This window comes from Pinus tabuliformis, chromosome 1_1 (assembly GCF_031772625.1).
Source record: "Pinus tabuliformis cultivar Carrire ecotype Pingquan chromosome 1_1, CPIR1, whole genome shotgun sequence".
Lineage (NCBI taxonomy): Eukaryota > Viridiplantae > Streptophyta > Pinopsida > Pinales > Pinaceae > Pinus > Pinus tabuliformis.
The window spans coordinates 889,071,589-889,143,677 of NC_142297.1; positions in this window are offsets into that span (position 1 = coordinate 889,071,589).

Genomic DNA, 72,089 nt, shown 5'->3' on the forward strand with positions numbered 1-72,089 from the left:
AGTAGACTCAATGGGAACTCAAACCAGACTCCATAAATACAAGGGTGACTCATCTCGGATTCTCTAAACAAGGGTGACTCGATGGTGATGCCACAGGTGGGAGGCCTGGAGGGGACCATAAGAAAATGAGTAAATGATGGTTAGTAATGATGAAAATTGACAGGTGAGTCTACTAGTGAAAAGGTAAAATGGTACCAGAGTATGGGTGCCTCAAATGAATAAATTTGATTTTAATAAGCGGCAAAGTGAAACTTCATGGAAAAAAATGACCTCTTGGTGAAGTGTCAAATTACCAAAAACAAAGGGAGACACATCAGAAAAATTGGTGAGATATTTTCAATGGTGCTGATAGTTCATTAAACGGAGCTACAGTTTTGGTCACAATGGGTGACAAAAAATAGTTTTTTTCAATAAAAGGGTGTTTCCCCCCAAACCCAATTCATTTTCATAGTGAGATGTGGAGAATTTGGAGAGGAGGAGAAGGCCCTAAATCTTGTGGAAATTTTAGTGGAAAAACCGACCATCAGAATTTGGATTTGCAACTTTCAGTTAGGTGGCCTTACTTGTCTAAAAATGTCCTTAATGCTTACTGGAATGAGGGTTCCTGGTGAAGAATCAGGGAAAGAAAAAGGGCATAGGAATGAACTACTAGAGAAGGTCTAGGATCATCCCCACCCACCAAGTCAAACATGGGGACCGATTGGTAAGTGTGGCATCACATAGCACCATGGGGACCAGGTGGTAAGTGTGTCAGTAAAAGGTCTTGTATAATATATATTTTTATTTGGAATCACTCATGAAAATTTCTCAAATCACACGTGATTGTGAATTTCTCCATGTGGTCCATGGCAGGGATGGCATTGTTTCCTTGAAAAGCTGGAAACTTGTTAACACAATTTTTTTGATGTTATTAGGGTAGCCCTAAAAGATGAAGTTGAAATCCATCTAAAGCTCAAAACCCTAATCTATGATTTCTACTTATTCAACCTATGGCTTAGAACTATCAATAAGGTATAAAATGTCATAAAAGTAAGAGAGTTAAGATAGTTTATCAAAGTAGTATCCTTGATCTACTTGATTCATTGATGGATGAAAATCTTAGGTTCTTATATGAAGGGAAGAGTATCATTAGAGGATTTCCTAATTGAGTACCTCTCATGCATGATTTTAGAGAGTGTACTTGTGTGATGAACTTGCAAGAAGTGACAATTCCAAAATGTGGTATCTCAAATTATCAGTGAAGGTAAAGCAGGTCTTATAGGGAACTATTAGAAAATCCATCCACTATTAACTCGATGGCCTTACCTCTCACTATTAGGTCTATAGGAAAAAAATCTAGAACCAAGGGGGAAATACATAAATGGATGAACTTGGTCAAGGACACTTTAGATATGCAAAGGAAAATAAGACCCATATCTACTAGAGATATAGATAAAATCACCCAACCCTGGAGAAAAAGGCACATAAAAATACTATATTAGATAACATATATGGATGAGACTACCTTCCAATTTAGCTTACACACTGAAAAATATATTTTGAACAAATCAAGAGTAATTAACATAGTTATATCATAAGAACAAGAATTTGATAATAAAAAATATGGGGATGATGGACAGTTAGGTGATAGTATCAATGACCACATTTATAAAAGCCTAAAGTTATATATATATATATATATATATATATATATATATATATATATATATATATATATATATATAGATATTGAAATGAAAACCAAACCTTACACTTCATGATAATGTCATAACCCTCTACATTATATTATTATTGATTGAATACCTTTGTTTTGTTGGGAAATCAAGGATCTTGTATATTATTTTTGACTTTTCTTACTTGATAATTACTTTCACTTTTTGTTGGCCTTCAATTACTTCTTTATTTATTGTTCATCAAGCAATTACCAAAACAATGAATATCACAAAGAGGAAAAGTACACAAGATATAGGCTCCAATCCAAGGAAAAATCCCTGCAAGGGAAAATCTCGAGAGTAATGCTTCTCTTCTTATATAATCTATTCAATGTGAGGCTTCCAAGACCGAAATACCGAAACCCAAAATCCTCCCAAGCTCCAAGTCATCCACCCAATAATGTCTCTTCAAGGCAACTTCAAAACTTTGAACTTTTGCAACTTCGCTCTAGAATTTAGGCCCTATAATTTCACTTTAGAATTTCATCCCTAGCATCATTGCATGTGTGGACATAAATATAAACAACCAAAGAGACTTCAATTTCTTGTTGTCTTCGTCGTCATTCTAACTCTTTCTTCTTCTTTGCTATTAGAGATTCAACTTTTGAAGATGTGTATTCAAAATAAGTCGAGATTCTCTTATTTATAGCCTTCTTGAGGGCTCTAATAGGCCTCGTTTAGGCCAAATTCACCTTTACTAGGCCTACTTGGTCTTGGAGGAATAAATGGATTTTCTTGATTCACAATAAATATAAATTTTTTTATAATTAGTCCAAATGGGACTATAATACTTGACCTAAATTCTTCTTTGACCAAGAATGACCTAGAAAGAGCTAGAAGCACGAACAACATGCTTTTGACCTATATAGAGCATGAAACCCATGCTATAAATAAGAGATATATTTTTTCTTTCTTTCTTTTCTTTCTTGATATACAAAATATACAATTTTCATGATTACAAAGGTCATTATGAAGACTGAACCTAGTTTAGTCACGAGGCTCATTCTACAATCCAGTATGAGGTGATGTGTAAGTTAGTCCATTTGTCTATCCATAGAGTTGACACATGCCCCTTAAAAATTAAAATAAATAAATTATTCTTTAAATAGAAAATTAATGTCAACGATAATAACAAAAATGAATATGTTGTAAAGTAATTAGAAGTTAAGAAAAAAAAAATTGTGAGTAACATGTTTAAACCTTATACTTTTCAAAACTATTTCAAAAGGAGATTTAAATAAACTATTTGAAGATCTATCATAACTAATTTATGTTGATATCAACTTCATATACATCTATAAATCGAAATAATTTGTTTAAACAAATTATTTTAATGTTGTATATAAAAAAATATTCAATTTGGGTTATCAATTAAATATTTTAATACTAATTAATATTGACATATGCTTAGAAATGTATTAATAATAAAAATGCCAATTTAATTTGTGCTATAAAATGTCTCAATGCACATGCTATGTAAAATATTTCAATGTCAATTATGTATATATAGTATACATGATTTAAAAACATTATTTATATATCCCGAAAAAAAAAAAAAATTTTATGGTTAAAATGTTTATTTGGTCCTATATATACTCCATATAACATTTAAAAATACAATTTAAACAATGAAAAATAATTTTCACTCTAAAAAAATTTGCATTTGAAGATATTTGATCCCTTTCAGCTCATATTAGATTCATAGTTAAAATGGGTCTATGATGGTTACAATTTCCAACACTCCCTCTTAAGTAGTGAGGTATTCATAATCCCATCATAAAGTGTAAGGAATCTCAAAATTGAATTTTTTTCATAAGAAGAGTCGGATTGATAAGCCATATGTTCAAGCATCTATATCACAACCAACATTGTCAATAAGGATTTAGCTTGACAAGATCTACTTATGCCTCTAAAGGCACATACCGCAATTAAGTGTTCATTCGGTATGTCCTTTTAGGACTATTATTATCTTGGATTTCCAGTCCTCAAAGAATATCAGTCCTCTTTGACTACACTTATCTTTGATGCATTACCTATTCCTCAAAGAGTATCGATCTATAGGTTCACTTCTATCTTGGATTTTATGATCCTTAAGAAAAACCAATCTTGGATTCTTATCCAATCCTACAAACCACATTCTTTCTTTATGGCTTTCACTAAGACTTATGACTATTAGTCCTCATCTAGTGCATGACACATAAAGAGAATAATATTTTGTCCACCATCCCTCCTTCTCAATAAGAGAGGAGATGTCTGACAAACCAATCTTACCTCTCAGGCACTCAAGGTTCTTGTTTGGTAATGCTTCTATTAGAATATTAGCTACATGTTCATATGTAGGAACATAGTGTAGCTTCATGACCACATCTCATACTAGAATTATGATTTAGTGGTGTAGTTATTATTTATATGCTTTGTCCTAGCATGAAACACTAAGTCTTCTGTTAACTTTGTGTTGCTTTCATTGTCACAATGTATACATGTAGCACTAGGTGGTCCTTTAAATAAATATGATAACAACTTCCTAAGCCAAACAACTTCTCTACAAACTTCACTTGCAACAATGTACTCAAATTTTTCACTACTCAAAGAAATATTTTCCTTCTTCTTCCTCATTCATGAGGTCATGAAAGATCCCAAACTAAATGATCCTCCTATAGTGTTTCTTATTAAATTTTCTAAATTTTCAATGTTGTATCAGTTACCTTGACCCAATTTATCCTTTTTATTAACAATGCATCCAATTACTAACAGTATAATCAATCATAAATGTAATTGAGGAATGAACAATAGGAAGAGTGATAGAGAAGACAATAACACACAACCATAAGAGACAACAAATTGGTCCAAGGCTAGGGAAAAACCCCAAAAGGGGGAAACCCTTACAAATCTTCTTCTTCTTTAGTAGATCATCATAAAAGGTTACAAAAGTGAGTATAGTGAGCCCAATACATATAATCAACAGCAGGTAACAATAAACCATATCTACAAACCTACGGATCCATTATAATAGCAGAGATACTCAGATCTATCAATCTACAACAGAAAAACCCGGATCCAGAGATCACTTATGCTGAAATGCCAAAACCCCTGATCCAAACTAGGTCGCTATCATCAACATTGTCTGTGTGTGACTGAAAACTTCAGGTTCGCACTCACGAAGATAGTTTGTAGGTGAATGTAATAGAAAAGTCACTCCCAGGAGGTCTCTATGCTTGCGACTATGGATCTGAACAAAAAACACCCAAAGTCACTCCCTTGTCGAGCTATTTGAGTGACCAATCAAAGCAAAGTCACACTCATGTAGTGCTATCCGAGTGACTAATAGCACTGCATGCGATCAAAACCTTCTGAAGGCAAAGTCACTCCCTTTGAACTTCCTCCCAATGACCAGAGAGCCAAAGTCACTCTCTTACCCACTCTGTGCCAACAACTATGGATGAAAAACTTCAGATCTATGCCAGCAACCGAGATCCAAAATACCCTAACTCAGAGTGAACCTTTCTCCTGTGATCTTAGACCCAATTAAGACATCTACCAATGAACTTCGGTGAGCCAAGACAAAGTAGAAGAATAAAAACATAACTTGAGTGTGTCCAAATGAGCTTGAGGTCGCTTCCTTTTATAGGTTGTCTTGAGGGTTTACTTGGGGTTAATAATGACCCAAGTAGTTACCCAAGGGGTTCAGGCCAACCCATTCCATAATGAATGAATTAATAAACTAATTTAAAACTTAACTTTCGCTTGACCAAATCAAGTGATATTTATGTCCATTTTGATCCTCTCAAAAAGAGGAATTTAATGCAAGCATCATCATGGTCATCTGATTTGTCCAATGTGGAATTTTACTATAGTTGAAAACACTCCCTCTCAACTAGGGAGAATTCCACTTGCCTTTATCCTTATATCATATTGTCAAGATTTCATCATGATTGACTATCTCTTCTCAACTCTAACTGTTGAAACTTTATTTGATCTACAAGAAGAATAATTTTTACCAGAGGGGAGCTTAGTCTACCACCCTCTATCCACCAGGCTACTGTCTAGAATCTCTGATATTGGGCTGCTACTTGGAGTATCATCATCAATCATCATTGGAGAGTACATCATGCGGGAGCACATCTTGACTTGGAACCATGTTGGGGAGAAATAAATTCCACCAATAACGAGCAAGAGGATAACTCTCCTCATATGGGAGTACATCCTCAACCTTGAAATCTCATCAGGGAGCTTACTCTCAACCTGGAATCATATCAAGTCATCTCAAACCATCCTATTGCCTATTGATCTTGCCATCAATGGTAGAACACCTACATCATAATCAACTTGGGTTTTACAACCCAAGTACACTCTCAACTCATTGGCCAAAATGAGGAGTGGTATTCCCATCAAGCTAGCTTGCTTGAGGGTATCATGTCAACTGGGGTATACTCTACAAATACCAAGAAGGGAGAAACATTCTTCGACCCTATAAAGATAGGGGAGCAACATTCTTCATCCCTGGGTAGTAGATAGGGTACCACCCTATTGTCCAAAGATCTCTCAATCACAGGAGTCTTGTATCTCAATTCCTCACCCTAGGAGCTCAAGTAGGGTGGGAAGAGCATGCTCAGTGTCCTCGATCAGCACTACCCCCTATCTGGAGGGGCTACATCCATCAGTCCAAGTTGTTCTATGAAGAACAAGAAATTTCTCTTCAGTATTGACTTGGTGAGAATATCTGCAATCTGATCATCTGTTGATATGTGTTGGAGCTTGACGAATCCTCTCTGCACCATATCTTGAATGAAGTGATATTAAATTTCAATATTCTTTGAATTTTCATGGAACACCTGATTTTCTACCAAACGGATCCCACCCTTGTTGTCACAGTATGATACTGTGGTGTCTAGGACCTTCTCAAACAACTCTCCAAAGAGATTTCTTAACCATAATGCCTCACAAATAGCCATGCTAGCAGAAATATATTCTTATTCAGTTGTGCTTAATGCTACAAACTTTTGTTTCGTGGTCATCTAGGATATCAAGGCAGTTCCAAGGCTAAAAATAAATCTGGATGTACTTTTCCCGTCGAAAGTATTTCCGGTCCAATCAACATCAGTGTATCAATGAAGTTGAAAATTTCTTGCAGAATATCTCAGGCCAAGTGTAATTGACCCATGCAAGTATCTCAATATATTTATGGCATCTATCCAATTTGAGTGGTGGGGCTCGGTCATAAACTGACTCTCAGTGTTTACTGCATATCATATATCTGGATGGGTGTTCACAAGGAACATTAGAGCCCCAATCGGTTGTCTATACTAAGATGGATTTTCTAAGTCTAGCCATGCAACATCTCCGCATAATTTCTTGAAATTTATTTCCATAAGAGTGGCCATGGATTTACATCTAGTTATTTCAAATCCTTCCAGTAACTTTACAATGTATTTTCCTTTCGAGAGGAAAATTTCACTAGACTTTTTCCACACTTCAAGGCCCAAAACATAGCGCATAAGACCAAGATATTTCATCTGAAACTTAGAGGCTAGATTCCTCTTACATTTGATCACCAGAGGCTCACTACCTATCAAAAATAGATTATCAGCATAAAAATGTAGAATCAATGGCATACCTTGGATTACCTTGAAGTAGTGGTTGGGATCAACACTGCTTCTTGTGAATCCCAACTTTACTAAGTAGTTTTCAATATGTGCATACCAAGCTCGGGGAGCTTGCTTCAACTCGTACAATTCCTTCTTCAACTTGCACACATGTGTTTTCCGGTTTTCCACTTCAAATCCTTATGGTTTTTCAACATATACCTCTTCTTGTAACATGCCAAGGAGGAAGGCAGTCTTTACATCCATCTGATGAAGAGTCCATCCCTGACTTGTAGTAAGGGAAACTATAAAGAAGATGGTTGTATATCAAGCTACTAGAGAAAATATGTCATCACAATATTCTCCCTCTTTCTGAGAGAAGCCACAAGCCACGAACCTTGCTTTATATTTCTCAATGTTGCCATCACTTCCATGCTTGATTTTAAACAACCATTTTGAAGTCAAAACATACTTCCCTTTTGGTCCAAGTACAATATCCTAGACATCATTTTTTATAATTGATTCATATTCCTCAGTCGTAGAATCCTCCCAAACTTGTCCTTTTTTTGCTTCTTCGAATGAGGATTGTTCGACATGAATCCTAGTACTCATTATAGTAACATACCCTAATACCTACATGGTTGTTTCCTTTCTATGGATGATCTACAGATGGGAAAATTCCTTTTAGTATCATGTAAAGTGTCATAGAGCCATGGCGATATCTTCTTAGAGGGAGGATCATTTGAAGGAGGATCTAATAGATCCATAGGCTCTATGGGATTGTCAACCATATTGGGTTCAGGTGCAACCAGACCATCTAGAATATCCCAGTCATCATTCTTTTCCTTAGGAAGAGGAAGTGAAGGAAGATCTATTTCTTTTCCAAGAGCTACATCTTCATCAAATGTTACATCCCTACTAATTTCGACTTTTCTCTGACTAGGAATATAAATTATATAATCTCTATAATTATCGCAATAACTCACAAACATACCTTTTCTGCCAATAACCTCTAGTTTGTTTATTTTGTCTTGCAAAACGTGAAAATATATTGGGAATCCAAATACATGAAAATGCTTGATATCAGGCTTGATCCCTGTGAATATTTCTTCAGGAGTCTTGTTTTCCAATGCTTGATGAGGCACCCTATTATGAACATATACCATAGTAGATGTAGCTTCAACCCAAAGGAATTTTGGCATATTTTGATCATCGATCATAGCATGAGCAACTTCTAATATTGATCTATTATTTCTTTTAGAAAGACCATTATGTTTAGAAGTATATGGAAAAATCATTTCCTTTTTTATTCCTTATTTCTTGCAGAATGTTATGAATTATTTTGATATGTATTCTCCTCCATTATCAAACCTAAAGACTTTGATTCTCTTACCTCATTGATTTTTGATCAATGCTTATAATTATTTGAATGTTTCGAAGGATTCATCCTTGTGCTTAAGATATTATATCTATGTCTTTCTTGAGAAGTCGTCAATGAAGGTAATGTAGTAGAAATGACCACCAACTGAATGCATAGGCATCAGAACACATATATTAGAATGATTGAGATGAAGAATGTAATAATTTTTGTTCTTACTATAGGGAAATGGTCCCCTTGTTTTGTTTCCACTTGCACAAGTTGGTAATAATCCATCATGTTGAGCTTGAACATTAGGAATACCACAAACAAATTTCTTCAATTTTAGAAGTGCATCATAGTGAAGATGAGCCAGTTTACATTGCCATAATTCTCTCAAGTAATTTTTATTATGAGCCAATGCAAGGAGAGATCTTCCTATGACCTTATAGAGTCCTTAAAATCTCGATCCTAATGTAAAATCATCTTGCATAGATGAACCAATATGCCAAGATATAAATTTACCTTTGATGAAGGTAACTGTCATCCCTTTGTCTTCCAATGGAGATACATATACCATATTCTTCATTAATCCTGATACATACATGACATCATGCAGCAGAATAAATTCCCCATAATTTAACTAAAACTTGATAGACCCAAAACCTCTTACGGAATGAGTAGAATTGTCTCCAAGGGTAATCCTTATCTTAGTCTCCCTCTCTACTAGATCAGAGAGGATTTCTTTATAACTAGATAAATGATGAGTGGCCCGACTATTGACAAGCCAGCCATCCCACGAATCTGGTGGAGAAGAACTAGTAAGAGCAGAAATGAGAATGTATTCATATTTATTTATAGTGTTACTTTCATACCTAGGTTTGCTTTTCTTCTTTTGACGTGGACATTGTTCTTCACAGTCGCTTGAGGAGTCTTTTTCTCTATCATCTCTATTGTCATGGTTCTTTATTTGATAGTCTTTTCTTCCTTCCTTATTATAGTTGTAGCATTATCTCTTTCCTTTCTTAGGATAGTAGCTTGCATAATGACCTTTCTTGTGATAATTGGGGCATTCAATATGATATCTTGATATGTCATTCTTCCATTTTGAGTTTTCAAAGGAGGGCTTCCTTAAATAAATTCTACTTTTCGTCTTCCTTTCGCCATGAGTGATGTATGTTGTGGGTTCTCCTTATTCATGTTTTTAAATTCTTCCTCTTGCTATCAATCTGGATTCTTCTTAAGTTTTCCCATGATCTCATCATATGTTGGAAGAAAATTGTTTTTTCTGATGGTAGTACTGAAGGTTTACCAAATAGAGGGGAGATCTCTAAGAGTCACTATTACCAATTCCATGTCAGGTATATTTTAACCAACTCTCTTTAATTGATCTCTAAGATGATAGATCCTCATAATGTAAGATTGAATAGTTTCCCCTTTGTTCACCTTGACTTCCTTGAGTTGATATTTCAAGGTAATGATCTCATTTAGGTTATTGACTTCATACATGACAATTATCTTGTCATACATATCTTTGGAATTTCTTAAATTCCAAATATAAGCAAGTAAATGATCCTGTAAACCATCAGCTATAATTTGATTTGATTTAGACTCACCTTTCTTGTACCTATTCTTGAGTGTAGTGAAAGCATCTTCTGAAGGCTTGGGTATCTCTCCTTGAATGCATTCTATCACATCATGGTTTTCATCTACGATCTCCAATTTGACCTTCCATGCACCAAAGTTTGATGCATCAGCTAGCTTTTCATTCTCCTTGAAGGTAGAGGATGACATATTGACTTTGAATCTGACGATCTTATTTTTGAAGAAGGAGGCTTCAAGACATGTCTTCTCTTAGGTGTCACTTTCACTGTAGCTCCAATACCATGTTAAATTTTCTAATTGTCAATGCCATATCAGTTACATAGCCCAATTTATCCGTTTTATTAACAATGCATCCAATTATTAGTAGTATAATCAATCCTAAATGTAACTGAATAATGAACAATAGGAACAGTGATAGACAAGACAATAGCACACAACCATAAGAGATAGAATATTGGTCCAAGACTAGGTAAAAACCCCACAAGGGGGAAACCCTTTCAAATCTTCTTCTTCTTTAGTATATCATCGTAAAAGGTTACAACAACAAGTAAAATGAGCCCAATACATATAATCAATAGCAGATAATAATAAACTAGATCTACAGATCTACAAATCTGTTATAACAACATATATACTCAGATCTACAGATCTATAATAGAGAAACCTGGATCCACAGATCACCGATTCCGAAATGCCAAAACCCTGGATCTAAACGAGGTCACTATCATCAAAATTTTCTATGTGCGACTGAAAACTTCAAAGTTGCACTCATGAAGACAGTATGCAAGAGAGTGTAACAGTAAAGTTGCACTCATGTAGTGCTATCTGAGCGACCGACAAGGAAAATTCACTCCCTCAGCTACCTGAAGTGAGAAACCGAAGACCAGAACCATCTGAAGGCAAAGTTGCTCCCTCTGAACTGCATCCCACTGACGAGAGAACTAAAGTCACTCTCTTACCCACTCTGTGCCAGTGACTATGGATGAAAAAATTCATATTTCTGCCAGCGAAGGAGATCCAAAATACCCTAACTTAGAGTGAACCTTTTGCCTGTGATCTCGAACCCAATGAAGACTTCAGTCGATTAACCTGTCCAAGCCAAGACAAAGTAGAAGAATAAAAACATAACTTGAGTGTGTCCAAATGAACTTGATGTCACTTCCTTTTATAGGTTGTCTTTGGGGTTTACTTGGGGTTAAGAATGACCCAAGAAGTTACCCAAGTGGTTAGGACCGACCCATTCCATCATGAATGAATTAGTAAAATAATTTAAAACTTAACTTCCACTTGACCAAATCAAGTGATCTTTAGGTCCATTTTGACACTCTCGAAAAGAGGAATTTAATGCAAGCATCATCTTGGTCAATTGAGATGTCTAATGTGGAATTTCACTGTAGTTGGAAAAATTAGCAATTCTTCCATCTATCTCATTGCCAGCACAATTAGAATTTGTGTATCCCACAAGCTGGATTTCATTACTAGCATATCAAAGCCCATGATGTATGGTACATAAAATATATGTTAGTAGATGTGTGGCTTCTATCCAATGGCCATGCCTTGGCTCCATATGAAATTTATTGAGGTAATTTAATGCAAAACAAATGTCAAGTCTAGTATTCACCAGATACATCAAGGAGCCAATTAATTGTTTATAGCAAGAAGGATCCACCTAACTAGAATATGAAATCCTCGACTTATTTAGATTAGTAAGCATGATATTTTTCATTGTCTTTCTATCCATCATGCCAGATTTATGGAAAATCTTGATTGCATATTTCCCTTCACCAAGATATATCTTACCAGGTTTATGCCAAACTTCTAGTCCTAGATAGTAATGCATGATCCCACGATCCTTCAAGTCAATTTCAATTGTTAAATACTTCATGCATTCCTGTATATGATGATCTACAGCTATAAAAAGTATACCATCCACATATAACAGTATGATTACTAGTTCACCCTTGACCTCTTTTATATAAGTGTTATGGCCTACAATACTCTTGACAAATCCAAGTATGAGTAAATGTGCTTTAATTCTACAATACCATGCCCTAGGTGATTTTTTTAAGCCATATGGGGCCTTCTTCAATTTGTAGACATGTGTCTCCCTCTCACTAACCACAAAACCTAGATTTTGTTTGATGTAAACCTCTTTATCAATGGTCCCACTTAGAAAATTTGTTTTAACATCCATTTAATGAATGTTCCTTCGCATAGTAGCAACCAAAGAAACAAGTGATCTAATTGTTGTATATATAGCTATAGGAGTAAAGGTTTCCTCATAAAAAATAACTTCTTTCAGTGAGAAGCCTCTAGATACAAATTTGGATTTGTACTTCTCAATGCTCCCATCCACAACATGCTTTATCTTATATATCCATTTAGAAGTGACTATAGATTTGTCACTTGGTCTAGGAACAATTTCCCATACATCATTATTCATAATTAACTAGTATTCTTCCTGCATTACATTGCTCCACTCTTCATGTTTAGTTGCATCTTCATAGGAGGAAGGTTTAGCTTCTATGATCTTAGTCATATGATCTGTGTAATTAGAATACCTCTTAGGTATTTTACCTTCTCTAAAGGTCCCCTTCCTTGTGAGTCCTTCTACTTCTTATAGAGTAGATCTCAACCAAGTAGGCCTCTTTCGATTTTCATGAATAATTATTTGTTGAATAGGCTCACAAGGGCCTTTAACATCCACTTCCATTGACGTATGATATTTACCGTCATTTTCTTTCGAGACATCTTCAAATATAGGTATCTCTTCTTCATTAGAATCAGTTGGAATATCCTTGGATATCTGATAAGACACATTTCCATCAAATATTACATACTTGCTTACTTCAATACGATGATCCTCTATAATGTAGATTTTATACACCTTTGATGAAGCACTATACCCAACAAATATGCATTTCATACTGGTAGGATCCAACTTCTTCCCCTTTTCATTCAAAATGTGTATTATTGGGTGACATAATTGAAATTCGATTCCTCAACACTTAATTATCAAACCACAACTTCATAAGCTTCGAGGCGTAGTAAAAGTAATCCCAAGGGTTTTGGGTTCACTTTGTAAATTCTATCTCTATCCCTAAAATTAAATCACTCAAGTTCAAAAAAACAACTTAAAAAAATCCTTTGAGTTCTTTTCATGTATTGTTAACATAATGACACCACACCACTCTAAAGAATGGACCCTCACGCAAAAAATTAACAATTAGAGACTTTGGAAAATGTTTCAAAAGAAAACAAACTCAAGATTCATTCCAAACCATGCAATATCAATCATTTCGAAACAAACTTGTTCCTACACTATAAAACTTCTCGAAACAAATCTATTCCTGTACATGATTTTTTTACTAGGAAAGACAAAACAACTTTTTTCCTATACTTTGTTCTTGTACTAGGAAAATAAAACAACTTTGTTCCTACACTCAAAAATCCTTTGTTCCTGTGCTAAGAAGAATATTGTGCAACAAGCCTAAACTCAACTGATGTGGAAAGAAGCTTTGCTTGAATCAAGATAAAATCCTCACACTCATCATACTCTCTTTAAGTACTCAACACATAAATCTCAAGATAAGATGAATACTTTATCAAATAATAGAGAAAATATTAAACTCATGTGCACAAATAAAGAGATCACCTCATAAATATAGTTTCGTTCATACCCTGTTCTGGAGTATTCAACTGATAACTTCAGATTAATTAGTGACAAATATTTTTTTCCTATACCTGAGTTACCCAAGTAGGAAGATGATAATATGAATTTAATAGGACAAAAAATACAATGTAACATTTACATCATAAAGTTATAAGGAAAAACAAAGAAGTCCATTCACACAGTGACACTGTCACATAATAGAATTCACAAAACAAAGGTTTTCACTTACGTGTTGCATATAAATATTCTATAAAATGTATATATCAGTCACCGAGAAATATCTAATGAATAATCTCTTTTCAACCTTGCAAATATTTGCTTGAAAGAATGATATGCACCATAGAGCAGATCTTAAACTTTAAACTGAAGGGGTGACTTTGAAAGCAAAAAATAAATTTCCATATCCAAATCCTTACTGCGTCTTACAATAAACATAAAGATTTCTTTAATGTTAAACTTTAAGAAGAAAACCCAAATATGAATGCAAGGGTTCATATCTAAACCTCTATTATATTTTTTCAAAAATATTGCACAAGGGTTTATCCAGTCATACGAACCTGTTACAAGAAACCATCACACATATATAACAACCAAATCGTTTACTTACCACATAATACAATAAATAGAGGGAGAACGAGTTGGATTGGCTGGGCCCTAGCCAACCATCTCGTTTCCCTTTTTAAGGAAAGAAATTAATTTATATGAACAAATTTATCATCACAGGAAATATATGAAAAAAATGAATGAACCTGGAATTAACCCTATTTTATTAAATAAAAAAATTCTTTGCTCAATACATATTGTATAATGACATAGCCAACCCCAGAGAGGTTGTGGCGATACAAGCTTCTTAGAATATAAGCATCAAAAAAATTTCATAGTATTGCTAGCCTACACTCTAATATAACTTGACATATATACAAATTACATTGGCTCACAACCATATCAAGCTGATAATAAGAAATGAAGTTGTTGGAAATTTATCCGTAACTTTAGAAAACCTCAAATTCTCCAAGCCATTTATAGGAAGATAGGAAAAGAACTTCAGGAGTGAATGTGTCACTTTCTCTTTGACAGTTGCGACCGACTCCTAGTCGGAATTATCAAATCAATGACTTTCCACATATGGTGCAAGAATCTCAGGATCTTCTTGTAACATAACCACTTTGATTTCGAATTAGTGAAAATGTATGGAAAAATTCATAAGGTAATGTAAATGGCATGTTGGGAAAAATACTAGGGGAGGGGGACATGAATCAATATTTTAAAAACTCACAATAATAATTTTCTTTTCTAAAACTTATACATGACTTGACTTAACCCAACTAGCATATATGTGTGACTGTTGTAAACAAAACTAGCATATGCTCAGTAAACTTGTAAAAGAATTAATTCTTTATCTGTTAAACTTGAACCAGAATGTAATATATTTATTAGGAATTTGATAAGAAGGAATAAAATAAAGTATCACACATAAGTAACACACATGAACACCATGATTTAAGGTGGAAACCCAATGTGGGATAAAACCACCACTGTTGTTGTCTCAGTGTTCAAAACTTAATTATATCAAAAACTTCTTACAATATTTTACTGGTGTAGACTCATACCAATATGCAGGTACCCACCTATTGAAGGTTACAATCTTCACTCGTTCTCCATCTCCTACTAGAAGTGAGCTCCAACCCCCTAATTTGATAACCAACTACTACTGGAAGGAAGCTTCGATTTCCTCACTGAAATCTCCAACCCTCGGCAACATCTATGGACCATGTTTCATAAAGTTTCACACTGGATTCAATATGAACACTTAAGCTCAACAATCAATCTGTAACTCATCACTATGATACAATCATCAATCTCTAACACAACTGAATCAACCAATCACTGAAACCCAATAAACTAAGACTTAATCAACACTCAATCAATCAACTGGAATATTCAGATTACTATCACCAGGACATAGAACTGAAATTAGAATACTACATCAACACATAGAATCAACCACAACCCTGATAATTCAAATGCCAAAATGTATACGCTACTTTGGTTAAGGAAATATGTGTGCATATGCACTTTTTTGTAGAGAAACCCGCATACATATATTAATATATTGGAAACTAAATATTTGTAATTATGAACCAAAGACAGAGTTGATCAGAGGTATTTTGAAATATTCTGTTAGCTTACAGAACCCTTATATAGTCAGTAGCATCAATAATCTTTTCAACCAATCATCATGTAAGAAAATCCAACTTCATCATTCAATCAGTTCTACTTCAGACATTATCACTCAACCCAAATCAACATGAGGACATCATTGATAGACAATAAAGAAACAACACTAATTAGGTTCATCATTCATTTATGAACATAAACACCTTACTTTATATACATAACTTTTAAGCAGAGAACCCGTGTGTATATGCGCTTTTCCCCAGACCAACCATCATATAGATATGAAAATTTTGACCTAAAATTATGTAGCTCTTCAGAACATCAGAAATACCTAGACTGTAATGTTCAAAGATAAAAATATGTGTCAGTACTGAGATCTAGTCCATCCATGAGCAGATCATACAATGAAAATTCATTTCTGGTATCATGATATTGATCCATCATTGTATTCATTGGTGCATAATTATTTTAGATTTATGTGACAATTATGGCCCTTACAATGAAAATATACTTTAGATTGAAGTATTCATCAAAAATCCTTTTACTTGCACACTTAGCACTTTGATCTTTGCCTCTTTATATAGTTTAGCCCTTTTCAAATACCATGGGTCAAAACTACACTAGTGTCAGTGGTAATCTTTGACGGGGCCAATATCTATTGTCGTGCTCATTACTATGGGCCAATACCATGGTAACGACCCTTGATATTTAGAATACCATGGTGAAAAAACCATACAGTACTTTTCTTCACTAAAATCGCTTGTATATGTGACTTGGCCTTGACAAAACCGTGTATAGATTTTCAAGTATTCACCTATATCAAAATTTTGATTCTGATTTGTAAACCTTTGACCCGTCATTCTGGTATTATGTTCCACAGTCACTTTTGAACTGATCTATGGATTCATCTAGTTACCATATACTTGTTCTATTACAAGTGAGTTTCCATCAAGGACAACACATGCATCATAATGCGAACATGGTAAGTTACATAGAAAAACATCTACCTATTTGACCTTTAATTAAGATAATAATACATTATCCATTTACCCAAAGAATCATTAAAAGAAACAAAAAATTCCTGCATAGAGTTCTTTTTTGAGTTGTGAAACAGAGGCTAAGGTAGGGTAAATTAGGTAAAAATTAAGAAAATTATGAAAACCAACATGTATATAGATAAGACATCCAAATATTCAAAGATGATCCACACTAGGCTTATTTTCTGTAAATGCTTCTGTTTGGTCAATTTAGTGTGTCCTAGATTGCTATTTAAAATGTCAATCCGAGAGTCGTAAACTGCTGAAGTGAAGTGCACTGTATATGCAAGATAACCGATTTCTTATTTCTTTGTTGTTTTTGAGTTTTTTGGTTTGTTTTTGGGTTTATCTTCTGTTGATTCCCTAATGTGAGATGGCAGAATTGAAAGTCAAGTATGGATGGCAATGGTGACTTCTATAATGATTTTCCAAACTTTAAAGTTCTCAAAAAGGTTTCAAACTTGCTGTGATGAAATCAATTCCCAAAAGAAAATAAAAATGTACCAAAACAGTGAGCTAGTGACAATGAAGCCCAGTATCCTTACTGCTGTATAAAAAGAAAATAAAAACTGAACTCAAAGCAATTCAAAGACTGTAAGCAAAGCAAACTAAATCACACTACTTCAACTCATATTCTAACCCCTCACCTTTCGACTCTCTCTGGCTATAGGAGGTAATCATAAACAAATTGAGTAATCTGATATCTAAATTGCAAGAAATGAAATTGCATAAAATGAAACTAAGATTAAACTACACATTCATATTTCAATTCCTGAAAATGACATGAGTAATCTAATCACTAACTTGCAGAAAAGTAAACTAACTCATACTACATCAACTAATATTCTGATTCCTCACTATTTGAGTCGTTTGGCTATAGGAGGTAATCATAAACAAATGGAGTAATATGAGATCTAAATTGTATGAAAGTAAATAAGCAAAAAAATAATTGAAAGGAATGACAATGCTGGAATTAAAACTCAGAACATAAATCAGCAGAAGGACAAGATGCTTTCATGTCATTAGTCATTAAAAACTATGTGAAATTGCCTGGGCTGTCTACAAGAACCTGAAAGAAAAACACTGATCAGTTAACAATCATGAGAAAGCATAAAAGAAAAGATGGACAATAGTTAACATGAATATCAGAACAATGTAATATATACAAGCAAATGATTATAAAAGTAGTAACATAATGAAAGCAGGCAAGAAACTATACAGTAGTTACAGAGCCTTGGTGTACAGGGGCCCTCTGCAACCTCGGCCAATCAATACTCAGTCACGAAATGAACTTAAGAACGTTGTCTTCTCATATATTAAAATGCTGTTATAAGATAAAAATATAGCACGACACAGTGGGCTTGTCAAAACAGTCAAGATTACATATAAAAAGCTAACTATCAAGCGTATGATAACGCGTTATTTATAACTCAGGATGCTATAACTAATTCCTAAATTCTGCACTGCCAAACGGACACGTGAATGACCACGTCCTGAGATCTAGCAGTATGGTAGCCGTGACAATTAAATCTATGGAGTGGTGGGTATTCGATTTGGTTCACGGATCGATCCACAGGTGTTAGCGCACCTCCGGAGATTGAGGAACTTGCCACACAAAACTTCACGTGGTAAAAACAGAGTCGTGCCACCACAAAACTCTTGGTTTGACCACTGCTTTGACTGCCCTTGACCGTGGCTATTTGTGAGTGATTCGGCTGAACCAAGGGGACACGCTCCATGTACACATCATTTGTAGCTTGCCCATGTGGCCGGATTCTCCATTCGACACCTGTAACATAGTCTTCAACAAAATGGCTACGGAAACTTGAGCTGGCTGCAGAAAGCGACAAGTTTCCGCAGCTGATTGAACAAAAATCTAAATCAAACAGGAGTCACAAGACATATTTAGGAAACCATTTTATAAGCTCTTTTTAAACTAATATGCAATGATTTGGCAGCTTGGTGGGTCAAGTAAATGGAAAAGAAGACTGAAAAGGTGTATAGGGAAGATGCAAGTTTGGGACTCAACATACCCCCACTGTGAAGGTGTTGCATGTCCTCATGCAACCAAAATTTTAGTCATTTCCCTTTAATCCATATGTTCTGAAGCCTCTGCTAGTACATCCAGTCCTCTTCTCTTCTTTCTTGGTGCTACCACCATCCTAGGTTTCCTTATCAGACATCTGAATTTGAGATTCATTAATTCTCTTCTCAACTTTCTGCACTTTTTCTTTAGTTTCTTGTTCTTCTTTTGCCATAGTCCCAAATGAGGCATAGTATTATCATGAATAATTTTTTCCACTTTGCTCTGCTCCTTAAGTGATTCATTTTCTTGCTTAATATGCCTGTTTAGAACCTCTAATTCAAACACTTCTTGCTTTAAGGATTGGACTTGTGCATCTTGTGTCATGTGGGGCAGAGTGGTACTCGGGCCTGCAACTGTCTTTTCTAAAGATTCAAGGTAATCATACACCTCCTGTTGACTTGGATCTATTTCGGGTGTTTTTCTTGGACTGACTTCAAAGTCTTGTTGAGGAGGAGGACTGCTTTCTAGCTCTGGCCGAGAAGGGCTTTCATCAACATGTGGAGGACTAGTTTCAATACTTGGCTAAGGACGAGATGGACTACGGCCAGCTAGAGGTTTCTCGGGTGTTTCCCCACCCAAGTCAATGAAGTGGGGTTGTTTTACTTGTGTTTTACTCCCCCTTCCTCTAAGCCTATTGCTTCTTCTTAAACACTGTGGACTAGCACTCCCTTCTTCTGTGCTCTGTTTTCCTTTTTCCTTCTTCTTTGCTGTAGCAACTTGTTTTTGAAGATGCACTAGTCTCTCAGACAATGTTTGATAGTCTTCCTCTATATATGGCTCAGGTGATTGGTAGACTTCTTCTATGTTTCTTTTGCCTTTCAATTTTCTCTATTTCTTGTCCTTAGTTCTTTTCTCCTTTTCTTTTTGACCAACTTCTTGAGTTTTGGTAATAGGAGAGTCTTGGACTATGGAACTCTTTTCTTTTCTCCTACTCCTTCTCGGTGTCTTTGGTGTACTACTTTCAGGTGCCTCAGATGGCTCTTGAAATTAAAATCTTACTAAGAATCGTTCCCAGGTATCTTTGTTTTTCTTCAGTTGGTGTTCAATGAGAATCCTTACAAGTCCATGATGATATAAATGAGGTTATATATTTCCTATGTGCTTTTGGACTGTGTTACTCATCCTTTTCAAACTCAGCAGTAAGAAATAAGGCAAATTAAGAGTTTGACTCGCTAAGAAGTTCATCAATAACCTAGCATGATACATGTACATTGAACCAAAGCGTCCTTCACAAGTGATAAACTTTTGGATGATTAACAATAGGCTGGCCCATTCTTCTTTCAAAGCATGAACAGGAATTCCTTTTGTAAACATAGTAACGTCCATACCTGGGTTACGTAGCATAATTCTCCATGCCTGCTCATCCACACTTTTGTTTTTAAACCAACACTCACCTTCCTGGGGCAAGTCTCCGGTAGCTGCTACTATTGCTTCAGTGACCATGAGCTTTAAGTCTCCAATTTACACCATCTGGCCGTCGAAAGACCGTTCAAAGGCTTTTGTTACCTCCTTGTTATGGCCCTTAAATTTTTGGATGAAGCGTAACCATTTTTCTTTCTTCAGCAAATCTTTTGCTTGAGGAACCTAACCTTCTAAATATTTAGGTCCTTCCGGTTCTGCCCTTAGTAATCATCCCATCCTTTCCTCTCTTTTGAAATTCAACTGAAAATTCAATTGCGTGTGAGGGTTTAGCAGAGGTAAGGTGGCTCGGTTGCAGGGTTTATGGCAAAAATACAGTGGCTGCAATTGGAGGATAACAGGTAACGGGAGTGTTCCAGAACTGCAAGCGGAAACACAGGATGAGCAGCCGAGGTGAGTTCACAAAATGAAGTGCAGATGTATGTGAAGAAGATGGTTTTAATATAATGGTAAGGAAATGGAGTGAAGTCAGGATTTTGAATTGAACGGCTGCATATGAAATGTTACACATTTAATGAATGGCTGCGGAAAATGCGGTGGAGAGGAGCCATAATGAAATAGGTCACATCTCATCATTACAAGTGGTGTATGAAAGTGCAGTCAACTATGAGTTTAAACCTAAAAATCAATCATGAGACTGTTAAGGAATAAATGCATGGTTTGTGGAATAATTTCGTGAGATGGTAATGGGTAATGGAGCTATCGTGATAATCATTGCACATAGTAGAGATTTTATGGTTTAACAACTATGCAAAATTGTGCCTTTAATTGCTATTTGAAAGAAATTTTTGCTCATACCTTTGGAATCCTTGTCATTTGTTGTCCATTAGCCTTTCACTAACTGTTCTTTATTGATGTCTGGAGATTCTCCATGTCTTCATAGCATATGTTCAGTCACACCTGCATTTTCATGATTATTGCACTAACATTTTGACTGTAAATTTGAAAAACAGAGTGGTGGCTGCGGAAACTGCTTCTGGCTGCAGAAACTGCTTCCAACTACGGAAATTGACACAGCACCCACTTAGCTGAACAAAGATAGTTAGATAATAATTAACTGAGTGAAAGTGGTCCTGAAAGAGACATTTATTGATGAAATGGAATGAAATGAATGAAATGGAGTGAGATGAAGCAGAGTGAAGTGAAATGAAAATGAGATGGAGATGGAGTGGAATGGAAAATGAAGTGGAGTGAAGATGGAAAAAGAAGGAGAGAATTTTTTTTCTGGAAAATATAGAGTGTCAGGTGTCCCTGATTTTCACTCTACATTTTCTGTATAAGACCGCCAATCAGTGATTTGTTTTCAGGCTTATACATTTATTTATTTTTTTATTTTTTTTTGAACTGAAAGAAACAAAGGCTAGGCTGGTGGGGAAGAATGATTCTTCTTCACCAGCCTTATTGCAGAATTCTCTTGAAATATTTTGACAAATTCCTCTTTTGAGAGTGGCTTATGATAAATTTTCAATCTGTGGCCATTCACAATAAGAGGAGTTTGAAATTCATCAATGGTCTTGATTCTTACTGCTCCATTGCTAAAGAGTTTGTCAATCTCATATGGCCCAAGCCAATGGGTCTAAAATTTACCTTTGAAGTCTTTAAACTTGGAATCAAACAATAGTGCCCAATCTCCCTCTTGAAACTTTTTCTCTTTGATGTATCTGTCATGCCTCTTAGCTATTTGATGTTGAACTAGATCAGTTCTTAAAATTGCTTCTTGTCTGATCTCATCTGGCTCATCCAGCTGCTCCATTCTGTGCTTTTGGGCTTCTGATAGATTCATCCCCAACTGAACTGCCATCTTGAAAGTCTTGACTTGAAACTCAATGGGGAGCAGGACTTCTTTCCCATAAATGAGTTCATAGGGAGAACATCTTGTTGTATTCCTCCATGTAGTTTTGTATGCTCACAAGGCTTCAGGAAGCCTTTCTACCCAATCTCTTCTGTGTAGATGGACAGTTTTGGTGATGATGCTCTCAATAACTTTGTTTGTAGACTCCACTTGACCATTTGCTTGTGGATGGTAAGGAGTAGATTTTCTATGCTTGATTTTGTATTCTTCCATCAGCTTCTCCATCATGTTGGATGTAAATTGGCTCCCCTGATCTATCACAATTTCTCTTGGGACACCAAAATGAGTAAAAATATCCTCATAAAGAAAATTAACAACTGAATTTTCAGTAGCAAAAAGTAATGCTTTGGCTTCTACCCATTTAGTGACATAATCAGTGCATACCAATATATACTTCTTATGTTTAGATGATGGATTAATGTGTCCAATGAAATCTAAAGCCCATTCTTCAAAGGGTTCGATGAGTACCTATGGTTGTATGGCATTTCATTTGAAAGAGTCGGTTTCCCTACTCTTTGGCAGCTATCACACCTTCTGACATATTGTTTTGTATCTTTGAAGAGGGAAGGCCAATAATATCCTAAGGAAAGGATTTTATAGGCCATCCTTTTGTCAGCAAAGTGTCCACCGCATGGCTCATCATGACATGCTTTGAGAATGTCAGACATTTCATCTTCCCGAACACATCTTCTGATCACACAATCTAGCCCTGTTTTAAACAATTCGTTAGAAATCCATGAATAATTTGAACTCTCCTGAATAATTCTTCTTTTTTCACTAGGAATTAAATGTGGAGGTAGCTTCCCTGTAACCAAATAGTTAGCAATATCTGCATACCAAGGAGTCTTAGTAGTTACTGCAAATAAATATTCATCTGGAAACTTATCCTCTACAGGAGAATCTTCATTAGTATTTTGGATCCTAGACAAGAAATCAACTACTGTATTTTATTTCCCTAGTCTATCCAACACAGTAATATTGAATTCTTTTAAAAGTAAGAGCCATCTTGTAACTCTGCCATTAGTAACAGGTTTGTTCATTAGATACCTAATTGTAGAATGATCAGTATGGACAAAAGTTTCATAGCCTGTTATATAATGTCTAAACTTATTGATTGCATGAACAACAACTAAGAACTCTTTTTCAGTCATAGTATAGTTCAACTCAGTCGGAGTCAAATTTTTACTGGTATAGTAAATGGCATAAGGAAATAAATCCTTTTGACCCAACACAGCTCCTAGAGCTGTACCTGAAGCATCTATAGAAATATGGAAAGGAAGTTTCCAATTTGGTCCTCTCAAAATGGGTGCTTCAAATATTCTTGTTTTCAAAGTTTCAAATGCAGATTGACAATCAGGATCCCATTTGAAGAGTGGAGATGCTATTTTGGTGAAGTTTTCTATAAATCTTCTATAGTATCCAGTAAATCCCAGAAAACTTCTAACATCTTTTTGACAATTTGGAATAGGCAACTTGGAGATGACTTCAACTTTTGATCTATCAACTTTAATCCCATCCCTGAAATATGATGTCCCAAAACAATACCTTCAGTAAACTTCATAAAGCATTTTTCATGACTCAATGAAAGGTTTGTTTCTTTACATCTTATAAGGACTTTTTCCAAATTCTCTAATGCCTATTCAAATGAATTACCATAAACTGTAAAATCATCCATATAAACCTCTACACAATCATGGATTAGATCAGAAAAGATTCCTAGTACTGCCCTTTGAAATGTTGCGGGTGCATTACATAATCCAAAAGGAAGCACTCGGTAAGCAAAATTTCCCCATGTATAGGTAAATGTGGTCTTATCTTGATCTTCAGGTGCTACCTGAATCTGATTATAGCCACTAAAACCATCCAAGAATGAAAAGTACTGTTTGCCTACTAAAGTATCTAATACCTGATTGATAAAGGGTAAAGGAAAGTGATCCTTCAGAGTTGCTTTGTTCAATTCCCTGTAATCAATGCATACTCTCCATTTACCATTCTTTTTAGGTACTATAACCAAAGGAGAAACCCATCGGCTATCTGAAATTGGATAAATGAAGTTTACATTGAGTAGTTTTTGGAGCTCTTCTTTCACTATCTCTCTAAGGTTTGGATTCATCCTTCTTTGAGGTTGTCTGATTGGTCTACGGTTTTCCTCAATGTAGATGTGATGAATGCAAGTTTTAGGGTCAATACCTTTCATATCAGTATACTCCCATGCAAATGCAGTAGAATGTTTTTCCAAGATTTTGGTTAGCTCTCCCTATTGGGATTTTTCCAAGTTTTTGTTGATATTCAATGTTTTACCTGGAAAGATCTCAATGGCGGAGCTACCAAACTCTTCCATAGAGTAAAGAGACATTTGTCTAGATGATAGATACTGAATGTCAGAATCTAACTGAAATTGTGTTTGGTCATATTCTAAAGATGTTTCAAAGTTTTCTAATGTGTTCAGAATTTGACTATCTTCACTGATTTCAGAAATGGTAAAGACAGGTTGTATAGTATCCTCATCATCAACCCATTCATTATCCCCTACTTCTGTAATTTCTTTTGCTGGACGATACAGATTGAATTTCTTTGTCGAATTACCATCAGAAATATACATATCCCCAGATCTACAACTGATAAAAGCATCAGTTGTGGCTAGCCAAGGTCTTCCTAAAATGAGTGGGTGTCCTCCTAGATTACTCTTGGGAGTTAAAATCATGAAATCTACTGGATATTCCCAAGAATCTAAGGAGACCGAAATGTCTTCTAATACACCATCTGGTTTAATAATTGATCGATCTGCAAGTTGCAGTAAAGTAGGTGTAAAAGGAAGATTAGGAAGTTTTAGCTATTCCATAGTCTGTCTACTCATAATGTTGATAGTAGCCCCTAAATCAATCAAAGTATTTGGAATCTCTACCCCATTGATATGTGTTTTCACAATTGGACCACCGGGATCTACATACTTCTGCATAGTAATTTTTCCCATCATGATATCTGCAATTTTTCCTACCAGGTGGATTCTTCTTGCATCTCTTGGTTCCCTTCCTGGTCTTTTAAGACTCAACTCGTTTATTGTTTTTGCTAGAATAGTAATCTCTCTAATGGCTTGTAACAAGGGAATCTTGATATAGACATTCTTTAATTCATCTAGAAAATCATAGTCAGGCAACAAGATTTCTTTTTCCACCCCTTTGTCAATTTGTAATCTTTCAGGAAAAGGAGGTGTAGATGAAGATGCAGGTTTCTCAACTATAGGAGTTGTGGGGGTTGACTCTTTTTCTTTTTCTTTTTGAGTGCTTGGGTTTTGAAGAGGTGATTCAGAACCTTTATTGACTTCAAGAGAATCTTCCTCAGAAATGCTTTGCTTTTGAGTATCTATAGAAGGCTTGTCTAAAACTCTACCAGATCTGAGTTGTACATGATTAAGAGGAACAATCATATAGGTAGGAAATTGTTATCCTTCTACCATGTAAGCATTTTGAGGGTTTTTATTGTTGGGGTTCGGAAATGGCTAGGAAGGTAGTTGATTTAACTTCTGTTGGAATGGAAGCAAGAGTTGAGAATTTGGATTCTGTTGAGAAGGTTGTTGTTGTTGTGGAAATGGCAATGATAATTGTGGATTTTGATTTGGAAGTTGTGGAGCTTGTTGATTTTGAAAATATGGAGGATATTGATAAAATTGAGCAAATCTCCCATAAGGATTTTGCATACCTTGTGCCCATGATTGAAAAGGATTTTGAGGTTGGGACCAAGGTTGTTGCCAAGGATTCCAATTTGGTGGGGGTTGAAAATTCATAGAGTTGTTAAACCCTTGATTTTTTTGCCCCTACCAAGGTCTCCTTGCAACAAAACAGAGAGACTCAATTGAATTTGGATCTTCTTGAAAGACAGCTTTGAGCCCAGGAATTGAAGGACAATCCTTGGTCTCATGGTTTCCTGAACAAATCACACATGTTTCTACAACTTTCGCATCCAAGGGACATTCCCTTAGAGCATTTTTATTCCTACATTTTGGACAAAAGATGACCAAAGATTCAGCTTCTGCTTTCTACTTGTTTTGTATCTTAAGGGTGTCTAGTTGCTCACTAAGACTCCCTAAAATATCAGTTTTGAATTCATCAAGCATGTTGCCAATCTTAGCCCTACTTACTGATCTAGTTGCAGATTTGTTTGCTCTAATGAGAGAAGGATCTCTAGGCCCTTTTCCAGTTTTAGATTTTCCCCTTGAGAGATGGACACATAGCTCTGCTATATCATGAAGTGGAAGTTGAGATATATATCCTTTTCCCATCATGTTCAAAATATCTATCCATTCATCTCTAATGGCTTTTAATAAAAGGGCTTTCAAGGTTTCCTCATCTAAGTTATTCATTTTTGCTCTTTTCAGGTTGTATTGAAATCTTTCAAGTAAATCCTCCAAGTTTTCATCTTCTCTTTGCACCATTTTGAATACCTCATCCTTGTGATTGGTGGGCATACAATAGTCCAGGTATCTATCCAAAAATGTTTGTTTCATATCATTCCCAGTCCTAATGGATTGAGTAACTAATCCCATGAACCATTTCAGAGCAGCTCCCTTCAATGTTGAAGGAAACAATTTGAGTTTTTGAGAGTCTTCCAGATAATCATAAGTTCGACACACAACTTCAAACTCAAATAGAAATGTTTAAGGATCCTCATTTCGTAACCCATGAAAGTTTGGGAGGACAGATGGTGAGATGTTTTTCATTGTTTCTCGAGAATCCTCATGAACTATAGGAAATCCAAATCAGTTATCTCCATCCCTATTTCCCCCATTGTTACCTCTACCTCCTCCATTGTTTCCTCCTCCTCCTCTACCTCTACCTCTACCAAATCTGTTTACTACTTCCTCTATCATGATAGTTTCCTCAGAGACTTTAGAGTCCCTTGGTTCCTCTACTAATGGCGAACGAGGAGGAATTCCTCCCTCTTCTTCTTCAGGTGATTCTACTTCCTCAATTACAATGTGTTTTCCTGTAGAAGTAAAGAAAGGGTCTCTTCCTAACTCAGATTCGATGGATAGTGTGGGAGAGTCTCCTAATTCAACTACTGCCTCTTGAATCCCAGGAATCCTAAGGCTAGGAGTGTGAGTTGGAGATGATGGAGGTGTTTCTTGTCTATTCCTTGAAGTAGATAGAGTTGTAAAATTGAACTCTTAGCCCTAGCTAAAAGCCTTCCCCTAGAATCTCTTGCTCTATGCATGTCATTTTTTTTATTTTTCTTCAAGTCGGGCTAATAATTCTCTTTCTATTCTTCCAGGTCACTCTAGGTGCAAGAAGAGAGCATACTCAAGAAATTATTAAACCAATAATTCTCTTTTCTGATCCTCCAGATCACACTAGGTGGAAGAGGAGAGCATACTTTGAGAAGTTATCAATTTAACCTTCCTTGAAATTCTCTTTTTTTTTTTTCTACGAAATTGGCTACCTAGTTTCACTTCCCCGGTAACGGCGCCAAAATGTTTGGTCAATTTAGCATGTCCTAAATTTCTATTTAAAATTTCAATCCAAGAGTTGTAAACGTCTGAAGTGAAGTGCACTATATATGCAAGATAACCAATTTCTTATTTCTTTGTCGTTTTTGAGTTTTTTGGTTTGTTTTTGGGTTTATCTTCTGTTGATTCCCTAATGTGAGATAGCAGAATTGAAAGTCAAGTATGGATGGAAATGGTGACTTCTATAATGATTTTCCAAACTTTAAAGTTCTCAAAAAGGTTTCAAACTTGCTATGATGAAATCAATTCCCAAAAGAAAATAAAAATGTACTAAAACAGTGAGCTAGTGACAATGAAGCCCAGTATCCTTACTGCTGTATAAAAAGAAAATAAAAATTGAACTCAAAGCAATTCAAAGACAGTAAGCAAAGCAAACTAAATCACATTACTTCAACTCATATTCTGACCCCTCACCTTTCGACTCGCTCTGGATATAGGAGGTAATCATAAACAAATTGAGTAATCTGATATCTAAATTGCAGGAAATGAAATTGCATAAAATGAAACTAAGATTAAACTACATGTAGGAATTTACAAGGTAAGTTCCTCAGACATAACACCAAAGGACACCTCTCACAAACAGATCGCAGATCAATACACCAGTACTTTTGATGTGGTTAAAACCCTCAAAGAGGGAAACAGTCCACGGCCTGAGCCAACGCGGCCACTTCAGGCAATTTATTAACAAAAGAATGAAAATTTACATAAGCTTCTCTCATGAACGGTTAACCTACAAATGACCCTCCATGCTCTTTAAATAGAGAGTATGGACCAATCGGGTGTTAATACATGGATCAAGTGTCGGTAATACGAAGGAGAGAATGAATCGTCGGATCACTACATATCGTGACCGTCGGATTGTAAGTTACAAAATGTACATAGTAAAGAAACACACTTTACCTAACTCTATACTAGACCAAGTTGTACTTAACTATTTCCTATGTGTCGGAATATCGTAATATCCCCCCTTAAGAACAACTTGGGATAGGATTGAAGGATTTACAAATATGACACAATAGGAGAAGGAAGGAGGCACTAGAGCCTATCCCCCCTTAGTGACAACTTCCTGAACTCCAACCATAAATCGAATTTTAGTGAACTTCGCCTCTGTGAGAGCCTTTGTAAAGATGTCTGCAACTTGATCATCTGTTTAAAAATATTGCACTTCAAGAACATGGTCATGAATGAGCTTTCTGATGAAGTGCATGTGCAGTTCAATGTGTTTGCTGTGCTGATGTTGGACTGGATCTTTGCATAGTTGAATGGCACTTTGATTATCACACCAAAGTGTAGTCGGATGCTACTGCTGAAAGCCAAACTCTGACAGGATCTGACGAAGCCACAAGGCTTCCTTACTAGCTTCTACGGCACAACGATACTCTGCTTCTACTGAAGAAAGAGAAATGGCACCTTGTTTCTTGCAAGCCCATGTAATAGGTCCTGAGCCAAGAGTGAACACATAACCTGCAGTAGACTTCCGATCATCAGGGTCACCAGCCCAATTGGAATCAGTGAAACCAACCAATAGAGGAGATGCTTCGGCACTGTAATGAATCCCAAACTGAATTGTACCTCGAACATAACGAAGTATTCTTTTAGCTGCTTTCCAATGACTTTCACATGGGTTTTGCATAAACCGAGCAACAAGGCCAACAGCAAAGGAAAGGTCAGGACGAGTATGGGTTAGATACAAAAAATTTCCTACAAGTTGACGGTATAAGGTAGCATCAACTTCAGGAGAAGTACAAGTGACTAAATGTTTGACTCCAGACTGAAAGGGAGAAAGGGCTGGCTTACAGTCTTCCATGTGAAAATGGTGTAGAATATCACAGGCATACTTGTACTGAGAAAGGGAAATACCTTCCTTGGATTGCAAGACTTGAAGACCGAGAAAATAATGTAAGTGTCCTAAGTCTGTCATTTCAAACTTCCTTTTAAGGCTAGACTTCACATGGTTTATAAGGTTGGGATCACTACCAGTCAGGATAAGATCATCAACATAAAGAACAAGAATGATAAGAGACTTGCCCACTTTCTTGGTGTAGACAGTATTGTCAGAATGACACCTAGAAAAGCCATTTTCTAAAAGAAAGTTATCCATTTTGGCATACCAAGCTCGAGGAGCTTGCTTGAGACCATAAAGGGATTTCTTAAGCCGACATACAAGGTTGGAGTCTGTTTGTATAAAGCCAATAGGTTGTTTCATATAGATTTCTTCATGCAAGTCCCCATGCAAGAAGGTGGATTTAACATCCGTCTGATGGACTTCCCATTTGAAAGAGGCAGAAAGGGAAAGAACAAGGTAGATAGAGTTAATTTTGGCAACAGGGGAGAAGGTTTCAGTATAGTCAATGCCTTCAACTTGTGAAAAACCCTTAGCAACAAGACGAGCTTTATGTTTATCAACTTTCCCATCTTGTCCATACTTGGTTCTATAAAGCCATTTGCATCTAACAAGTTTTCGTCCCTTTGGTAGAGGAACACAATGCCATGTATCATTTGCCAATAATGAATGATATTCTTCATTCATAGCTGCTTCCAAATCTGGATGGCCTGAAGCTTCTGCAAAGGTGTCAGGATCATAATTCACTGAAGCTTGAGCCAATAAAGAAGAGGCTCTCTCGAATTGAAAACGTGTACGTCACTGATCTGTAGGATCACCGGCAAGATCACCTGCAGCATCCCGAGTAGCACGGACCCATTTTGGAAGCTGAGGAGCTGAAGGAGGATCCTGAGAAGGTGGGGGAGGATTTTCATCCTCGCTTTCATCATCTGAAGAAGAAATATTTTCAAAAGTAGAAGATATAGGGAGAGGTAGCACATCCGCCAAACTAGGCTCGCAGGACGATATATTTTCAGCAAACTTTACATCTCTTCTAATGATAACATTTTTGGACTTAAGTGGAATAAGTCTATATCCTTTGACATCTTCAGAATATCCAACAAAAATACATTTTTCACTCTTAGGTTCTAAAGATTTATGTTTCTCATCTGGAATATGGGCCCATGCTTCACTTCCAAAAACACGAAAGTGACTTACATCTGGTTTGATTGAGCTCCATGCTTCTTCTGGAGTGATATTATTTAAAACCTTAGTAGGAGTGCGATTTATTATGTAATTTGCACAGTTAATTTCTTCTGCCCAATAATTAAGACTAAGTCCTTTAGATTGAAGCATACAATTAGCCATTTCCTTTAAGGTGTGATTCTTCCTTTCAGCTACACCATTTTGTTGTGGATTATATGGAACAGTATGTTGCATTTGAATTCGATTCTCAGTGCAAAAGTTGATTAATGAGTTTTTAACATATTCTCCGCCATTATCAGATCTTAGCTTAAGAATTTGATGTTCAGATTGTTTTTCAACAAAGGCCTTAAAGGCCAAGAACATGTTAATACTTCACTCTTGAGTTTTAATAAGTATACCCAAGTGCGTCTGGAGAAATCATCAATGAAAGTTAAGAAATACTTGTAGCCAGAGAATGAAGCAACTAGAAGTGGACCACATAAGTCACTATGCACGAGCTGTAAAGGGGCTGAGCCGTGCCAAGAGGCACATTTTTCAAATCTGTCCTGATGATGTTTTCCGAGTACACATCCGGAACAAACACCATCTCTGCAAGATACCATTGGAAGACCTGTCACCATATTTTCTTTACATAGATTCTGAAGAGAGCGATAGTTTAAGTGACCAAATCACTCATGCCAAAGTTTTCTCACTTCATCATTATGAGCAACAAATACTGAGGGAAGATTTGTTGACCCAAAGTTGTGAAACTTATACAACCTTGTAGAATCATCAGCAATGCTAGTAGCTAAAATCTGTCTAGGATCTCTTAGGTCATTAATTACAACATCGTGAGGTGAAAATTCAACGATTTTACCTTCACCTGAATGGGTTATCTGATATACAGATAGAAGGTTGCAGGATAAGGTTGGAACACATAATACATCATTAAACTGACCATTGTCTAGATGAACAGTTCTAGTCCCTACAACACTAAGAGACCTATCATCACCAACATATATATTTTTGGTGTTACAATCATTTAAAGAAGAAAACATGGCTTTGTTTTTGGCCATGTGATAAGAAGCTCCAGAATCAATGAGCCACTCATGAGAATGAGAAGAAGAAGATACATTTAGTGCATAGCTAGACCGAGATGCTTGACAACCACATGCAGAAAGTGCCATTCCTGAAGATGAAGTTGAAGTTGAAGATTGCTCCAAATGGATGTTATGCTTCTTCATTGTTGCTTCCAAGGTTTCCATAAGCATTTGGATTTTAAGTGGCCATCTCGATTACAAAAGTTGCAATGTCTATCAGTATTCTTCCCTTTGTTTTTATTTGTCTTATCATTTTGTTGAAATGATTTTTCATTTTGAGGCTGAAATTGCTTAGGACCCTTGTTTTGTTTAGGACCATTCTTTTTAGGATACAACTTCTTAGGATTCTTTGGATTTGGTTGTTGTTGGGCGGCTAACGCTTTCTTAGAAGAGTTTCCAAGATGAAGAAGACCAAGGTTTAAGAGTTTTTCTTGTTCTCTTATTAAAGAATCACAAAAGGAATCAAAGGAAGGAGACTTGTAGGTTTGTCCTTGAGAAATGAAGGCTTCTCTTGTAGAATGGAAGGTGGAAACAAACATAGAATAGGCTGGTCCCAACTTAGTAAGAATGGAGTAGATAAGGCTACTATCTTCTTTCTTAACCTTAACACCTTCCAAGAGAAGTCTAAGGGTCTTGATCTTGGACAAAAAATCTTCAATGCAAGAAAAATTATTGGGGTCCAATGTAAGCAATTCATTTTCAAGTTGATGGGCTTTAAGTTCATTTTTAATTCCAAAGACTTTAGTAATATGTTTCATTGCTTCATCAGGAGTATCAAGTTCTACAATATGGAATCTAAGATCTGGAGAAATAGACATCCCTATGAACCCACGTGCTTGGTCTTGCCTATTTTCCCATTTAGCTGCCTTGTCTTCATCTTTCGGTTTGGTCTCTTGGCCTGTGGCTATTCTGTAAAGACCTTTACTTCTAAGTAAATCCACAATGTAGGACCACCATTGGAAGTAGTTGGTGCTGTCAAGAATAACTTGGCATGGACTTTCCATTTAAAAAAAAAAACTGAAGCTATATATGTTGAAACTAAGTGTTGCAATGGAAAGATCTCGAAAAATTAGGCTGTTTAAAAAAAAACGGTTCTGAAAACAGCTTCGTGATGAAGAAGTTATGGATTTTTGAAGAAAATTTGATGAAGTCGCTGACAAAGTACGGGAATGTGCGGAAATGAAAAATCCGCCCCCACAAAATGGAGACTTGAACCCAAGACCTCTACTCTCATAAATTAGCTTTGGACCAAGTGAGCTATACAAAACGTTTGAGAGAGAGAGAGAGAGAGAGAGAGAGAGGTTGATGCTTTGGGTTGTGTGCTTGCTTTGAGAAAGCTCTTTTTCCCTACAAAAAAAAAAACACAAAACCCAACACGGACATACAAAAAAAACGAACCTTGCAGCTCGAAGTTAGCTTTAGCCGGAAACTAAATATTTTCCTCAATGTTTCTGATTTTCCGAGATCACACTAAGGCGCAGCGGAAAATAGCATACACATGTGAAAAATCCTTCCTTTCTATTTTTGATTTGCCCAGATCACACAGAGTCGCAGGGCAAAGAGCATATGCAAAAATGAAAGGTATAGATCCGGTAATAGAAAAAGCTAAATAAATCGAAAACCGAAATAAACAGAGAGAAAATAACTGTAAACTGCAAATAAACATGGTATACCTCCATATCTTAAAAATGACGTAGCTATGGCTACCGGAAACCTTTTCGCGTGAAACGAAAGGGGTTCCTCACTGGAACAGATGCTCCCAACACAACAAAGTAGTCCTCTCAGCCCGAAAGCAATCAGAAATAGTAGATCTAGGAAATGGTAGTTGGATGCAGTTCTACCGGCTTCAGATTTGGATCACCAACAGACGCGACCCTCAAATAGCTCTGATACCATGTAGGAATTTACAGGTTAAGTTCCTCAGACAGAACAACAAAGGACACCGCTCACAAACAGATCGTAGATCAATACACCAGTACTTTTGACGTGGTTAAAACCCTCAAAGAGGGAAAACAGTCCACGGCCTAAGCCAACGTGGCCACTTCAGGCAATTTATTAATAAAAGAATGAAAATTTACATAAGCTTCTCTCATGAAAGGTTAACCTAGAAATGACCCTCCATGCTCTTTAAATAGAGATCATGGACCAATCGGGTGTTAAGCTACGGATCAAGTGTTGGTAATACCGAGGAGAGAATGAATCATCGGATCACTACATATCGTGACTGTCAGGTTGTAAGTTACAAAATGTACATAGTAAAGAAACACACTTTACCTAACTCTATACCTAACTCTATACTAGACCAAGTTGTACTTAACTATTTCCTATGTGTCGGAATATCCTAACACTACATATTCATATTTCAATTCCTGAAAATGACATGAGTAATCTAATCACTAACTTGCAGAAAAGTAAACTAACTCATACTACATCAACTAATATTCTGATTCCTCATTATTTGAGTTGCTTGGCTATAGGAGGTAATCATAAACAAATGGAGTAATATGAGATCTAAATTGTATGAAAGTAAATAAGCAAAATAGAACTGAAAGGAATGACAATGCTGGAATTAAAACTTAGAACATAAATCAGCAGAAGGACAAGATGATTTCATGTCATTAGTCATTAAAAACTATGTGAAATTGCTCGGGCTGTCTACAAGAACTTGAAAGAAAAACACTGATCAGTTAACAATCATGAGAAAGCATAAAAGAAAAGATGGAAAACAATTAACATGAATATCAGAACAGTGTAATATATACAAGAAAATGATTATAAAAGCAGTAACATAATGAAAGCAAACAAGAAACTATACAGTAGTTACAGAGCCTTGGTGTACAGGGGCCCTCCGCAACCTCAGCCAATCAATACTCAGTCACGAATTGAACTTAAGAACGTTGTCCTCTCATATATTAAAATGTTGTTATAAGATAAAAATATAGCATGGCACAGAGCGCTTGTAAAAACAGTCAAGATTACATATAAAAAGCTAACTATCAAGCGTATGATAACGCGTTATTTATAACTTAGGATTGTATAACTAATTCCTAAATTCTTCTCTGCCAAACAGACACGTGAATGACCACGTCCTGAGATCTAGCAATATGGTAGCCGTGACAATTAAATCTATGGAGTGGTGGTTGTTGAATTTGGTTCACAGATCAATCCACAGGTGTTAGCACACCTCTGGAGATTGAGGAACTTTCCATGAAAAACTTCACATGGTAAAAACAGAGTCGTGCCACCGCAAAACTCTTGGTTTGACCACTGCTTTGACTGCCCTTGACCGTGGCTGTTTGTGAGTGATTCGGCTGAACCAAGGGGACATGCTGCATGTACACATCATTTGCAGCTTGCCCATGTGGCCAGATTCTCCAGTGGACACCTGTAACATAGTCTTCAACAAAATGGCTGTGGAAACTTGAGCTGGCTGCAGAAAGTGACAAGTTTCCGCAGCTAATTGAACAAAAATCTAAATCAAACAACAGTCACAAGACATAGTTAGGAAACCATTTTATAAGCTCTTTTTAAACTAATATGCAATGATTTGGCATCTTGGTGGGTCAAGTAAATGGAAAAGAAGGCTGAAAAGGTGTATAGGGAAGATGCAAGTTTGGGACTCAACAGCTTCCTCTAGAGTCATTTTTTTAGCATATTATGAGGACTTTGATTCTACAAGTAGACCGTTTTTACACATGCTTCTACCAATAAGAATTGAGGGAGCTCCTGATCATGTAGCATGGCCCTAACACATTTTTCAAGTGTTATTCTCTTCCTTTCGGCTAGACCATCTTGTTCAGGATTATAAGGAATAATAAGCTCCCTCTTAATCCTTGCTTTCTTGCAAAATGCTATGAGCTCTTTGGAGGTATATTCTCCACCACTATGAGACCTTAGGGTCTTGATCCTTCTTTCTGTCACATTTTTTACTTCATTTTTTAACTTTCGAAACATCTTGAATACCTCATCCTTGTTCTTAATGAGGTATAACCATGTCTTTCTTGAGAAATCATTGATGAATGTCACATAATATTTATGACCTCCAAGAGACCTTACTACCATAGGACCACACACATCAAAGTGTATGAGCTCTAAAATTTCCTTTGATTTGGAATCACTTCTTGCAAAGGATTTATTCACATTCTTGCGTAGATAACATCACTTGCATATTCCTTCATTCACTTCCTTCAATTCAGGGATTCCATTGAGCATTGATTCATAGACAGAAAAACTTTATAATGAAGGTGTCTATACCTTATATGTTATAGTTTAGGAGGGTTCACATCGAAGTGAACTAGCACCTGAGGGATAGGAGTAAGTAACCTATATAGAGCTCCCTCACGCATCCCAATAATACTTGCATGATCAATACTATAACCCTTCCCCAAACCAAAACATTACCATAAAAAAACAATTTTATCTCCATTACCTTCTAGAAAAGAAATATAAAGTAGAATTTTATTCAAACCTAGAACATATAGAATATTATTGAGATGAATTCTCCCACCAGTTTCTAGCTCCAATGAGGTAGATCCAATTCCCTTCACTGAATAACTCTTCTTATATGCAAGTTTGATGGAATGAGAAGAAGTTCCATTTAACATATTTTGAAGTTGACTGCATTCTCCTCTCATATGTCTAGAGGATCCACTATCTATAATCCATACATTATCATCCTTTAAAGTGCGAGAGAGAGAAGAGAAGAAACTTCCCTATATTACTCCTTTTACTAGCTTAGAGATGATCTTCAAAATTGTAACTCCCTCATTTTGCATTTACCCAAGTTATGAGCCTTCTAGGGTAAACATGTGATGAAGAGTTACTATGAAATGATTAAACCTCCTAGATCAACTTAAGGAAGTGGAATAGACAAACCAAAACCCTTAATGACTTCCTTATTAGGTGCTATAGGACCCCCAAGAGATAAACCACCCTTCCAGGTGACAAAACCATGAATTAAACCTCTTTTTTCAGTAACCTAATCTCTCTGACATTGGCATAACACTGCCTGATTTTGACTGAAACCATCCGGTCACATGCATGATGCCTACAAGGGAGAAAATGAAGTCTTATTCACCTAGTTCTATGCCTGCAACCGTAGTATTTAAGCCACCTTTTTAGGCTAGGATCTAGACCTCTGCCTAGAACTTAATGAAAACTTTCCATAATCATGAATGGCACAAGAAAAAAGCCTTCCATACAAATCTTAGGCAATAAATTGACTTAATAATGCCTATCCATGACATACATTTTGTAAAACATACCATGAACATGAAATCTATAAGTCATAAATACACATATGAACATATGGATCTGATACTTATCCAAGAATCACGAGGAAATCCTAGTGCCTTCTCATAATAGCCGCAATAACATCTATTATGTCATACATTCGTCATTCATTGATTTAATAATCAAAAGATGTAGAGGGCCATAATCAAAGTGTGTCATAAACCATGCTTATAACAAACATGTAAATAACAAAATAACAATGATAGCACAACCATAAAAATCACATATTAACAAGTACATTTACACATAAAACACAAGAGGGAAATAGTTCTTATTATCATATGTAAAGACCAACCAAGCTAGGGACTTCCACATACGACTTGACTATAGATTGGGCTGAGCCAGAAATTTCTTTCATCCAATCACCCATGTACCATATTCCAAGCATGAATGTGGGAATCACAACAAAACCAACCAAGTTTCCTCAAGATTTACCAGAGTCTCCACTGGATCACTGGACCTTAAACAAGCATGGATTCCTCTAGATCTCTCAACCTACACCATGAGGAATATTCCTATCTCCTACTCTCTAGGATTTACTGTATATCCCGCCATTCACTATTCGAGGATTCCAAGACCCAATCGAGACTCCACCATCCAAGATTTACCATATATCTCACCATTCACCAGTCGAGGATTCCTAGGCCTGATTGAGGGCACACACCTCTCGGATTTATCATATATCTTGCCATTCACCGGCCGAGGATTCCTAGGCCCGCTAAGGTACACAAAATCCATCTTTACCACAATCCCACCTTCACTATTTCATGCATTCCTAAGCCTTGTTTTATTCTTGGGAGACCACCTCAATAAGTTTCAAAAGCATCTGACAATCTAGATTAACCAAATAAAAGAGAACCCATCACACCATGGCTATTTGTAAATGGAAATTCAAGGTTGAAAATAACTGTCACACCTAGAAAAACCCATGTCAATGACAAAAAGAGAACCAAATACACACATGCATGTGCCATGCATACCGAATCTAGCAAGGAAATCCAACATCCAAATCGATACCTATAAGAAACCTTGTTGCAGCTACTTGATCCTACTATTCCTTGTTTGATCTTTGCTTCCCTTTGCCTTCTTTGTCCTTCCTTTGATTTCCTTGATCCGATGCTAGAGTGATCCAAGAATGATCTAAGTGTGTGAAAGAGAGAATGGGGAAAGAGATCCACCAGAAAACTCTCAAAATCTTATGAACTGATCCTCATAAGCCTTTTTATTAACGAGGTGTCTATTTTCTTCATTTTCCATTATTTTCCTTCAATTTCCTCCTCACATGCAACTTATGACCCTTAACCTTATTTTTCTCCTAAGTTCCTTAATTTTCATAAATAAAATTCCAATTAATTCCACTTTTCCTTTTCAAAGCCTTTTCCATTGCCTCTGCCAATTTCCTTTAACCATAATAACTGAAATGAACACCCACTAGGATTTTTATCTCATCATTCAAATTAGAATATGTGTCCCATGACCTTGGTCTTATATTTTTTTTACATGAATTTTTTACCAGTGATGTTAGAGAACCCTCCCCGTTGGGGGAAGACCATCCCCAATGTTCAGTGACACATATAAACTAGAAAATTGTTGAAAACAAAACATACTTCCCTTGGAGGTTTATAGCTCAACCCATTGCAACCTTTATAATAACATCCTACTGAAACAAGATAGACATACCATTTACTGGAGCTTTACAGCACAACTCATTATGGTATTTACAATAATCACCACATATACTTATGCACATTTTCTTCAATCAACAAATAATCATATAGTTTATGGAGATTTATAAACCCACTATAGATCCAACTCGATACAATATTTACAATAATATACACATATGCATGTATGCACATTTTCTTAATCAAAAAATAAAAGGATACAATGCCTTCATCCACAAAAAGGGAAATCATAGGCTCACACCTCCACCCTCAAAGTAATACCAGGATTCACCTCCTTCCTAGGAATTCAAGAATCTACTATCAAAATAAAATTTGCATCTAATGTCCAGCACTACAATCCTATGCCACTTGTCCTCTCAGTCAATAGTTACCAACTCATTGTTCCACGACACACTCCAATGTGCATTTCATTTCATCTAGAAATGCTAATGAACAAAACAAATTCATTCTCGACCTCTGCTTCTCTACTACAAAGTCCCTCGAGCAATCTGATCACCCCTTCCATGTAGTCACTTACCTTCCAAGTTCCCTGACATGCTATCTCCTGAGTGATCCATCCCTTGGAAAGGTTTCCTCACATTGGAAGGTCCGAAAAACAAAGGCATATCCCTACCTCAAAACCATCATATTGGTCATAACATGCTTATGGAAATGAATGGAAACTATTGTATACCAGTGTCCCATAATGACCTTTCTCTTGAAGTTCTCTACCATCATATTGCTGCCTGTTCCAATTCCTTTTGTTGTTGCTGCTAATGCTTGCAGTTAGTTTCAATCACCCAACCCAAACAGTTTCCATGATTTCCTGTACCAAGTACATAATTTCCATTAGACTCAAAATGAATTGAAATAAATCCAAATCACACCTCATTGGTAGCTCTTCAACGAGGAACACTTGCAATTTTGTTTACTTCCTATCACAACAAGGAAAAGCAACCCTTTGATCAAATAATTATGTATAAACATATCACATCTGGTTAGCTAAAAATGAAGCCATCATAATCATAATCATATATCACATATAACCATCATAAATCATATTTATAGATCACACGTGTAACAAAAATGAAATAAAATACCAATATTTATCCTTCAATCAGTCCTTTGCTTCTACCTTTGTTACTTTCATACACACACTAGATCAGTTTCCATACCTGGAAAGTACCTAGTGCCTTCACTTCTCTTCAATCGCGTACACATACACATAGAGTAAACCACACGTATATAGCTACACATGACATACAACAACACATAATACATGCACCTACAGCTAGCATATAATACATACACCTACACTCGGTGTACAACACAACACATATACCTAGACCTGGTGTACGACACAACACATACACCTAAATTACTACATGTACAAACTAAAACATGTACGACATGTAAAAAATACCACATGTACAACATGTATGTAGTACCACCTATACATCACACCAACTGCACAACATGTACACAGCAACACCCGCACAATGTTTACACAACACCACATGTACACAACACCATCTGCCCAATGTGTACACAACATTGCCTATACAATATGTACACATTATCACATGCATGATGCGTACACAACACCACATTCACACAACACCACATGTACATAGCACCATATGTACAGCATGCACACCATGCCATATGTACACAACACTACATATGCAACATGCACAAAGCACCACCTGTATATTATACCGCATATCCAACATGCACACAACACCATATGTACACAACACTACATAAACACCATGCATAGAACACCATATGTACACAACACTGCATAAACAACATGTACACAACACCATATATACACAACACTGAATGTATACAACATCACAGGTACAAGATGTACAACATATACACAATAGTATTATTTCACATCTAGAAACCACACATTGACTCTACCAAACAATCTTACTTCCAGTGTCTTTCCACCATTCATGCGTGTCCCAGCATGCCACAAATCATGCTGCTTTCATCACGTTAAAGTACCCCTCAACATAGCATGTCCATAACACAAACATATGCATAATACAAACACATAATATCAAATCATATCCACATGATACTAACCTCATAGATCTATCAGGGCCACTCTTCCCAATTAATTCCTCATAAACCAAGAACCCCTTCACGTCATTCACCTGCATAAGCAATCATTCCTCCATAAGAATGACCTCTGACGACCCTATCAGACAATGACACACACACACACACACACACACACACACACACATATAAGCATAAAACGATAATGATCTGTAATGAACCTACCAGAAAGTGATATTCATAAATACATGTATACATATATAGACATCAACATAATCATGGTCAGAAGATAATTACTAGATATTATAAGGTCAATGTTAACATAACTCTCTTTATCCATGCACAACATTGAAAACAACAATTCCCAACTTAGCTAAGGAATTTGACACCTCAAATCCATTTACTTTACCTTTCCTGATTACTTTTCTCACGATTTTCCTACCACCATCCATTTACATCAATGGACCCAACCAGTCCAACTGACTATCATACTCTTCCCTTTAATTTCCCTTATACATGCACGTTACCTGTTGGGTTTCATTCATCTCTTCTCGAGCTCCATTAACTTCCTCCTTCCCAACCAAATACCAAGACCCTCAAAACATAAAAGGCGAGAACAAGAAATCCAATAAGGAGAAAACCATTAAAACCAATAACAATACGACATCACAAGCAAAGTGGCAAGGCCTTGCACCAGACGCAATAAAAACCCATAAATCAAGCTCAAACAAATCACAAAATACCAAAGGCACAAAACTACCAACAAACACCATGACTCAACCCCATGGGTTCCGAATTCCTCTAAGGGAAATTCATCCTGAGCCTTCTTCTAGATTTCATGGAAATCTCTTTTGGCATGCAATACCTACATCAAATTGCCATAAAATCATAATTCTTAGTGTATAAATAAATATAATAATATATCGGTTACCTTACCTTGTTGTATGCAACATGTTGGCCTCTAAATGAACTCGTACATATATCATCTCGGAAGGGGATCCATTCCCTTGATGAATCCATCCATAGCTGAAAATCGACTTAAGGTATCTGATAAATACATGTTTGGGAATATAACATATATCCACATAATATCAGACAAAATCTAGATTAAGAACACTTCTTGTATTCAAAGCATTCATTTTTTTGGAATTGTGGTTTCCAAACATAGCCAAAGGAATTCGCACCAATTCCTTTCTTTTACCTTTAACTTGCTACAAATAAGTCTTACTATGTACTATCACAACACCCAGCAGATAGTTATATAAACAAATAAATTATTACCTTGTCATGCTAATATGAAGCATGGTTCCCTACAACTGTTTACACATGTCAGCCACATGTTCCAAGCATAAAAAACACGTCTATTAATTGAAATTGACCTTTACCAAGACTAACAACCATGCCATAATCAACTAACAATCATTACTCATACTACTACAACTAGTACCTACTTACATTCAAGCACATATATGTTGTCTCAGTGCACATATGCATTAGTACAATCGTCCTAAAACAAGATCATTCCTTCATGCAATACTATAGACACATACTCATATCATGCAAGTAATCAAACATTCAAACAACAGATAGATAACATAATACACATAAAACACTAAAACACCAAAGAAATGACATAATCAAACATTCAAACACAAAATATATGACATAAGAAAACTCATACCTTAATTTATCTCAAGAGAGGCTATATTTTCTACACAACCAATTTAGATTAGCATGAGATGACTCCAAACATATGAACTCAAACATAAATAAGGTCATGATATCCATGATAGTAACTAGCTAACATGTTCACATCATAAGCTCATAAAAAATTGTCATTCATGCATAACAATCACATATGCACAGTGAATCTAGATTAGTACAACACAATATCACAAATGTCGTCTCATACCTGAATATCATAACCATAACCATATGCATAAGGAAATCTATATTAGCATGATACATATAACATCAAGAACTTAACGCAATAACCATAATCATTATGCATATGACCAAAATGCATACAACAACAAGTTACTATCATTCATGACTATCCAATGCATATGCATATAACTGCACTAATTAACTAACATCTACCATACATTTAACTGCAACAACCATAAACTAACAGAAATGTACAAGACCCTAAGGCTTATAAAAACCATTAACCAACATACCTGCATACCCACCATAGAAACTTGTATGATGATATGATCTTATGCTGAGGTCTAGTGTTGCAACCTCGCTTTGATGATCTACATCTCATGCCCTATATCAGCCAATACATTAGCATCATAACAACCAACAACATCATGATGACACAAAGTACATACAATGACCTCACAATGCATGTTTAAACTACTATACATGCATAACTATAACCATGATAATGCATGCATAACAACATATAGACACTGACATGCATAGCAAATTCATATACAACTGACATGCATTCATGTCTAAAGCATTCCAACAACGACATCATCAACTCCTACATGGAAACACAACTATAAAAATGACCACTACCATGCATACATAACAAGTACATATACAACCTACATGTATGCATGATAAATAAATTCTTCCCATCTAGTCCAAGTGTTGAACCATGCTTTAATACCACTCTATAATTCCCTCCTCCTACATATACCCAAGTTACAAGTCTACAAGGTAAACATGTGATGAAGAGTTACTATGATATGATTCAACATCCTAGTTCATCTTAAGGAAGTGGAATTGAGAAACCAAAACCTTTAATGACTTCCCTATTAGGTTTTATAGAACCCAAAGTGGATAGACCACTTATCCAGGTGCCTAGACCCTAAATTAAACCTCTTTTTTTAGTGCCTTGATCTTCCATATGTTGGCACATCAATTCCTGATTCAAACTGAAACCCTCTAGTCGCATGCATGATGCCTACAAGGGAGTGGATCCAGTCCTTTCCATCCATTTCTATGCCTAAGATCGCGAGATTAAAGCCAATTTTTTAGGCTAGGATCCAGATCTCTGCTCAGAACTTAATGAAACTTTCCAAAGCCATGAATGAAACAAGGAAAATTCGTTCCATACAAATCTTAAACAAGAAATTGACCTAACAATGCCTAGCCATGAGAGGCATTCCTTCAAACATATCATGAACATGAAATCTAGAGTCATAAATACACATCTAAACATAGGGGTGTAATACTTATCTGAAAATCACCATGAAGGTCTAGTGCCTTCTCATAATAGCTCTAATAACATATATTAGGTCATACATTCATCATTCATTCATTTAATAATCAAAACATGATGAGATGCATAACCAAACTATGTCATAAACCATGCTTATAACCAACATTTAACCAACATAACAAGGATAGAAAAACCATAAAAACCACATATCAATAAGTACATTTACATATAGAAAACAAGATGGAAAGATCTCTTATTATGATATGAAAAAGCTAACCAAGCAAAGGACTTCCACGTACCACCCAACCATAGATTGGGATGAACCAATTTTTATTTCAGCCAATCACCCCCATGCCATATTCGAAGAATGAATGTGGGATCACAATAAAATAAACCAGGTTTCCTCAGGCTTTACCGCAATACCCACTAGATCACTAGGACCTAAAGAAACATGGATGCCTCTAGATTTTTCCACCTATATCATGAGGAATTTTCCTGTCTCCTAGTATCTGGGCTTTACAATATATCCCTCCATTCATCGGTTGAGGATTCTTAGGTTTGATTTAGGGCACAGACCTCTAGTATTTATCATATATCTCGTCATTCACTGGTTGAGGATTCCCAGGCCCACTAACGTACACAAAATATGGCTTTAACACAATCCCACCTTCTCTAGGACATGGATTCCTAGGCCTTGTGTTCTTCTTTAGAGACCACCTCACTCAGTTTCAAAACCATCTGGCAATCCATCTTAACCAAATAAAAGAGAACCTATCACATCATGGCTATCCAGAAATGGAAAGGCAACGATGAAAATCATTGTCACGCCTGGAAAAATCCATGCTAATGACAAAAAGATAACCAAATACACACATGCATGTGCCATGGATGCCAAATATAACAAGGAAATCACACATGCAAATTGATACCTGCAAGTAATCCTACTGTAGTTGCTTGATCTTGCTCTTTCTTGCTTGATATTTTCTTCCCTTTGCCTTCTTTGTCCTTCCTTTTCTTTCTTTGATACAATGCTACAGTGCTCCAAGAATGCTCTAAGTGCGTGAGAGACAGAATGGAGAGAGAGCTCCACCAAAAAAATGTCAAAACATTGTGAACTGATTCTCAGAACCCTTTTTATCAATGAGACGTCTATTTTCTTCATTTTCCATTATTTTCCTTCAACTTCCTGCTCACATGCAACTTATGAACTTTCATCTTCCTTTTCTCCTAGTTTCCTTTATTTTCACAAATAAAATGCCAATTAATGCCACTTTTCCTTTTCAAAGCCTTTTCCATTCACTTTGCCAATTTCGTTTAGCCATAGTAACTGAAATGAACACCCATTAGGATTTTTTTTCAACCATTCAGCTTGGAATATGTGTCCTATCACCTTGGTCTTATAATTTTTTACATGAATTTTTCACCAGGGATGTTACAAAAATCCTTTCTTTGATAGTTGTAGTGAGGTTCCCAAGAAAGTTGAAACCCTTCCTCATAGTGCCAACTATGATGTCATCTTCAATATTCTTCTTACACCTTAGCTCTGATACCATGTTGGAAAATCAAGGATCTTTTATATCATGTTTGGATTTCCTTACTTGATAATTACTTGTGATTTTAGTTGGCCTTGTTGGAATTATAGTGTTGGAATTGATGTCAACAGGGTCTTGGTGTTATGCATCATATGCCTTATGTCTACCTAAAGATGATTAGTCCTCCTCATGATGTGTGAAGAGTGTTGGCTTGATGGTATTGTTGGCTGACATTGGTGTCAACTTGGTTGTGTCATAACTTCATGGAGGTAATTTTTGGATTGAATAAGATGTTGTCATTACAGGTGGTTTGATTTCTACTACAAGTGTTACATATGCATCTACATGTGATGGAAGCATTGGAATTGCTGCTACATATGTTGAGATGTTGTTGCATGTGTTGGAGATGTTGCTACAGGTGCTTAAGGTGATCTGGCATCGTTTATGTTGGCTTGGATTATGTCATGTGTTTTGGAGCTGTTTTATTTTCAGTTCTGTTCGAGCATTTTCTCTGGTTTCCTTGCACATATTTCATATTTCATGTGTAGAGAATTACCATGTTACATGTATTCTTGGTATTAGCATTACCATGTATTGGTATGTGTGTCAAGTAGGATGGAATGCCATATTACCTTAGTGCAAATGGTCTTGTTATTGGAATAACCATGGTATTTACCTATGGTATTGACTTGGAGATTACCATGGTATAGCGGTCCATGGTATTGGCACAACCATGGTATTGACTTGTAGATTACTTTAGTACAGGTGTTTGTGATATTGGCATAACCATGGTATTTACCTATCGTATTGATTTGAAGATCACCATGGTACAAGTTTCATAGGTATTGACATAACCATGGTATTTTCCCGTGGTACTGGTTTGGAGATAATTGAAATAATTTGGCATACACAAAAAAAGAAAAGGAAAAAGTATTTAGTTGTTTTTTTATTTTTTCTTTTTGGTAATGGTTGAGTGAGTGAGGAAGAGTGTGTTTGAGAGAAGAATATTGTGTGCATGATGTGTGAATTGTGTGATGCATAACTTTTGAACTAGTTTGCAGGTGTTGTAGCAAATAACCAGTGCTTATTTCAGCCAACATATTATGCAGAGGGAGAGGAGATAGACTAATGATTGGTTGCAGTTCGTTTGGAGATTGGTAGTAGTTAGTTGTATACAGTAGCTCTTTGTGAGTGGATTGATTATTGTACAGAATTTTTTACTCATGAATTTTGTAGGTTATTTTATGCATTGTTGGTGTTGAGTCATTAAGGGTTCATTTGAGAAAGTTGTGAAAGAGTCAAGTTTCAAATATGCTAAAATTTGGCTCTAGTTCATCAATAGATCAAGATAAATTGGTGAATACGGGATTAGTGTTCCTTGTCGATGGATTTCAGTAGCTTCAGTAGACGAAATAATATTCTAATAGTACAATGGGTGATGGGCGAGGATTGTTGGGGATAGAGGTCTCTAGTGGATGGGTGTTCATAAAGTTGATTTAGAGTGATAAAATTCCACGCTGGACATAACAAACTATGATGATGTAAAATTATTTTCTTGATTAATAAAATTTAAAGTAGAGCAACAATAGAATGGTTTTCCACTAGAAATATTTGTGTCTGTTGTGTTCAATTATTGCATGGTTTTATTTCTGGTTGACGCTCTAATCTTTTCTTATGTGTTTCATCTTATGCATGGTTTGAATTTTAATTAATTGAAGAAAATTTTTATAAATTCCATCACTATTGATTCACACCCCCCATCTTATGATTGATCTAGTTTCCAACAATTCGTATCAGAGTGGGGCTCTCAGGTGAAGCTTGATCACTAGAGAGTGGATCTTGGAGTTTTTGGCAATTTTTTTTTAATTATTTTGAAATAGATCAACAAGGAATTCCAATGCTTCATGTAGGTAAACTTGCAACTTGGAAGATGAATTTGGAGTCATATTTTTTATCTCTTGAAGAAAATATTTTGCTATAAGTTGAATGTGGAGTGAAATATGAATTTAATAATAAATATAAAAACATTATTTTGCATGGAATTCCAAAATATAATAAGCTATATGTGAATAATTGTGAGACTACAAAAGAGATGTTGGATACGCTGCATAATTTGTATATTGGAGGAAAACTGCATTTTCCATAGATAGAGAAAAGTGCAAAGAATTCTACTTTTATTGCAGTAACAAATCAATCATCCTCACAAGAAGAAGATGGACATAGAAGTGATAGAATGAGAATTTATCAATAGGAACACAAAGAAGAGATCAGTTGCAAATATGATGAGAAATCCAAGGTAATGGCCCTAGAAGCATAAATTAAAAGGCTCATGGTAGAAAATAAATATCAACAGATGTCACTACAATTTTTTGATGAAAGGGAGTGTGCACTCAAAGAATAGATTTTAGGTCTAAAAATTCAGTGAGAATAAGGAAGAAAAATTGAAAATGAAATGAGGAAGCAGTACAAGGAGTTGGAGGATGAGTACCAAAATTTGAGAGCTGAAGAAAAGTCTTTAAGAGAATAATTAGAAAGGTTAAAAGCTAGTTCTCAAGCATCTAAAAGAAAATAATAAATTGTTGGAGAAGCTAGTTGCGTAAAAAATAATAAGAAACATAAGCCATGCAAGAAGTAAAAGAACAAGCGAAAATTACCAAAGAAGAAAAATAGAATTGGGAAGTGTTATAATTGTGAAGTTCATGGACACATAAGAGGAATTTGTAGTTATGGAGAGATCAAACTCTCTCATCAAAAAGGAGAAGCCCAAGGAGAAGAAACCTCAAGTGAGCATGCAAATATTATCTCCATCATTCCAGTATACTAGTCCGTTTTATGGTTATTGTTTCTCATGCAATGATTTTGGCCATGGTGCTATTTACTGCAGGGCACCTGCAAGGAATATAAATTATATCAATAGAAGATATCAACATATTCCTCTATTCCTTGGTCACAAAATATGTTTTTAGTGTTACAATATTGGCCATAAGGTCAATGATTGCAAGCTACCGATGTATTATAGGATATCCAATCAGAGAGAGGAAAATATGCAAGGCCAACAACACAAGAAAAGGAAAAATCAACAGATGAAAGTTCGGAGAAGAAAAGAGCAACAAGGAACTTCCATAAAAAATTGAGACCTGCTTGGTCTATGGGGAAGCATATGGTTCCATCATGAGTTGCATGCAAAACCTTAATTATGCAGCCATATCAGTAAGTCTTAACCAAGAAAAATATGCATTTTTAGAGATGCATTTGTTAAGGGTATTTCAATAGGTTTGAAATATTGATTTTCATTCCTGATATATTATTACTTCTAGCTTGCCATCATTCATATCAGCCTGATATGTGTTGTTGTTAGTCTTGGATCAGTTGCATATCATTTTCCTATTGATATTTTTTATCATGTGGTGGTTATACGGTTATTCTTATGTGCATTGTCTAGGTGTGGTGGAGGATCACACATTCAGGGGGAGAATTTGTGCTTCCTAATGGATCTGCAGAGTATTGGCATTTTGTTCGCTACGGAGGACCATGTTGTTCATATTTTTAGCATTGATTTGTTGCATGCTTGCATGAAATAGTTGGTATACTGATAGTGCTCATATTGCTAAATCTGATTTAAGTCATATTTTTCTATACATAGCTTCCATGGAGATCAAATGAGGTGTTGGAGATGGTTAATCTAGAGTATGCACTTTATTGCTCATGTTTTCTATTCTAGATGTATTATCTTACTGTTCATTTTTTTGGATAGATGAGACACGAGGAGGATGACCATTGCTGCTCATGATATTTTGATGCATGTTTATGGACGAGATATTGTGTATTTAGGGAGAGGATGAAATTATGTGTTGCTCACAATACTTTATTGTTGGATGTTATGTTTTTGTTGATGTATAGTGATGATTTGTTGCTTATGCCTCATTCATGATATATTATTCACGTATGTTGAGGAGAAGATGAGCTTATGTTGTTGATGGTCTTATATTGTAAAATATTTTATTATTGTTGTTGGTGCATATATTAGTGCTTTTTTATTGTTGCTGAATTGCACTACATGTATTGGTCCATATGCTACAAGTGTTGTTGCTACTGCTTAATGATTTTCTACTCCAGATTTATGTTTATGATAATAGATGCTACCTATTGTTGAGCTTCGTTGATTCTTATTACATTGATACTAATGATGTGTATACTACTTCCATGACATATTGCTATGATGCTGCTATCAATTGATTTTTTTGTTGATGCACATGTGGAGTATGGTGGTGGTTTCTAGTGGTTATCATGATTTTGTTGCATGATCTTCATTATTGAGATGTTTATGGCCAAGGTGTTGAGTGGTGATGCATTAGCATATGAGGTTGTTGGTTCTTATATTTTTATTACTACACATTGAGAGATTATATCATTTCTCATGGGGAACTTGTATTTGCTGCACATGCCATATGTTGCATTTTTATTGGTGTTGTTGTATGGAGCATACATCTTTTCATAGAGGCCATGTATTTCATGTTATATTATTGTATTGGGTTATGCATAGATGAGAGAACATTTATATGCAGATGCAAAAGCCATGTGCCTTTGTTGCTTCATCTTGTTGGCACATTGCTCATGGAGAGACCCATGGTGTCTAGTATTTCTTGCCATTAGCTATATATGGGTTAATGGAAGTCCAATTCATGTATTATTTTGTATATCACTGATGTCCCACTACATGGGGTGCGTCATGTAAACTTGGGTCCATATCAGTCTTCGTTAGTGATAGGACAATTTATAGAGGATTCATATGCCAGACTTATGTATTTGTCACAACCATGTATTCTCCATTTAACATTGCATATGCAATTTAATTCATTGTATATATTGTTCAAAGTCAATTGGATTCATGGTTCATGAGGACTAGTCTCCTGCACTTGGAAAGGAGGATGATTGTAATAGGTATATGTGTTTCTATAATAGCAAAAAGTGTGTGCAATTACAACTCCATTGCATTCTTAGGGGGATCATGTTCAACTTCAAAGACGACATGGCATTGGAAAAGACATGTTCGCAGTTGGCTTCTTTGGTGTGCATTGACATGGTGTTGAGTATGAAAGGAGGAGCACTTCTCTCATCTGGTGCATTATTGGCATTGTGTTCAGTGTGGGTATGGCCCTAATCCATTAATTTCAAAGGGGGAGAGATTTTGGATTGTCAATTTCAACTTCATAGTTACAGCTTCAATTTTGGAGAGTTTATGGAGATCAAACTCCTATGTTGGATTGAGGTTGACATCAATGCCAAAGAGGGAGTTTGTTGGAATTGTAGTGTTTTGATTGATGTCAAGAGGGTCTTGGTGTTGCTAATCATATGCCTTATGTATACCTAATGATCATTAGTCCTCCTATTGATGTGTGAATAGTGTTTGGCTTGATGGTCTTATTGTTGTCATTGATCTCAACCTGGTTTTGCCATGACTTAGTGGAGGTGATTTGGAGGTTGAGTAAGATGTTGTTGCTACATGTGGTTGGATTGCTACTACAGGTATTACATATGTTTCTACAAGTGATGGAAGCATTGGATTTGTTCCTGCATGTGTTGAGATATTGTTGCATGTGTTGGAGATGTTGCTACATGTGTTGGAGGTGATTTGGCTTGGTTTATGTCATATGTTTTGGAGTTGAGTTATTTTTAGTTATGTTTGAGAATTTTCTCTGGATTCCTTGTGCATCTTGCATATTTCATGAGTAGAGTATTACCATGTTACATGTATTCTTTGTATTAGCATTACCATGGTATTGGTATGTGTGTTGAGTAGGTTGGCATGTGATATTACCATGGTGTAGATAGTCTTCATATTGGCATTACCATGCTATTTACCTCTGGTATTGAATTTGATGTTACAATTGTTTAGGGGTTTGCTGTATTGGCATAACCATGGTATTTACCCATGGTATTGACCTTGGAGATTACCATGGTACTTGTGTTCGTGATATTGGTGTAACCATGGTATTTACCTGTGGTAATGATTTGAAGATTACCATGGTACATGTGTGCTAGGTATTGACATAACCATGGTATTTTCCCATGGTATTGGTTTGGAGATAATTGAGGATAATTTGACACATGCCAAAAGAAAATAAAAAAGGAAAAAGTATTGAGTTGTTTTTCTTTTTCTTTTTGGTAATGGTTGAGTGAGTGAGGAAGAGTGTGTGTGAGAGAAGAATATTGTGTGAAAGTTGTGTGAATTTTGTGATGAAAAATTTCTGAAGTAGTTTGCAAGTGTTGTAGCAAATAACCAATGCTTATTTCAACTAACATATTATGCAGAGAGTGAGGATATAAACTAATGATTGGTTGTAGTTTGTTTGGAAAATGGTAGAAGATAATTATATGCATTATTTGTTTGCGAGAAAATTTATTATTGTAGAGAAATATTTTTCTTATGCATTTTGATAATTATTTTATGCATCGTTGGTGTTGATTCATTGAGAGTTCATTTGGAAAAGAAATTTGTTATTATTTTGTGAAGGAGTCCAATTTGAAATATTGTGAAATGTGGCTCTAGTTGATCAACATATCTAGATAGCTTGGCGAAAAAGGGATGTGTGTTCCTTGCTAATGGTGGTTGATAGCTTTAGTAGAGTAAATAATATTCTCATAGTCCAATGGGTGTTGAACGAAGCTTGTTGGGAATAGAGGTCTCTAGTGGATGGGTGTTCACAAAGTCGATTTATAGTGAGAAAATTCCTTGCTATACATAGCTAGCTATGTTGATCTAAAATGATTTGTTTGATTAATGAAATTTGAAGCAGAGAAGAAACAACAACAAGAGTGGTTTTTTCCTGGAGAAGTGTTTTCCACCAAAAGTATTTGTTTATTTTGTGTTTAATGATTGCATGGTTATATTTGTGGTCGATTCCCTAATATTGTTTATGTGTTTCAACTTACCCATAGTTTGAGTTTAATTAATTAAAGAATTTTTTTATAAATGCCATCACTACTAATTCACCCCCCTTGCCCCTCAGTAGTGATCTAGTTTCCAACATTTCTTTTATTATTTCTTTAGTTCTTTTTCATAAATAAATTACCAAAACAATGAATATCACAAAGAGAGAAAGTATACAAGATATAGGCTCCAAGAGAGGAAAAAATCTCTCCAAGGAAAAACCAAGAAAGAATACTTCTCTTCTTATAAAATATCTTCAAAATGAGACTTCCAAAACCCAAATACCAAAGCCCAAAATCCTCCCAAGCACCAAGTCAACCCCCCAACAAGATCTCTTCAAGGAAGCTTCAAAACATCGACCTTCTGCAACTTTCCGCTAGAACTTTGGCCTTGTAACATCACTTCAGAATTTTGGCCTTGCAATTTCAGCCTCCTACAACTAGCGGCTACATAAAAGACCCTAGCAACTTTGCACATGTGGACAGAAAGAGAGAAAATCCAAGAGCCTTTGATTTGTCCTTCTCTTCTTCCTCCTTCTAACTCTTTATCCTTATTTTTTTATTACAGATCAAAATTTTGAATATGTGTATTCCAAATAGTTCAAGCTCCTCTTATTTATAGTCTTCTTGAGGGGTCGAATAATCCTCCTTTAGGCTAACTTCACCATGACTTGGTTGACTTGGTCTTGGAGGAATAAATGGATTTTCTTGACTCAAAATAAATATTTTGTTTTGTTACAATATGCCCAAATGGGACTATAATACATGATATAAATTCTTTTCTAACCAAGAAAGTCCTAGAAATACCTAGAGGCATGAAGAATGTGCCTTTGACCTAACTAGAGCATGAATCCATGGTATGAATAAAATATAATTTAATTTTCTTTCTTTATCTTTCTTGATATACAAAACATACAATTTTCATGATTACAAAGGTCATTATGAAGGTCGAACCTAGTTACAATTTCCAACATGTTTATTGATTTACACCTAGATCAAGTTTGAAACATTCTTAGTGTGATGAAATTTCTCATATTCCATAGTCCAATGCTTATAGTAAGTTGATAGTGTGTGATAAATAATAACATTATTTTCTGCAAGACACCAAGAAGAACCAAATAATATGGGATTAGATATACAATGATAGGATGAGGCTATGACCAACCTTTAATAAAGACGAGGACACTTAATGATCATGCGGGGGTGGAAATAAATAAAATCACCCTCATCACCTAGTGAATGCTAAATTCACATTTCATGCATTCAAAAATGAAATTGAGATATGCTAGCAGTTAAAGTTATAGTTTGTTGAGTGGGCTTATGTCAATGATTTGGATTTAATGGACATGATGTAATGATAAAATTAGGGTGGATTCATAGGAAAAATAGGAGAAGAAAATAGAATTGAAATGATAGCCGAGTTATTTCCACAAGGGAATTGGTCCTATCCATTTTTTTAAACTCAAAGTTCAAAATCGAAGAGAGAGAAATACATTTGTGGGATTAAGTAAAATGAATAAACATGTGTTTTAAATAAATAACTTGTGTATGAAATATGGATATTATGGTTTTGGTCCCTAATCATGCCCACAAATGGGGATTCCAAAATATTGATTTTGAGAGATGGTCAACAAGAACATGGACTAAGATTTTGTGGCAATAGGATATGGTCAAGAGATTTTTTTGGAGCACTCCAAGGTAAGTGATGAGGTAATTACATGAAGCATACATGAACGTGAGTCCACATATGAGATATAAGTGTTAGGGGCACACAAAGACTGTCCTAAAAAGTAACACATGAGTGATGGGATTCTAGACAATCTAATATGGATCCTTCAATTATAATATCTTAATAAAATGTTGGTTATGAATGGATGGATATCTAAAGTTTTCAATTGAGCTCTATTTAACATGGCTTCTAAAACATATGAAAATTTATTAGCTTAGAGAAAAAATATTGATAGTTAAATATAGAATATTTATGAGCATATATAGTGTAGAAGATCTCAAGGTAGTTACTACATATTATAAGTGTCTTGTAGGATTTTGAAAATAAGCACAAGAATTAAATCAGTAGTGTAGTGATGAAATGTCTAAACCCATACCTAACATACATTATATGCAATACAAATTTAATGATTGGCTAAAGAAATGAAATATCGATGGATTTAAGGGTGATGGGGTTGAAATGTCTCTTTTAAAGTGATCTTAGGATTAAACATGAGGAATTGTGAACAAGTATGTAGAGGACTACCTATTAATAAATACTTAGGGATCATTATGGTTCCTAATATTTTGCTAGTGGAGGTTCTATCTAGGATCTCACCCAAGTGCAAAATGGGTTATATTGAAAAAGAAGAATGGAAAAAGGGAAGATCCAGTGACATATGTCCTTAATGCAAAACCTAATTAGCTTTGATGGTTGAAGGAGAATTAGGTGGAGACCTCACCATAGATTGTCCTTTTAATGGAACTCGATACCCTTCTTCATCCTTAGATACAACTTTTTCCAAGTCAATGAACGTGTTATAAAAGAACCTATTCTATCCCTTAAAAAATCACTAGCATTCCTAGAGAAAGAAAACACAACTATGCTAAATATGATTTAGGTAAGACTTTCATTATTCCCTAACAAATTGGAATGGAAATATTCCCCCATTATATAGAATTAAATTACTCATTATTTACAATGCAATACAAAACAAGGCTCAAAAGTGTGAGTGCTCAACCATATAATCAAACCTTGATCCATAGTACAAAATATTTAAAATTCCCCTTTAGAAGGGTTTGCAATACAAACCATGGGACATAAGATCCTTTTTTTTCCAAAATCATGGATTTGGAAATCATGTGAAATTAGAAGATGGGATAATATTTTAACTTCATCATTCTTCAATGTTTATTAGAATGAGCTAAGGTGTCCAAGGGAAATAGCTAATGTGGTATCCTTATTTGCCAATGGAATTTTTATTTAGACTAGTAATAAGATATTTTCTTGAATACTTAGATGATGTAAACATAGTTGTCCTTCCTTGTAGAACATAACAATGGTTAGCTTTTTATTTTACCTAAGCATACCATGTAGAACAATAAAAACCCAATACACATGTTAAATATTGGGTTAGATATAGCTTCACGGGAATCTCCAAAGCTATGCTAAAATAGTGAACATATGGTAGAGGATGGAAACAAACCCTTCATGACCTAACCCTCAAGGTCAAATTAAGCATACGTATTTTATCATTTCAATGTCTAGCCTTGAAGGTAGGATTATTTTAGTATATTTTTCTTAGGGCTAAGCCTCATGCACTAAGCTTCCATTCATCAACATCATCTAATATACCCCCCTAATTGAAATAATTAGGTGTTCAGTTCATTGAACATGTCCTCTTCGTTTAGATGTTCATAAAAAATTTAGGGACGTTCTTAGATCCACATAATCAGGTGAACTCAAGATCCTTTTGTTTAAACATTTCTCTTCATCTCTTATCACCCTTAGATATTACATAGAAAACCATTGATATTTTTTTACCATTATGCTTTCCAATGATTTCATTCTTTTATAGATCATTTAATAATTATCCACAGAAAGCTAAATCATGAAAGGGAACAACTCCCTTTTCATGAAATGAATGGGTGTGAAAGGCATGAGTGGGAAGTGTTATAAATAAGAAGGAATTGTATAATAACTAAAGATACCATTTAGTAACATAACATGTTAATGGAAATTTACACTCTTCAAAAAGCAAACCATGTCCTAGATGGTACGGTAAAACAAAGAAATGAATTAGAGTTACCACAACAAGTTGTAAATCCTACCTTGGTAGGAAACACAATAAACAATCACTCAAGATCAAACCATTATCCAACAATATATGTGTATAGATTCATAAGACATACATTATTCTTCCATCGAAGTTTGATGAAGAGATCTAATCCTTATTGGTGACGCAACATGAGAGGTGGAAGGAGAAAATGAGTAGGCCAATGCAAATGAGTGAAAGCCAAGTTTAAGCAAGAGAATTCCTACGAGTCTAGAACATACATGATTGGGGTTGTCTCTTGATGCAGTTATCCCTTGTCGAGTAACATGCCCTTCCCCAAACATTTTTCTTAATGACTTTTAGTCAAAATCAGTTGAAAAATAATGTTGAAATGATAAATTTAAGTGGCTAAGTCCATGCACATTAAACCTTTTGGAAAATTTGAAAACTTTAAATATAAATACTTAAAAATACATTTCAAATTAAAAAAAAAATATTATAGCCAAAAATTGTATCACTTAATTCGATAGGAAAAAGCACAAAAACACAAACACTTCACCTCAATAAATTTATATGTCAAATGTTTTAATCATGAATATTATTTATTTTACATTCAAAATAAAAATTTCTCCTTATAATACTTTTTGAAAATAGCATGCCCACATCTTGATGTTTTAACTCGAAGTCACATATCATTTTATTTGCGAGATAGAAATGGACATCTTACATTTAACATGGTAGTGTTGTAAGAACTTTTGTAAAACGACACATACAGTACCTAAAGAAATTGATATCTTGAAGCAGCTAGGACCATAGACTCATCACACATTACCTTGCTTCATTCATAATCGACATTCACTGATTGGAAATTACAAAAAGAATCCTCAGGATAAAAGATGTCACAATATCGCCGACAAAAGGAAACGGGTAGAAAAGTATTATATGTCTGTAACATCGAAATTATCTAAAATATTTGTTTTCACGTCTTCGTGTGGACATTAGCAGATACTTCTTATTTACACAACGATAAAATCGGCGCTGCAGGTACAGTGAAAATCTTCTTTTCCACCGTTTATGGACAAAACGTCAACTTCTTCGTCATTGTCGTCGTCAATGTCGTTGATAGGCAAGAAAATCTGGCGAAATTATATTCGATGCCAAAGTGAAAAATGCAGGAAAATGTCCGGCCACAATTTCCTCGCACCAGACATCTACGGCACCAAGTGGTACGATACTAACAGTCACGGTGAAGTATGGCCCCCTACGATTTATAGACGTGTTGAAATTCAAATTCAATCATTCCCTCCTTTTCTGGCACATTAATGTTATATCTACGAGAGATATTTCTGAATCTAGCTCAAACTTTTTATCTTAATTGTCCACCGCCCGCTCATTTTCCTCGTAGCTCAGACATCCTATCATGAACAGTGACAGCAACAGTCACCTCCATGTTTATCCACGCAGTAGCATAGCCCCTTCTGCATAATCGTGACCCTTGTAACATACCAATTTAAGCACATCCTTGTTGTCGCGCAGCTCCCTCACATACTGCTTTATCATCCCACGCTCTCTTTCAACTATTTGGAGTGGTAAGATTGTACTTCGGTCAGCTAGTCAGGCTGTCGGCCCACCCATGCAGAGCTTCAAGCGACTGCCATTTACTCTGCCCGAGAAGGGTTCTCCATTAAGCTTACCGAGATGGACCGCACCTCCATCTGTGACTTCTTTGACTACATAGGGTCCCAACCAATTCATTCAGAGCTTTCCAGGGAATTTCTCAAACTTGCTGTCGTATAGTAATACTAGATCATTTTCTTTGAACGTGCACAACTTGATATGGCAATCATGCTAAGCTTTTTCCTGCTGCTTCTGTACCTACTAATGGAATCCTGCCAAAAACCGTTCCTCCTCAAGTTCTTCCAGTTGCGCGAACCTCTCTTCCAAAGCCCCGCAGTCTGCCATGCCTGTCGTTGCTGCTATTTGTGAATTAGGTACAATATATTCCATTGGCATAATGACTTCCATGCCATAGACGAACTGAAAAGGTGTCTGGCCCATCAGCTTCTTGCATGTTGTTCGATATGCCCATAGCACAGCAGGTATGCACAAATCCCAATCGTTTCACTGCGCATTACATACCTTGGTCAACGCAGTCTCCAAAATCTTCTTGAAAGCTTCGATGGTCCCATTCGCTTGCGGATGGTACGACGTACTCTATTGATGATATATCTGGAATTCCTCAGTGAGCGCGTTGATAGTCTCATTCAGGAAGTGCGTTCTACGGTCACTCATTGAAATTTTGGGCATCTAAACAGCGTCAACACATTTTCGAACAAAAATTTTGTCGCTGTAGCGACAGTGCAATCCTTAACCGGCCGTGCTTCTGCATATCGAGTCAAGTGTTTTGTTGCAGTGATGATATAGCGCACACTCGTCTTTCCTTGAGGTGTGATAGGCCCCATAAAATCGATCGCCCATTTTTCAAATGGTTGCAACATCATCTGTGGCTTGAGTGGCATTTCATCCCTCCGCGATAGTTTTCTACTCTGTTGACATACATCACAAGCTCGATAGTATGCTTTTGAGTCTTGATGTAGAGTTGGCCACCATAGTCTGGCGCGAAGAATCCTCTATGCTGTGGCGTGTCTTGCATAGTGTCCTCTTGCAACCCCCCCATGTGCTTCGACAAGGATCTATCCTCGCTCAAATTCAGGCACATAACTTCGTAATATTTCATCGTTGGCCATTTTGTAGAGGTGCCCTACAATAACAGTAAAGTTTGTTGTACATATTACCAATTCTTTCTTCTATTGCACTGAATACCCCTGCGGCGCAGTCCCTGTGATTAAGAAGTGGATTATACCCCCAAAGTGGCCATCCCCGATGCACACCGCATAAAGTTGTGCATTAGGTAGTCCTTCTTATAAGTTTGTGGGCTCTTCACCATTCTCAATTTGGAACAGGTGATCTAGGCCTGCGTTTAGACGTCCCAACTTTATGATGACTTCGAAATCATATTCTTAAAACAATAACAACCATGTACAAATGCGCCCCCCCAACATAGGCTTATTCACTAAGTATTTTAATGTGGAATGATCAGTGTACATATTAAAGTGTCCATTAAGTAGATAGTGGTGGTATTTCTGGAGTGCGTATACCATCGCCAACCCCTCATGCTTAGTAGTGGAGTAGTTCTTTTAAGCTTAGGACAGCCGCTGGCTGGCGAATGCGATTGGGTGATCAATGCCTTCCTAAACTAAAACTAAATGACGCCTATGTTCATGACCCATTCTCGATGCCATTTACAGATGAAGTTCTGGAGAATGTTGGTGGACAGGAAGCGTACTCATTTACGGATGGGTTATCAAGGTACCATCTGATCAAGATCTTGGATGATATTCTTAGTAGTCAAAGGTCTCCTGCTATCAAATCTGGTCTTGGTTTTCATGAATCTGCTGAAGATGAATCTAGCTCACAAAATAAGACAAGGAACTCTAATGCACAATCTGAAATGCTCAACAAGGAGATGAGAGGTCAATCCCATCAACAACCAAGGAAAGAAATTCTTCAAAGAAAATATTTTACTCCTCCGATGAATAATGTTGAATGTTATATATGTCATAATCTTGGACATGTTGCAGCTAGATGCAGAAGAAGAATGGTTCAAGACCATCACACAGAAAGATCATCACGTTCCAGGTACTTTAAGGGATATTGTTTTTCTTGCAATATGTTTGGTCACAAAGTTGTTGATTGCTACAGAAGGAATATGAAACATCTAAGATGTTATGCATGTAACAAGCTTGGACATATAGAAAAGGAATACAGGAACAAAATACGGGCACCATACCAAAAGGAGAAAGCATCATCACACTTGAAGATATGGAAGAAGAAGGAAGTACTGTCTGAAATATGTGGCACGGCACAATGTACAGACATAACAGACTCAGAGGACGCTGAAAGTGTAGAAATTCAGTGTTCTCAATCTCATACACAAGTTTCATAAAGAGAAGTCACATATATACGTGAGTTAGACAATGAACAGTCGCGTATATGTCAGTTTGAGAAAAGAAGTGGGACAGGCTCAAGAAAAGGGTCTAATATGATTCAATCCATACTTGCTCTGTTTGATAATGGTTACAATCTGGTGATGATGTGTGGAAATGTCTTGATACTTGTAAGATTTTTAGAAGTGTTTTGATCCTAACTTGTTGATGATGATGCCTTGATACTTCTTGCTGATATATGCATGATCAGGTCTGACAGCAAATAACATGGCACAGGTTCAGGGGGAGAATATACTTTTAATAATGCATTGTTGGCATTATGGTTAGTAGTCCTTGGTGATGATGCTTATATGGCTAAATGGTATATCTTGCTATGATATGGTTATGAGTTGTCCATGACAAAATCTCATAAGATTCTTGGGGTTACATAGTTGATGTTCAAATCATATTTGTGGTTGATTCTCTTATGATGCATATATGGTGCTTACATGGTGATCTTCATAAGGATAAGGAGAAGTACAAAGCTTGAATACACACCTTCATTACTTCATGATGAGTCACTCATATGCTTTTGTCATCATATGCATAAAGATCATATAATATAGTTATGATGCAGGATTCCTATAATTCTTGGCGATGAGGATTGTTGCTGTTGATGATATCAAGAAGTCTTGACAAATGATCTTGAGCTCAAGATACATGGTGCTGATACATGTGTGATTACTCAAAGTTGCATTGTTGGAGACATGATGATGATGAGTTCTTACCTATATGATGATAGGTTGATACTTACATATGTTGATTGATGCAGATGTTCCCAAGTGATGATACTTGGAACATGCAGATCTCGATGTTGATGAGATGGTTATGGTGTTTTTCACATATGATATAATGTGAATGATTCTGTATGTCATATGTAGAATTCTGTTCAAAAGGATTAGTTAATGTAGACATACCTTGATGACTTATACACTAATGAACATATACAGATGTGCATTGGGCAGGAAGCATGGATGACAGAAAAAGCACTAGTGGTCGTGCATTCTTCATGGGTCCTAGATTAGTATCTTAGTTCAGCAAGAAACAAAGTTCTATTGCATTATCTACCGCTGAAGCAGAATATGTAGCTGTTGCATCTTGATACACACAACTCCTTTGGATGATGCAAACCTTGCAAGACCTTCAAATCACTTGTACTCCACCTATCTCCATTTTTGTGATAATACAAGTGCAATCAGTATCTCAAAGAATCCTATCATGCATTAAAAGACTAAGCACATACCGATCAAGTATCATTTTATCCAGGAACAAGTGCTTGAACTAAAGGTTAAATTGGAGTATGTTCCCTCTAAGGAACAAGTTGCTGATATACTCACCAAACCACTGCCCAAGGAGACATTTGAATACCTCAGACAGAAGCTGGGGGTAGTTGATGCATCAACTTGTTGTTGAATCTTTTCTGTTTCAAAGAAAAGTGGTTGTATGTGAGTTGAATGAGGAGGATCCGTGTACATACGCCGGTTTATTAAGGTACAATTGCGTATATGTTGGTTTGAAGAAAAGCAGTGGGGCCAAGCTCAGGATGAAAAAAGTTTGATATGGGTCTAACGGAGACCATATGGCATAGGTTCAGGGGGAGCATATATTCTTCTAATAATGCATTGTTGGCATTATCTTGGTTCAAATTCACAGTTGGTTTGATTTTAGGTGGAACAGGTGCAGAAGGAGAACATGGGTGCTGGTCTGAATAATGATTGACAAATGCTGCTGATGTTTGTTGTTGATAACTGTCAGAGTCTTGCTGTAGATATTTTGTCTCTATGTCTTATATTTCTTTTATCAAGGTCATGTAACGACCTGTTTTGGTTTCCCCACTATGCCTGGGATGAATAATGTAATGTACTTATTTGTCATATGTAAACTTCTGGTGTATCCCCACTTGGTTGGGTGAATGAGTCAATTCTGGTATATCCCCACTTGGTTGGGAGATGGATGTATGTATGAGTCTTTGGTGATAGGAAGGTCTTTTATAATGTATAAAGTCATGTTTCTTGTGTAGATCATCTTCTTGCAAACCTTGCGTACAGTTAAGGGGAGCTTGGGCAGCACAACAGAGCAGAGGACTCAGCATGTATTAAGGGGGAGCATAACCCTTTGCCCTTGATGTCAAAGGGTGAGAATGTTTTTGAGTGACTTGGGGTTGCCATCAAGTCCAAAGGGGGAGATTGTTGGCATTATGGCACAGGTTTGGCACTATGGCAAAGGTGTTGTCCTTGATGGCAACTCACTCAAAGGGCAGATCATAGTTCAGGCTCTCAGAATGAAATAAAATGAGGTATATGCAGGTTCATCTTAACAAAATCGTGTATACACATAGATGTACCGATCGAAAGGCACGTATACGGATGCACACACTTTCATGCAAAGAAAAGCGCGTACATGTGGGAAAACTTATGGTTGGTCCATGGTATTTAGTCCGACATATTTGAACCTATGGTTTTGGTCCTTGGTATTGCATTCTAAGTGTTAAACCCAGGTATTGGGTCCCTAGTATTAGATCTCTATGGTTTTGGACCATGATTTGAGTAAGGCCTAGACTATAAAAAGGGAAGGAGATCATTTGGCAAGTGTATTGACATATATGTTGAATATCTTGAGAAAAGCAAGATCTGGAATACTGGTGATTGGTCGGTGAGTTACAGCTGGATCTGAATCAAGGAGGAACCTGAACATTACACGATGGTTAAGATCTATTGATGGGTCGAGATCTCAACACTTGAATAGTAGTATCATTGTGTGATTTTGATCTATTATATTTGGCGCATGATTAGATCTATAAATCTGATAATCTGGGTATAACTGATGTATGATTAAGTAAAAGGATAAATTATCTTTTATAGATCTCTACACAGGTTCGACAACAACAGAGGCGCGTATACACGCAGGTTAAGCACGTGAAGACTGCGTATACGCCAGTTGGTTTTGGCATAGCTATGTATGTCCGCTGGTTTATATTGGTGAAGTAGCATACATCTCTTGAAATATGTTTTAGCTGCTTCTGTTTATTTCTGCAGTGTTCTGGGTTCAGAATTGGTGTCTAGTTACTAGTACTGTTTTCTGGTTACAGTATTCTGAGAAGTTATTGGTTGAATCAGTATTTGTTTGTACAAAGGAATTTGGTTAATGTAGATATACTTGATGTTCATGGATCTAGTCTGCAAATTTATGAAACATGGTACCTGGAGGAAGAAAGAGAAGGTTGTAGCCTTCCGTAGGTCGTCTCCTACGTACTAGTACATTAGCTAGTACAAGAGCTAAGGGGGTGGTAGCTCCCTTCCAGTAGCAGCTGGAAAACAAGTGAAGGTTGGAGCGTTCAGTAGGTTGGCACCTACGTACTAGTAAAAGGATTGGCTAGTACAAGAGCTAAGGGGGTTGCAGCTCCCTTCCAGGAGAAGCTAGAGAACGAGAGAAGGTTGTAGACTTCTGCAGGTAGAAGCCTATGTACTGGTATAAGACTGCATCAGTACAGAAATATTGTAAAAAGAAGTTTCTTATTAAAAGAAGATATAGACGACTTGCAGCAGGTGGTTTTCACCCACATTGGGTTTCCACCTTACATCATGATGTTCATGTGTGCTTCTTGTGTGTGATGATCTATTCTGTTTTACTGCATCAATTTACTGTTCATATGGTTAATAAAAGTTCTAATGCACTAACTAAAGATCAACATTTAATGGAATACTGAATCATAAGTTTACTGGATATACGCTAGTTGCATTAGACACAGTTGCATGTACATGTAGGTTCCCTTAACTGAAGTAGCGTATATGAATCTGAGTATGGAAATGAAAAAGTGTTTGATTTAATAATACTGATTCACCCCCCCCCCCTCTCAGTATTATTTCCAACTAGTCAAACTCTTCCACAGGTTCAATAATTCTCGCTACTAGCATTTTGTCCAATTCTTCATGGAACTTTTCCTTATACTTCGGATTCAAGCGGTAGGGACGCTGCTTAACTGGCTTTGCATCCAGTTTCAGAGTTATCTTCATCACACCTAGGTCATCAAGGATCCCTTTTAACTCAATGATTTTGGTCGGGAATAAGTCTTGATATTCACGAAGTAACTTGACGACCTTATTCACCATGGCATCATCCCAATACTCCCAGTGTCACGTACTTCGGGTCCTCATCTGTACCAATATTTACCTACTTCATTTTGAGTGGCACGGTGATGTCAAGGTCCCCAATCGCTGGTCCACGAACCTCGCGACTCCCCTCTTTTTCAGGAATATATATGTTTCTAGGGTCATCATCGTCATCTTCTCCCTGCACATTGTAACATTTTAGGGCCTCGCTCAACCGATGTCACCATTCTAGCTGCACTATTTCTTATGGTTCCATTGGTATTTTGAAAATGGCGGCCTTCACAACTTGCAATGCATCATCAATGGTATCCATTCATTGGTGCTCGAATAAGAATGTTAATAAAAATCCTTCATGCAAGATATCCCATTCAACTGTACCATGTAGGAGTCCTGTTTCAGTATACCAGTTCCTTGGGATGACATCCAAGCTATGATAAAATAAGTTTACCCACTCCGGCTGGGGTTCTTCTCCATAGGCCTTGGTCCATTTGGTGAGGTGCATGTGCGAATCATCACGTCCATCGTATTTCTTGGTTATTCGTAGTTCAAGATTCCCAAACCTTATTTGCATCATCCACTTGTAGCCGCACCAGTCTTCGAATGTACCTTCATGTGTTCCCCACCAACACATAGGCGTTGCACGCAATGCCCATTTTAATGCATCAAACCTCTAGTACTCTTGTAACACACTCTCAAACTTGGTCAGGAATTCGTCCACCACTGTCAACCCATCATACATCGGCAGCTCTCGATCCTGAGTTATTATGTAACACAGTGACCTAGTCATCATGTGGCAGTTTAATGTTGTTACTTCGTTCAACCGTTTATGCCATCATTCATCTTCTTCATCTGAATCTGAAGTGCACACCTCTGCATGCTCCCACGATATTCTTCCTTCTGTAGTTAGATTTATCCAATCCTGATATCGCGCAATTATCTTGTAGATATGATCCAAGTCATCATCATTTTCATCATAGCATATGGTTTCAATGTAGCGCGCTCATTTAGCGAGGTCTAGCAGAATGACTACACGTAGGGATTAATTCTCAAATATAATCTTTCATTTCTTTAAATTAATGAATCCATTCATAGCTGTGGCCCAGTCTACCCCTAATAATGCGGGGTGAGGGTTACTGTCATCCACAATTTCTATTACCTCAAAATCAGTTTGTGTGCTCGCACCTTCTATATCCACGGTGACTCCTTGCAATCTCCCCATGGGCAAGACCTTTTGTTGGTTCACCATCCATAATTAAATAGGAGACCACTGTAATGTTGGCCTGCCCATGCATTCCCATGTCTCTTTAGGTACCATGTTAGCATCCAAGCCTAAGTCCAGAATGATCTGATCCATCTCATAGTCGTCGATCTGCCCGATTAATCGCATTTCCTGTCCAGTGGGCAAAGCATGTTTTCCTAGTTTCCAGACCACGTGAGGTTCATCTGACCTTGCGCCCCTAGTTATCGGTTCTTGTAGTCCTTTAACCGCCTTATTGTCGCGTAGCAACTTCATACATGTCTCTAGAAAGGTAGTTAGCATCGAGGGATCCATTTCCGGCCCGGTTTGATCCTTACTACTTGAAGTAGAGACCTCCACGAAGCTCTTCTTAGCTTCCTTAAATGTCTTCTTCGCGTGTTCCAATTCGAACTCAGGCTGCTTTGTGGGTGTCTTGTGAACCCCTGGGTCTTCCTCGGTTAATTCCCCCTTATCTTCCCCTATGGTTGTGCCACTTCTCAGCATCATGTTCACATTGGGGTGTTCTTCACGTGGTTCAGACCTCATCATTTAGACATTCTATGTCGGTGCGGGTTGTGCTGCCATTTTCTCATGTATCTACGCTATCAGTGTGGGGCAATCTACAATTTCATGATCAAACTGCTCACAGTATTGGCACGATATTCTGGTCAGGTTGATACAATCACGCGCGTAGTGCCCTGGTTCTCCACAATTATAGCAGATTAGTTGCCCGCGGCCCCTTCCTAGCCCCATTCCTCCTTGTCCTGGTCCTCACCCCTGGAAACCACTGCACGCTATCACTGTGGCTAGATCCTGACCTGACGCCTCAGTCAGGATCTTGTAGGCAGGTGTTCGATCCATCAACAACTCATAACTGCAGTAGTCTCGTTCATCATGGCCCACCAATATACAAAAATTGCAAAATAGCTATTGGGGGTCTAGGTAAACTTTTGCAGTAGGTGGCAGTTGTCCGTGGTGTGCTTTCCTCCCACCTAACAGATCTCACACCAGAGTGAGGGCACCGCACTTGGCCCCACTTGTGCCTCTGGTCACAACAGCATTGGTCCCCCCTTGCCAAATAGTTCGCAAATAATGGACAATGATCCTTATCGTGGCCCTGGCTTCTAAATTTTATGCACCACACTTCTTCGCACGCTTCTGGCCAGGGCGCCTTCTCCTGTTTCAAATTCTGCATCTCCAAGCATAGGTTTTGTAGTTTCACATGGATCTGCTAAACTCCCAACCCATGATCCTGTATTTAGGTCTCATGCAACCTCATCGCCCTCTCTAATGCTTCAGCCTGGGTCGAGATCTTCTACTGTGACAGTGCCATCCTTAGATGTGGCGACAAAGATGCCACAAACCATGTGTGGTGCTACGCATCTGCTACCGTCATGTTAGCCTCTCCAATCATACTCTTCAGTCTCTGATCCAGATCCCAAGGGGTTTCACCTGGCAACATCACAATCTCCTTGAACCCTATGATCGACTGCATCTCTGATTTCAGCCGGCTAAACTTTTTGTTCAATGCATCTCGGATCTCCGCTATTCCGGCATTTGGGTGATCACTAGAGTGCTTGATATACCACGTCAGTGCACGATCCTGCAGTGCACTCACCAAGGTAGCCTTTTTAATGTTATCATCCGTAACTCTGTGCACTTCCCACACTACCCTTACTACAAACCAAAATGTTTTTGGCTCTTCACTTCCTACTCCTTTTAATCCAGGCAACTTGATCATGCTCGCCATGTTAAACTTTTGGTTTGGAGGAGGTGGTGTGCACACGTGTTTTGAGGCCAACCATGAACTCGTACAACTTCTGATCCAATCAATCTTCAATATTTTTCTTTGTAGGGTTCCAGCATTACGATGTCAGACATCCCTTAAGCAAATCCCGATCATGGCAATGGAACCATTTGTTGGCTTGTTGGGGCCTGACCCAGGTTCGAAAGTGTTTTAGCCAAACAAATCCCACACTACCGGCCCTTTCGGCAACAGTCTGCGGAGTACAGACTGAAGTCTCACTCGAGGTAGTATGGGAGGGTGTTGGAACCAAGTTTCCATACCCTAGGGATGTCTCGAAGGGGACTAGAAGAGTCGTGAACTGATCTGTACCCTCGCGCCACTCTTCAATGCAGTCAGTCTTCCACGTAGATCCACTGCAAGGTGCTTCTTAATTCTTATTCTTGATATGTTTATTCTAGATCTTAAGGTCTTTAGTAAGCAGTTAATAGTTATAACCAGTCTGCGCACCCATAAATCTTACATATTTGCATAAACTAGAATATAAACAGATCTGCAATATTTCAAAACCAACTTATCTTTAATAATGTCTTCATTTCAGTACAATCCACTTCATGCCCTATGCACACAACTGCAGGGTTCCGCAACTTAGCTACGGAGTCTACCAGGCCTCGATGCACACAATTGCAGAGCCTCTATCTAACTACTAACCCTCACGACTCGCATTTACAGACTCGGAGCGAATATTTCTTTCACAAACCCATAACACATCAGATCTCCTTCAAGTTGCCTTCTCTCCTTAGAACCTCGCTCTATTTATACATTCTCATGGTCCATGGACCATAAGCAAGCCGACTCACTTTCTATTATTTTACATTATTTTCGAGCGGACAACCCTTTGACTCAACCTATTACATTTCATGCTCTATGCACTTCGCGGAACTTTTACAATATCATTACCCTAACTTATGGGCTTTAAGCCCCAAAACCATTACGCGGGGCCTCCACTACCCAACAGTAACTACTACATATTATAAGTGTCTCATAAGTGTCTCTTAGAATTTTGCAAATAAGCACAAGACTCAAATGAGTAGTGTAGTGATGAAATGAATAAACCTAGGCTAAACATACCTTATATGCAATATAAATTTAATGATTGGTTTAAGAAATGAAATATCGATGGATTTAATACTGATGAGGTTGCAATGTCTCTTTCAAAGTGATGCTAGAATTAAACAGGAGGTGTTGTGAACCGGTATGTAGAGGAATACCTATTAAGAAATACTTAGGGATCATTAGGGTTCTTAATATTTTGCTAGTGGAAGTTCTATTTAGGATCACACCCGAGTGCAAAATGGGTGATATCAGAAAAGAAGAATGGAAAAAGGGAGGAGCTAGTGACATATGTCCTTAATGAAAAACTTAATTACCCTTGATGTTTGAAGGAGAATTAGGTGGAAACCTCACTACAAATTATCATTTTAATCAAACTCGATGCCCTTCTTCATCCTTAGCTACAACTTTTTCCAAGTCAACGTACCTATCATAAAAATAACCTATTTTATCCCTTCAAAAATCACTAGCATTCATAGAGAAAGAAAACAAAATTGTGATAAATATGACTTAGGTAATACTTTCATTATTCTCTAACAAATTGGAATGGAAATATTCCTTCCTTATATATAATCAAATTACTCATTATTTACAATGTAATATAAAACTAGGCTCAAAATTGTGAGTGCTCAACCACATGCTCAAACCCTGATCCATAGTACAATAATAATAATTTTACCATTATAATGTTTAATGAGGGGATTTGTTACAAAATATGTAAAATTCCCGTTTAGAAGGGTTTGCAATACAAACCATGGGCCATAAGAGCCTTCTATTCCAAAATCATGGATTTGGCCATCGCATGCAATTAGAAGCTGGATAATTTTTTAACTTCATCATTCTTCAATGTTTAGTAGGATGAGCTAAGGTGTCCAAGGAAGATAGCTAATGTGGTATCCTTAGTTGCAAATGGAATTTATATTTAGACTAGTGATAAGATCCTTTCTTGAATACTTACATGATGTAAACATAATTGGCCTTCCTTGTAGAACATAACAATGATTAGTTTTTTATTTTACCTAAGTATACCATGTAGGACAACGAAAACCCAATACACATGTGTTAAATCTTAGATTAGATCTAGCTTCACAGGAATCTACAAAGCTATGCTAAAATAGGAAACATATGGCAGGAGATGGAAATGAACCCTTCATGACCTAACCCTAAAGGTCAAATTATGCATACATATTTTATCATTTCAATGTCTAGCCTTGAAGCTAGGATTATTTTAGCATATTTTCTTGAGACTAAGCTTGGCACACTAAGATTTCATTCCTAGACATCATCTAAAATACCCCCTAATTGAAGTAATTAGGTGATTCGTCCATTGAACATGTCCTTCTTGTTTAGATGTTCATAAAAAAACTTAGGACAATGTTAGAACCACATAATCAGGTGAACTCAAGATCCTTTTGTTTAAAATTTTTCTCTTCATCTCATTCCCCCCTTAGATATTACATAGAAAACCATTGACAATTTCTTACCATTATGCTTTCCAATGATTTCATGTTTTTATAGACCATTTAATGATTACTCATTTGAAGCTATATCATGAAAGGGAATGACTCCCTTTTCATGAAACAAATGGATTTGAAAAGTATGAGTGGTAAGTGTTATAAGTAAGAAGGACATGTAATAGTACCTAAATATGCCATTTAGTAACAAAACCTTATGATGGGAAATTATACTCTTCAATAAGAAAACCATGTCTTAGATGGTATGGTAAGACAAAAGAACAAATTGGAGTTACCACAACAAGTTGTAAATCCTATCTTTGTAGACAACAGAATCAACAATCACTCAAGATCATATTATCATCCAACAATATATGTGTATAGCTTCATAAGACTTGCATTGTTCTTCCATCTAAGTTTGATGAAAACATCTAATCCTTATTTGTGAGCCAAACGTGAGTGGTGTAAGGAGAAATTGTCTAGGCAATGCAAATGAGTGAAGGTCAAGTTTGAGCAAGAGAGATCCCACAAGTCAAGAACATACGTGATTGGGGTTGTCTCTTCATGGGGATAACATGCCTTTTCTTAAACATATTTCTTGATAACTTTAACTCTAAATCTGTTCAAAAAAATATTGAAATGGTAAATTAAAGTTGTTAAATCTATACACATTGAATCTTTTCAAAAAAATTCAAAACAATGTGTATAGTTAAAAATACATTTCAAAAAATTATTCTGGAAAAAGAAAAATAGTATTCGAGTATTTTATCATATAAGTCTATATGAAAAATGTTTTAATCATGGATATTATTTACTTTACATTCAAAATAATAATCTCTCTTTATAGTTCTTTTTGAAATTAGCATGCGCACATCATTAATGTTTTAACTTAAAGTCACATATGATTTTATTTGTTAGATAGAATTGGACATATCACATTCAACATGGTAGCGTTGCAAGAACTTTTAAAAATCCACACACACGGCTCTGAAAGAAATTGATAAATTGAAGCAACTTTGAGGACCATTTGCCTCCACATACATTACCTTGCTTCATTCGTAATCAACCTTCACTGATTGGAAATTACAAAAAGAACCGTCAGCATAAAAAAGATCACAATATCGCCGAGAAAAGGAAACGGGTATTATGCATGTCTATAACATCGAAAGTATCTAAAATATTTGATTTCACGTCTTCGTGTGGACTTTAACTGTTAACATATACTTGCTATTTACACGACGCGGTTAATTCGAAGCTTATCAATGTAATCATAGTATCCTCTTACATAGAGAAAATATTGTCCCCACATCGTCGTTGATAGGCAAGAAATCGGGCGAAATTATATTCAATGCCAAAGCGAAAAATGCAGGAAAATGTCCGGCCACAATTTCCTCGCAACAGACATGTACGGCACCAAGTGGTACGTTATTAACAGTCACACTAGGTCTATTACTAATCAATAGACCTAATAGGTCTACGAGCCATGTAGGTATATTACTAATAGGATACTCATATCCATCCCATGAGTTTTCATCTAGTTACTAATCAATGTTAAAATTTCTAAAATATGAGTTTAGATCCATCCTAATAAATGACCAATGAGATCAACTTATATTTTATTTGAGTTGTATTTTTTTTTAACTTTTGTATCTTAAAAGAGATTTGCAATTTAATGGATTTACAAAGAGATTTGCGATTTAATTAGATTTATAATAAAATTGACTAAAGTAAATATTTTTTTGTTAGAATGTAAAATAGTTATGTCATGTGAAATTTTGTAAATTGTGGTGCATAATTCATCTATTATGGTCATATATTGGAGTTGACCTCCCATAATTTCAA